We start from the raw sequence: 72,089 nt of genomic DNA on the forward strand, positions 1-72,089 counted from the left end.
CATGAGCTTCCAGGTTGTGGAGAGGCAGGTTATTGGTCGGTAGTTGGGTGGGACTGGACCCTTTGTTGGACCCTTCTGGATTAGGGTTGTCCGCCCTTCAGTTAACCATTCAGGGTGAGTCCCACTTTGTAGCAGCTGGTTCATTTGGGCTGCCAGTCGCTCATGGAGAGCAGTGAGATTCTTTAGCCAGTAGGCATGGATCATGTCAGGCCCTGGTGCTGTCCAGTTTTTCATACCTGAGACTCTTTCTTGAAAATCTGTCACAGTGATGGTTACCGGGGCTTGCTCAGGGAGGTTGCTGTGGTCCTCTCGTAGAGAGATCAGCCACTGTGCATTGCTGTTGTGGGACGCCTCCCTTTCCCATATGCCTTTCCAGTATTGTTCCGTCTCCAGCCTTGGTGGGTCTGCTCTGTTGTTATTGTTACCCTGCCATTGAGAGTACACCTTAGCTGGTTGAGTGGAGAAGAGCCGGGTTAATCCTTCTGGATTCATTCTCCCTTGTGTATCTCTTTAGGCGGCTGGCCAAGGCTTGGAGCCTCTGTTTGGCAGTTTCAAGTGCTTCAGGTATGGGCATCTGCCTGTACTTTCTGGGTACTGGTCTTTTCATTGCACCCTTGTGGAGCTCTGACAGTTGGCTCACTTCCCTATGACTCAATGCCGCATACTTGGATCATTGAATGCCTAGAGATGTATAACATCAACAGGATTCTGAGAGCCTTCATTGCAAACTCGATGAGGCTGTGGAAAACCACCCTTGAAGCCAACTGCAAACCACTTGCACAAGTGTCCATCAAATGTGGCATATACCAAGGAGATGCTCTGTCCCCGCTACTGTTCTGCATAGGCCTGAACCCCCTCAGCCAAATTATCAACAAGACTGGCTACGGATACCGACTCAAAAATGGGGCCAACATCAGTCACCTCCTCTACATGGATGACATCAAGCTGTATGCCAAGAGTGAGCGAGACATCGACTCACTGATCCACACCACCAGGATCTACAGCACTGACATTGGGATGTCATTCGGACTAGAGAAGTGTGGTCGGCTGATCACAAAGAGGGGAAGGTGATCCGCACAGAAGGAGTCTCACTCCCACAAGGAACAATAGCAGACATAGAGGACAGCTACAAGTACCTAGGTATACCACAAGCAAATGGCAACCTCGATGAGGCCACAAGGAAAGGAGCCACAGCTAAATACCTCCAACGAATAAGGCAAGTCCTGAGAAGCCAGCTCAATGGCAAGAACAAAATCCGTGCGATAAACAGCTATGCCCTGCCAGTAATCAGATACCCTGCTGGAATAATTAGCTGGCCAAAGGAGAAGATAAAAGCCACAGATATATATATATATATATATATATATATATATATATATATATATATATATATATATATATATATAAAATATATAATTTCACTTTAAAATAAAACATTACTTCAAAATGAATTAAAATATGAACTGAATCTTTGAGTGAATCACTTATAAAGGTGGAACTGGCAGAAAGTGCAATGAATGTTCAATATTTAAACAATTTCAGGCAATGAATTTGTAAGACAAAATTAAATAAAATAACTACTAATATATTATAGATATAACTTTGATAAACAAAAGCTAAAAATAGTTGTTCAAATAGACATATTGGGCAGTATACAGAAAACAGTTGCTTTGAATTTATTGAGCAACTGACATCTTCACTGTTTTACTCATGTGTCCCTCTAGACTATTGGTCTGGAGAAAAAGTTATGGCACACGGGATTTGGCCCCTGGGCCTTGAATTCGACATGTGGTTAAGATCAAATGATGGATGTGCTAGAATGACCAAATCCAGACCAAAATCCATTCCAGATCTTTTTTACAAAAAAATAAAAACGTAAATTAGTCCTTTTCAAATTTGGATTTGTAAAGCCTTTTTAAAAACATTTATACATTTTCTTATGACTATACTTTAATGGATGTCTATCACATAAAATCCTGACAAGATATGTCGTTTAAAGAGACAAACGTTTAAAAAAAAGTTCATGATGTATAAATGCTTTTATTATGGCACAGTACTTGGTGCTCAACTCGCTTCAGTCAACTTCCTGTAGTTATGGTTATGAAATGGTTTTGAAAGTGCAGCTACGTTTTACTGATGTGAAACCCATTAAAACGATCATATCATTCCTCCTCACACTATCCAAAAGACAGTAAAAACGGTTGTTTTTTATACTAAGAACTTCATGCCTAAAGCAGTTTAGCATCATTAGTTTTCATGCAGTGGGGCCTCGGGCTCATAACGCAGCATGTGAGCTTATATATTTCAGCTCCTCATTAAAATAATATTTCTTGTCCGTAAGATACTTCCAAACCACCTAAAGAGTTGCTTTCTGTCTTTTCTTTTTCAGCATACCGGTGGGAGACTTCCTTCCAGAGTTTGAGCTGGCTGTCACCGTCACGGTTGCATCCGCCAGAGGTGGGATACCATTACAACCTCAGTGACGCCCAGCAGAACATCAGACGTGGAGGCAGCACACGCTCCCTCCAGCTCGACTCCAGAATGATGAGCTGCAGCGGTGACAGAGGCCATGAGTCGGGCCAGGCGAACAGGAGGAGGACCTTCCAGTGGGAGAGGAATCAGTCTGGCGAGTGGGAAAGAAGACAAACTGTGCACAGAGATGAAAAGAGGAGACACGAAGGGGAAGGGAAAAAGACAGAGATGAGAAGCAGGGATGTGGCGGCGCACCACAGAGAACATCTGCAGCTGCATGGCCATGACAGTATTGAAGACAGCTCTTCGCCTATTTACGAGGAGTACAGAGAGGCCTGCCATGATCCAGAGCCAAATGACGACTCCGAGAGTCTCTATGACACTCTACCGCCAACACGGCGAGCGTACGAGGGATACCCGTCAAGCCCACCAGGCCTCAACCTGCACCCGGCTCAACTCATGCCCCCTTTGAGAGCCTGGGATCTACAGGAGGAGGAATGGAGGCGATCACAGGAGGAACAGGACGGACTCGGCTCTGCCGGTCTGAGCGGATCTGGAGATGAGCTCGAAAGACTTCTGAACCTGGTGTCGCTCAGAGCCAGGAGAGCCACTCGGACGAACAGAAATTCAACTGGATCTGAACCAACAGGAAGCTGGGAGGGGTGTAAATGAACCATTAACCAGACTGCTTACAGAATGTTTAGAACATTTATTAATCCTTTATGAACAGCAAAGAGGCAGCAATTCTCTCTGACTTTATTTTGTGTTTATAATACAACACCTCTGCTGCAGCATGTAAATATAATTGTACAGGGATATTAAAAAAAAAAGACACACATGCGTCTGTTATGCTTATCCTGGTGTAAACAAGCACTAATCCACCACCAATCCCTTGGATCTTCGATAAGCTGCAGGAATCAGAGGAAATTCATGTGTTCTCTCAACGCCTTCACCTGTGCCACGTGAGAATCGTCCGTGATTGGCTGTGAATCAAAGCCGATACATATATTATTTAGAGCCACTGAAGCACTGCATTCATCTGTTTCTCTGTTGTTGTTTGGGGTTGAGGGGGGCAGGTGGGGATAATATCAACGTGCGTCTATGTGTTGTGCGCGTCATACATTGTATTTTTCCAAACATAAAAGCTCACACACACGCACACAATCGCTGTGTGAACTCAGCCTCACATTTCTTAGAGCTTTTATTATTTTCACTGGCACATGCTTGGGGTTGTTTGGGTGAGATCTTTTCACCCACGTCCTACTACACACAGCCTGAGCTGAGCTATTAAGATTACCAATGCTGATACCTGGGGGATTTTTCCTTAATCATTTAATTATTCTATGAATATTTATTTGATAACTACTCATTTGTGAGAACTTCTTTCGTGAACACATCATGGATGTTATTGTGTATTTAAAATTTTTGCCAACAGTTACGTTTTTCTTTTTTTCCCCTTGCTTTAAATTTATGCGTGAAAAGCTCTTTTAACATGCCTGATTTTGTAATTAGTATAAAGTGAATTGAAAAAGCTTTCAGGCTCTTTGAAATTTTTAACCTTTTGTCTTGTTCTGTGTATTTTCATGGGATTTGTGCAATTGACAAGCCAGGTAGTGTATAATTTTGAAGTTTAAAAAAATGTTTTTTTTTTTCTTTTTACATAGACATATCTAGCAACTAAATAAAATTCAGGGTAATAAATTTCCTTTAAAAGTCACCTAATTCATTAATTGGAGTCCACATATGTTCTAATACTAGTTCTAATTCTAATTTTAAAATAAATATGTCATGATATGCAGTGAAGAGATGGTGAGGAAGACTCCAGGACCAGGTTGAAAGAAGAAATGATGATGATTTTAATGATGAAGTCAGCAATACCATGTCCAAAAATCCAGGCAGCACAGAAATGAGCAGAAGGCTAAAGCTTAGCTATTGGTAGCATCTGGTTGAGACTACTAATAACTGACAGCATACAGTCAGTTATTAGATGACTGAGACTGCTTGACACACTAGACAGATTAGACAAGGACCCGACAAGGAACACAGGTGTGATTAAATACACAGAGTGTAATCAGGAAACGAGACATGGCTGGGAACAATCAAGGGGTAGACAGGACAACACGGAAACTAACTGAAAACGACACAGAAACCTAAATCAACACAGAGAAAAACCGAAATCCTCACAAAATAAAGTTGTTCAGTTAAGGCCTTGGTTGTTTATGAAATTACTTTAATGATGAAGTCATGGACAAACAAGATTATGAAGATTATGAAGAGCCACTGAAGCACTGCATTCATCTGTTTCTCTGTTGTTGTTTGGGGTTGAGGGGGGCAAAATATACCATTTTTTCAAATGGTATATTTGAAAAAAGTGAAAAAGTTTAGCAGAACTGTAAACATTTCAGCTCATGACTGTTTTACCTAAACAGACTATCCACGAGAGGAGAGTTTTATTTGAGATGCCTGTGGTATTTGTGGAGGACCTGCTGAGATGCAAACCTCAGGTGCAAGAATCTCTCAATAACTATTTATTTCACCGAAGAATTCTGGTCTTTATGAGAGAGTGGCAAGAAGGAATTTATTGTTAAAACATTATTACATATAAAGTATATTCATTTCTTACAGTGGTCCTGTCAAAGTACAGAGCTGAATAAAATGTATAAAGTCTGAGCTATTTTATAAAGAATGACGACACAAAAAACTATTCTCTAGATGTGCAAAACATACCTGGTAACATACCTCAAATAACATGCAGGCCTCATTTCATTGATGAAGCCAAATACATGTCATTCTTTGATTTCTATAATTATTTTCTTTCATTTCACAAATGCACTACTTTGGGGCAGTTTATTACATTAAATCCAAATTTAAAAAACACATTGAAATTTGTGATTGTAAAGTGATAAAATATGAAAAGTTTACATGTATACAAATATTTTAGCTATGTACAGTATAATTTGTGTGCATTCCTCAGACAGACTGAAGGACAGAAGCCCATCCTTTGTACTCATGTTAACAGGAGAAATAGATTCTAAGGCATTTTGTGTTGAAAGGCTCAGAAAATATTTGGAAATGCAACAGTGACGTGCAGAATCACTCAACCCAGGATACGCACATGGCTGGTGCTCTGATAGTACAGGGGAAATGTTATCGTGTTGTCTGTTCAAGCACAATAAAGGGAAATCAAATGTGAATAAATTAACTCCAAGATGAACACCGCATGAATTAGGAGTTGGAGAATTTTGTGGCAAACTCGATAAAGCATTCCAGAGTCCAGTGCAACTGTGGACAGGAAACAAGCCTATCTAAATATCTTCTTTATAACTATAAAGAACGTCAAATCCTTCTTTTAACTGATGCTCATTATATAAAGTACATATCCAGACACAGGATTAAAAAAAGAAAACATTTACATGTCATAAACACGACATGCAAGGTGAAGGGTGTAAATGCAAATCATCCACATTTGACAGCATGTAATGAAATTCAAGGGCAGACTATTTTGCTGAATTGATTTGCTGAAAGAATGTTGAGAATTTCAAATTGAGAGGTACTCTCCCCAAGGACTCTGTGAAAGTGCTCCAACATCAGCCACTAATGGCCACGTGTCCCGTGGCCCATCTTAACGCGGTCATTATCAGTCTCAGTGTCAGCGAAGGCAGCGGTGTCTCTCAATGTGAGGCCTATCAATCCATCCATGCATTCCAGTTACTCATTCTTATTCCGCTCTGCCCTGTCAGAGGGCTTCTGAAGCGTGTCCCCACTTCGCACGAGGCATCGGGCTGGGAAACATCCCAGACAGGTCAGACTAACACGTGGACAAACACATTCACACCTGTGCGCACTTTACAGTTTCCAGTTCACCTGGTCTGAATGTCTGTAGACTGTGGAAGACAATGCCCCAGCCCACACCCATAACCCCCTCAACTCCCCACCAGGAGCCTGATGTTAAAACCCAGAAATTTCAACAAGGAATAGAGACTTCTGATGGCTGAAATAAGCCTTTTATTCCATAGCTGACTCATCTTGTAAACTTCTTTTAATGGCAAATGGGTTTTAAATTATTTCAGGTCACTGATGAAGCACATTATTATGTAATGCATTGTACACCATCAGAACTTGAACATGCACCAATCAAGCAGATTTGGACTTCAGTCAAAGAAAAAAAAGGTTATTTGTCCTCAGGATGAAAATGTGCTTCATATTCATGAGCAGTTTTGCTTAATTATTTCTCAAAGAGGACTACGACAGACACATAATTCCCATAACCATCAGTGTGTCATACTTCATATATGTTTTTCTTTTCCCACCTCTCCAGAATCTAGCAGATTTGCTTAGCAAAGCTTAAGCTTGTTTAATGTCCTGAGATTGCACAGAAGTGTTGGGACATTTTCTGGAATGTATGCACTGTGGAATCAGTCAAGCAAACAAAAAAATCATTTTAGAGAAAACCTGAGGTTATTTTTAAAGCTGTTATGATTGTATCACACATATAGATTGTTGGTATTGAATGTCAACAGCTGTGCAGATTGCAGAATAATCTTTGCTGCATTATGTTGTTTTTGTTTCCCTCTGAAACGGATTTGTTTGCTGACTTGAATAAATGAATCCAGTTTATTGTGTAGTATTCCTCATGGCAGCAAATTCATTCCCAAAATGACCCAGTTCAATGATTGAATCATGCATCTACAATCAGAATTGTTAAATGGTATACAGATTTTTTTTCTTTTTATCGAATTGACTATGGGTTTCATATTTATATAAAGAAGTATTGTATATTTGTAAAAATCATTATTTTATTTAGCAGTTACATAACAAGAAACTTAATACACATGAGGTCAAAGCCTCCAACTTGCCTGGAACAGAACATATAAATGAGCAAACACATAAAACAGAAAGACGCTACCTGGAATTTGGCTTTTAACATCCTTTAAGCTTTAAAAATTCTCATAATCAGACTAATAATCTGTGAAAAACTGATGTGAAAGATAAATTTCTCACTTCATAATTAAATTAGCAGATGCATAAATTAAGCAATTATTTATAGTCCTAGTAGATTTGAATTTTTAAATATCTCTACTCAAGCAAGATGTTTGTTTCTGATAAACGAGACGAACGAGACAGACATCTTACACAAGATCAGAAAACAATGTTATGAAACAAAGGCATGCTGAAAATATTTATTCCCCATCGATCCACTGTCTATACCCACTTATGCCCATCACCAGGCACAACTAGGCAACCAGATCCAAACCCAGCACCTTTTTTGCTACAAGTAAATCATGTAACTCACTGCACCATTGTCAAGCCCAGTTTACTTCCCAATGCTAGGTAATAACTATTAAAAGTGACCTCAAATCATATTTACTAAATGTGATTAACAAAACCTAAAATTTAAAAGACTGTTGTCTCTCAGAAGAAAAAAAATGGAGGTCAAAGTTCTATTTAAATCGATGAGATGAGAGAAGAAAAGTTTTGTAGAACTTCTTTGACCCGACAGCATTTACTGCTAGAGCAATCCATCTCAGATTGTGCCTTATTCAGTCAGACGTGGCTATTGAACTCCCTGCAAACCCAGAGAAAGCACCCGACTCCCTTGGCTGTAAGGGAACAGTCAGGTTTCTGCTCTAATATTACAGTTATGGACTTCCTTCACAGCACATAGGGAACACAGTATTTGCCCCTGCAATTTATCAGTAACAGCAACATCTGCCATAACTTGGATGATTGATCTATAATCTGAATGGGAAAAACAGTTGAAAGTTCACAAAGGCTACAAGCTTCTTTCATTCTGGCTAAATTATGGAATCCAGCAAGAGTAGCCAAAGTGGGCAGTAGAGGAAAATAGTGTTTGACAAAATCAAGAAGAGTTTAAGAGAATTGTTACTACAATCTACAGAAAGTTAATTTGCATTTATTTCAAGGCAGAAGTTTTTAGATGATCTCTTTTTGCCTTTAATATTGCCATCAGTAACTGATTAAAACTAATAAAAATAGGTGATTTTATTATGTCACAAAAACATTAAACATGTTGGGGGTATTAGAAACTTGGAATTGGGGTTGAGATTCATATGCCAGGAAAAACAACACCCTAAAGCATACTGTCAGAACTATGGAATGTCATAAATTAAAGCATATTTACGAATCAGATCCAATCAGAGTCCCAGATCTAAATCCTGAGTGAGAATTTATGAAAAATCTTTTAAATTATATTCACAGACTCTCAATTTTGTCTGAATGAGCTCAGCACTACTTTCTGTACGTCTCCCTCATACAATCAGGTATGTAGGTATTGTAGTTTAGTTTGTGGTTCTTATGTGAATGTTGGCAGCTTTGTTCTTGCTTTCAGGTCTCTCTCTTAGCAGAATCAGATGAAGCACAAAAGGCTAAAATGGATACAAAGACAAGCTCAAGGGAGTCAGTTCTCTGTTCTCATTAGCCTGGTAAAAATTAATCCATCAAAAGGTAAAATGTTCATAAAACTAGATGAAACTTGTCTCTGTTAAGTCATTAATGAAAGTTTTACACCCTAATTTGTGATAATAAGCTCATCTTGCTATCTATTGCGATTACAAAACCTTAATTTATATTAGGTAATGCATCATTGAGGGTATTATTTCATTAGTTATACTAATCAATTTATGTTTTGGTAATTTGATGTGTGTTTTTGTGGCTAAATTGAAGTGAGAGTCACTTTTTAAGCCCAGTACAGCAAGGTATGCAGGCTGGACAGTCCTCCTTTTTCAGTGAGACAGAAGTCCATTGCACTACCATTTTGAGAAACATTAGAATATGTCAAATCTTCATTGTGGTAAGATTATGTAAGTTTTTCTTAAATCGATGAAAGATTATCATCATGCACGGCTGGTTAACTCAGCTGGTCAGAGCGTAGTTCAATCCCCATACTGGCCAATTGAAACATAAATTCTTTCAGAAAATCAACACTTCAAAATAGCAGAAGGCTTTACATTAAACCATTATGCACAGGAATTGATTAACAACATATAAGGCCTGAAACATGGCTGCTCAGTGGTCCCCATCTCAGCTTATTTTAACATTTGACAGAATGAAGAACTGGGGGTATCCAGCCAATGCAGTCCTTCAGAGACGTTCCAAATGAAAGCTCTAGGACAAATTCTGTTTTATTAAAAGTTAGTTTTACCCTAGAGCGACAGAGAACAACTATTTTTATTAAAAGATATATGAGACATATGGCTGGGAGCAGCCAACACAACATGGTTCCACATTTTTCTGTGCCCTGTGGCGTACAAGCTAGTAGAACAGAGACTGAATAATGGTCAAGAGCAAATGTTAAAGGTGTCATATAGGACTATAGACTCCCACATGCTAGAACATACGGACGGTTGATATTTGTAATTGAGCGTACTGTACATTCATTTCGTCTAATTCCTTTATTTCCCACAATATGAATGGAACTTGCAAGTTTTTTGAGCTAGTTGGGTGCCTAGCCCTGTTTTTCTCCACCAGGGCAGCCAATGCACACCTGTTAATCTAGTACCAAGTCACAGTGTGGTCCTTGTGTCCCGTTGCGACTGGTTGGGCTAAATCAACCATGTCAGGTTGATGTTGCATACAAAACAGTTGTAAAAACGTACCTTCTCGTGGTACCGCAGAGAGCTGCTTTCAGTCCACATTGAGCCCATATTGAAATCAAGTGGACCTCCGTGGAGGTACACCTAGATATGTGGAGGCCTTAAACCTGTGTTCACCTAACTGGTGGGATTAGCAACTTGCCTTTCCCTTTATATTTATTTAGAAAATTCACCAAACTCATGAATGTCGTAATCTGTTGATGTTTGCATTTTTTTTTCACTTGTTACTTTTCCTGATTGTTTCTTTGTGTTTTGGTTCAGCTCCCTCTGTGTTTACTCTGAGTCTTATGTTCCCTTCTCATTTCCCTGATCACTGTTCAGCATTCCCCTGAATAGGCTCTGTCATTTGAACCAGCTGCAACACCAAAACCTATGACAAGAAATTTATTTACTCATTTTATGCTTTTATTGTACCTGCCACTGCAGAAGTTTGTTTTTTCTCCAAATGTAAACTAGTTATCTGCTTTCCCCAAAGGGAGCCATTGTTGTTTGAATGAGGAGTGTTGAATTTATCCATTGGTAGAAAATTGTTCTTATTGAATTAAGAAAAGATTTGATGCTTTTTAGATGGTCTCATTTTGGAACATATTTAGCTGTTCCAGTTTACATGCTTGGAGGACTGATGAGACTAATTGCCTGTGTGTGGATGTTCACATTATAATTTAATGCAGAATGAACAGTCAATGGCCTTGAAGTGACCTCAACATGTAGAACTTGTATCACCTCAAATCAAACACACACAGTACACATGTCAGAGTGTGTGTTAACACTCTGACATTGGACAATCTGAACATCAAAAATTCTCACATGCTCAATCAACAGTGTCTGCACTCTTCTTTTGCTTCTCAGTTTTATGCTGCTCTTTACAACCTCCTCTTGTGAAAAATTGTCATGTTTGACATCCTTCATTGATGTAAAAGTCAGATGAAATGTAGCAACAATAAAATCAACCCCTCCTTTTAACATAGTCATAGTCATAATCAATATCATCAGAGATCAAAGCCCAGAGGAAAGGACTCTGGTGCTTGGTGATGGCACTTTTTCCAAAGTCATTAGCAAGCAGCTACACATCTCAGTTGTGAAAATTCAGTGAGTCAGACCTGAAGCACAGGAAGAGAACAATCTACCTCATCACACGAGACCTTGGAATAGTTTTGAAAGATTGAACAATATTTGAACTAGCAGATTCGAAATGTCAGTGGTAGTTTCAAATTTATTATCGTAAAAAGCCTTTCTAGCAGAAGTGACGTTAGATGTGAAAAGACAGGATTGATTTATATCCTGCTGGATCGCTGAAAGTGTGCCAGTTATTCTCAACTGCCTCTGTTTGGCATCATTCAACCTGTCATGTTTAGTTTTTAGTTGGACCCAAATGGAGCCAGAACTGGAGGAAGAAAGGTGAAGTTATAAGTTATTTAAATGATTAAACAAATTAAGGTATTGGAGTCATCACAAAGGGAACAGTCACCAGTAACAAACAGTATAATGGAAGAAATGCAGGACCTTAAATACTGAGAAAGGCAAGGAAAATGGCAAAGAAGCCAGATAAACCAAGAAAATGTGACACAGCTGTGGCATGAAAAAATCAAGAAATCGAGGAAAAGAGACTAATTAGTACAATAGGGAGCAGCAGTAAGACTCTAAGGGACACATAAACCAAGAGGTAAAGCTAATACAGATTTAAAATAAATAAATTCAAATTCACAAAGAACAAAACACAAGTAAAAACTAAGAAACTAAACACAATGGAATGAACTACATCTACACTGTTTGTGTTGGGGTTGTCCACAACATTCAAACTTTGCACAGCAGATGCAAAACAATTAGATGAACAACAACAATGACAAAAAAGAAATGTAAAACTAAACTGAGTCCTAAGGACAGTGACTTCATATTCAGATGACCTCACCCCAACCTAGACTTTTCACCCTAGTATTAGAGCTGCAACAAAAATCAACTGCTGTATGCAAACTTCCTGGCTCTTAAAGTTTGAAGATCTGACACAAAAAAAGGTTTAATTTGGGGTCACCTGACACCAGCAACAAACAATAAGCCACAAATTATTCAAGTAGTTTGCATCACACATGACTATGAAGAAATATTGTAGAGAAATTAACACTGATATTGCAGCTTTTAAAGCCTAGCAAACAATTTGTAGTGTTTTTCAGTAACTTCTTTCTAAAAGGTGGTGTTTGCATAACATCTCTTTCTTTGTCTTTCTCTCTTTTTTTCCTGTTTATTTTACTTGTACTGATGTTTTTATCTTAAGTCTTTATAGGATGCATCCCTTCCAGCAAAAACTTGCATAACATCTTCGCCTCAAGCATTTTGTGTGACGCAGTCAGAACTAACAATAACAATATAAATTGTACTCAGGAGGTAGAAACAGTCCTGCTATCTTGTCATTTAGTTCTTTTTAAAATAATTCTGACAGAGATTATGCAACATGCATCAATAACTTGCGCTGTCTCTTGTGTTTGATGATTGTCCTGCCTGTTTATTGTCTTCCAAGTATGCTGACTACTTTGGTGACAGATGCAGGGTCAAACCAAAGGCAGATACAAGTGTGGGAAAAGAGAGGTGGCGCAATAAGCAAAGTCACTGTTGTGTTTATTCATCATGCTACTGATGAAATTGATCAGGAGCTGCCAGTCAATGCAATGCTAAGTTTTTATTTGTCCATCTGGCATTTACGCCACACAATCAACTAAGCCAAATAAAAGCTTTGTTTAAACCCCTTCTACTTTTTTTCCCCCAGCTTCATTTTTCCTGCTTGGATTCTGTCATTGTCTCTTCTCCAGATCTGGTTGGACACAGCAGGGTAGGAGAGGCATGAACGGAGGGATGAAAGAATGTTACATAAAGTAGGAGGGGATTGAAGGATATATCACGTAAGAAAGGCAACAGTAGAGTGGAGAACAGGGAAAAGTGTGAGAGATTACCATTCCCCTAGTTCTTGCTCATTGAGGGGTAGCTGTGTGGGTGATTTTAAATCCATGCTGTTCTCAGTAACACCAGGATTACAAACTCAGCCAGACCTAATCTATGTGCCTAACATCTGCCTCTGATGACTGAAACACATGCAACCAGAATCATATATATATATCTCACACATGCTCAAAAAGAAGCACACAAATTACCTTTAGGTGCAACCAGGCTCCTTCAATAGAGACTTTGATCAAAGATGCAACATACCTGAACTGCAAAACTAAAGGTAAAGCATAACAATAGGCAAAACAGATATCTAACGTATCGATGTTTGTATTGGTAAAAATATGTTTAACATGCTAAATTACAGGAATTCACAGCAGATAACACTAATCCTAACATACAAGGAAATCAAGACAAATATGTTCACAAGGTTATTGGTATTAATTTAGAATGACACAAGATCAACTTATTGCTTATTGAAAAATATTACAAAGGCAGCAGAAAAGTCTTTTTTAATGAGGACAACTTCAAGATACTTATGAGGAGAAATCATTGGTAGGTATTGCTCAAGTGTATTTTTGGCTCAGTTTCAACAAGGCCAAGGAGCGAACAGAATGAGAAGTTGTGTAAAATGATATTGATTTTCTGCACTGTTTTAGAAATGTAACCTGCCATGGTTTTAGTTTAGAAATGGCATGTTGGGCATGCGTCTAAATATTACGCAATTAAAGTAAGAGTAAAATAATGTATAAGATAGTTTTATGACTAGTAAAAATGTCTTGGCAATCCTCCCCACAGGGTTCTTTACAGAGAACACAAATTCCGGTAAACATCATCAAGCTGACGAATTATATGTGTCACGGGCAAACCTTTGTGATTGGATGAAATCAGATCCGGTCATTTAAACTCCATCAAAGTCCATGCCTTTTGTGAATAATCATTTGCTCCTAAGGAAAGTGTGAATATGTAAAAAAAATTGTCAAACTTTGCCACTTGTTGGATGACTATATGTTGCAACAGTATGGTTATAAACATTTTGCTTTTTCCCATCTTAAGACGCTTCTTGTAAAATAGGTTGGAGGCTTGCACAGTGAATGTGGATGGAGGCCATGACATCAGATTCATGACTTATGTTAATATTAACTAACACTGATAGGAGCAGGACTTCTTACTAAATTCTGTCAGATTTAACATATATTCTTCATTTTCTATGAAAAACTACTCCTTTTTTCCAATACCTGTTCCCTGTGGATAAATTTGATTTGGTTACTTTGTAAGCGTGGGTTGCTTGGGTTGCGAAAAACATCAGGTGTGGATTTAATGTCAATAAGCTAATTGAAAATGTATTTACTGAGAAAAAATTGAGATGTTCAATACTTGTTTTTTTTTTCCTACTGTACATGTTAGAGTATGTAAGGTCACATCCAAACTCTGCCTTCATCCACAAAGCTGTGTCCTGGCCCAATCCCTTCACAACCCTCCCCTTGCTGTTTGGAGAGATTATCACTAAGGCAATGCACTGGCATATGCCTGCAAAATTGCAATGTGAGAAACAGCAAAGTTAACCGCACACTTAATGTCCCCTGTTGTATTTTCTTACAAAATGAAAGCTGATAAATATTGTTGGATTATGCCAAATGTACAAAACATTAGAAATCAGTCTTTGCTTCAAACATGGACACATTTATTTGATTCATTGTTTATTTATATGTATTTTATACCAATGCATAATTTCTGCAAGTCAAACAAAACCAGGGAAATAAACGCTGAATTCCATTTTTCTGCACTTCTTTATTCTACCCTCATTAGGTCTTGGCTTGAGCTGTTATGTGCTGATTTGACAACGTCCTTGTACTAACAGTACTTCATTTCAATGCTTTGCCAATTTAGTCCAAAGCTGTAAACAAAGGTAAACAGAGGTGAGACAGAATGATAGATCAACATGCTCCAGAGAAAACTGGCAGCATCATGGGCCCCAGTGCTCAGCTCGTTATCTCCTTTGGCTGCAAGAAATGGGTACACTGTCACCCTTGAGATTGCTGAGATCTGATTTTATTAAGAAGAAGGCCTGCTTTATGTTGTGCTTTGATCATCAGGGCTTTTTATACTCGCCAGCAGAATGCGCATCAAGATATGCTGAAGTTGCTGTGATTTTTATTAGGCTCTTGTTGGACTGAGGAAACCTAAAAGGCCTTTTGTAGAAACCCTTTCACTCCAAGTGATGAGTCAAATGTTAAAATAACCTTAGCACACTTGAAGTGTGTGAAAATAAAACCTCTTAGTGTTCCACAGCCTTAGAGAAAAAAAATATATAAATTATGCAATCACACTTACATTCTTTATATTTGTTGAGCGTCATACAAACCTAAAACATCCCTCCCTAGGTTTTATCTGTTTGCCATGTTATGACTTCAAAATGGTAATCTAATGACATAAATTCAAAATCCAGATTACATCAAAATCTCTTTATGTGTTCTTTGGCTCAAGACCCAATTCCACCAAATTCCCTGCAATATTTGTATTCTGTGCAAATGTGGTCAACTGACTTACAACCAATCTAAATGAAAGTCTTGATATTTGATTTGACATATATTCTTAAATATATGTCAAATCAAATAGCATGGCACAATGGTAACACTGTGCCATTGTGTGACCATTTGAAGATGGTCACACAATGCAAAATCAACTATACAGTTTGGTTTATGTATGATTACCATAGCGATCACTGTGCTATTAATTTTGGGCCTTTGTGGAGTCATTCTTTTTCATTGTGAAATTATCATACAACAGAAAATATATTAACAAGTATGAATTTATTGTTTTTTCTACAGAGGTTCAAAATCAAACATACAAACTCAAACATAAACATAGGACCTCACTGACATTTGTTGAAATTAGCAAGTTGAACTTTGATCAGATTATTTTGTTTTAGTTATCTCCAACCTTCAGGTGTAGTGCCAGCTTCATATGTAATGATTCCTGTTGGCAAAATTTGTCAAACTAATTTGGAATGGTTGGTTTAGGAACCTGACATTTGTTGCTTCCCGGAAGAACAAGGTCCAAAGTCCTTCTGGAGAATAATTTTAGGGTCAGAGAAGGCAAAGGCTTAACTGTTTGGTTGCAGTGCCAAGAAGTACATAACTAAAACCTAAGAACACCGCACTATCTATCAAGCACGGTGGCATGCTATGTGTCTGTTTAATAACCATTAAAACTGACATTGTGTCATCTCAAATCAAAATCTAGATATATGAACAAAGTTAGGTGCAACAACAGAAAAATGATTCCAAAAATAGATTAAAATGTATTTTGGAGTGGATAACAAACTAATATTAAGCTTCTGGAACAGTCTAAACTTCAACCCTGCTATAAACTTGTGGACTGTTCTCAAAACATAGATCTGTGACAGTTAACATACTCGTTTTAATCAATTCTGTCAATTGTACACAAATTGAAACAAATGTCAGAATTTTATCATTGCTCTACAACTTACTGGGGACATTTAACCATAGAATAGTGGTAATGGTATGTATGGACAATATTCTTGTACATCAGAATTACAGACATGGTTCAACATACAACAATATTCAGAAAAAATAATAAAAGTGTCTCATCTCTATTTTGGCCTAGCTGGTTTCCCTTCCTTGTCTTGAAATTCCCCTCCCCAGACGTTATTTTGGCTGCAACATCTGGCAGATCCAACAAATCTCTATGTGGAACAATGACTCGAAACAAAGAAACACTGTGCCATCAATATTAATAAGCCATATTTTTCTGTAGGTCACCACACACAGAATGTAACCATATGGAGCAGCTGTGTTCCCATTTTTTTTCTTCTTTGGAGAGGATGGTGTTGATACACAGTTTTTGTCCTAATGTTACTATATTCCTGATTTTTTATAATGTGTGATTTCACTGTTATATAATAAGTCAGTGCCATTATTGTAAGAGTTCATTCCATCGGAAAAACACACATGCACACACATAAAAAAAAAAAAACTACTATGGATTGCGAAACTGCTCACACTCTGGGATTTCCTACACTACAACCACAATAACGAATGTATGTTGTCAAGATTTTTGTGACAGATGAACATTGTACATGTAATGTGATGAGGAAAGGATATATGGTTTCAGTATCAGAACATATTGCCTAAAGTCAAAACTACCTTACACTGCCATTACAGTTGCTAGACTTTTGGGGGAATTGCACCAAGCTTCATGGGTGTAGAGACTGAAATGTTTGCCCATTTCTCTTTCTGGAGTAGATGGAGCTCAGTCAGACTTTGAGTAGATGTCTCTGTTAAAATTCACAATTAGCTTTAAGCTTTGGTCTTCATAATGCCATTTGTTGATTGAGGTTATAAATCAATGCTCTGACGCCTTTACAGAGTAACTGCATTTATACAGATTGAACTACATGCAGCTGTCCAGGGTGTATCTTGCCTCTCGTGATGGATGGATTAAACTATCCTAAATTGGAATGTGCTTCCTCTGACTTCCACAGACAAAGATTGCCCTAAATTTTATTTAGGGGTATCAAACGAAATGAAAACTTTTAAATGCTCCCTTCTTTAGATTTTATAAGAAGAATAAAGATATATGTATCAAGTTCTTTCCACTTCAAAATTATGCACTAAACTAATAAAATCCAACTTTGCACAATATCTTTAACTTTATTGTAAATTAATATTTTTGAAAAGTAATGTAGTTATATAGATCCAGACATCTATGAGGCCAGCAGAGTATTGCCAGGGAAGTGGAGTTTCAATTAGCAAACTTTTGCTTCTTTTACTTCCTCCCATGGCATTGATTTCTTTTTCCTCAGATGTGCAGTATTTCTATGAGCCCGAATGTGTTTCCATATAAAATGCATCTACATGTAAGAACAGGCTGCTCCGACTGACCTCGCAACAGGGAGATGTCTGTCTCCTGGCCATCACATCAGACCCTGCTGACCCCATCAGCTTTTCTTTATAGGCTATCTCTAATCTCCGCTTGCTGACTTTTAAGGGCATCCAGCTGCAGACCAGCAGCAAGGGGTTAAACATGGGAGTGATGGCTCTGGCCCCAATGTGTCGCAACTGACACAGATAATTGATAACTTATGAATCCAGAGAGCCTGACTGCACTGTTGCCCCCAGTCTCACACCCTTTTCAGTCACCCATGTAAAGCATGAATGGGATTAAACTGCCACCTCCACTTGCTATGACTCTCCTGCTCACAAATACTCCAGAGTCCAGAAACGTGTGCGCACTGTTCCAGCATTCATCCAATCGATAAATTACACAGCTGTGTTTACAACTCATACAATCCATATACCTCCATGTGATTTAGCGTTTCTGTAATTTATTTCACGTCTAAAATTAGAATTTGAGAAACATACACAGCGGCAACATGTCTGATTTAATCTTTTTCACTTTCAAAATGTCCTCCCCGTTCACCCCCGTGGAAAAAAAAAGAAAAAAGAAAAAAGCAAAGATTACGCGAAGTCACAGCGTGATCATTGGATTTCCCGAACCGACCCGACTCTGTCTGCTTACAGTCGGAGAACCTCCGAGCAATTGTGCCGAGATGAAAGGCAGATTCTGGGAGGTCACGCCGGGATTGAGTTGGAATAAAATACAGCGGGGCAAAAATGGAAAATATTTTGTTTGCACGCAGAGTAGGGGATGAAGGAGAAAGAGAGAGAGGGACACAAACACACACACACACACACACACACACACACACACACACACACCCAGTCACACCGAAAGAGGCAAGTCTTCGCTCCATCCTCACTCTGTGGATGTCTCCACATCATCATCATCACCATCATCATCATTATCATCATCAGTGTCTCACCGGCGGCTGCTACTGTGTGATATTTGGCTACAGTCAGCTCCAGTTGCGTCGTTTAAGCTGTATGGTCCTGTACATGGGCAGGACGTCACACATCGCTAAAGAAGATAAACTAAGCTGCACGTTGAACACAGAAATATACCCAGCCATTCAGCCATTTGACCGCTCACAAGGAAATCGCTCGCTTTTCCATTTTTATTTCCCCTTTTTTTATTTGTTTGTCAGCACACGCAGACGGAGATTTACAAATGCCAACCAGCAAGTCAGGTAAGGCGTCACATTAAGAGTTCAGAAACAAGAGCCGTGTTCTTAGAAAATTATTTTCTGAAAAAGAAATATGTCACATTTCTTTCTCGTGGCAGGAGGTGTGGCACCGTGGCCGTGTGTCGTTTGTTGTGGGACGTGGACCGGTCACTTTGTTTCTGAAGATGTGAGGGAAAAAAGGAAACCAAGAGTCCGTACAACTTCATACGTCACACGTGATCACCACAGCAACTAATTGTCGCCTTTAAGTAGCGGACTTTACCTGCGCTCTCGTGGAACTTGGGGAAGGGTGCGCTCCATGTTTCATCTAGGACACACCGGTACCGACGGTGCCGGTGGGACGTTGAAATAATAACAAAAATACACTTATAATAACAAAAAGAGAGGGGAAAAAAACATCAACACTTTAGCGGGGGACTTGAGGCGGGCAGCTTCGCGCTGTGGACCGAGTGATGCCGGACACGTTGATGCTTCTGAAGAACCGGACAGAGCCACGGCTGGGGCAGCTGGAGCGCAGCCTGTCCGCAGAGGGCACCGCTCGCCCTGCCTGGGTCATTGCTATCCTGGCCAGTGTCTTGATCTTCACCACAGTGGTTGATGTGCTAGGAAACCTGCTGGTCATCATCTCGGTGTTCAGGAACCGCAAGCTGAGGAACGCAGGTGAGGTGTTTTTTTTTTTCTCTTCTTCTTCTTCTTCTTCTTCTTTTTCTTTTTCTTCCAGACCATTTAACAGAGGTCACTGAAAGATGATGGATGATGAGTCAACACAGCTACACTAATTTTAGAGAAACTGTCTTTCAGCATCTAAAACTTTTACATAAAGTGCCAACAAAAGTTGTCCAGAACCTTTCACTTCCAAAATAGATTTAGGTTTTCTTTTAAAAGTCTACACAAAATAGCTAAAATTGCAAAGGGAAAACATCTTAGATTTTTATTTTTAAATGTATAACAATATAAATATTGAAACAATACAGATACTCACTCATACATTCACCTGTTTTTGCTCAAAATTGAGCTCTGGTTTCTCCGACTTCCACCAATTATCCTTGAGATGCTTCTGCAACTTGAACACAATCCACCTGTGGCAAATTCAGTTGACTGAACATGATTTGGATTGGAAAACAAGGTTTCACGGTTGACGGAGCACATCAAAGAAGCAACCAAGCAATGAAGTTAAATGTATGTCTCTGGACCTGGGATCTGTTTGTTTCAGGGCACAAATCTGGATGAGTATGTAAAAATACTTGTCACAACTAAACATAGCTAAAATCACCCTGGTAGCCACTGCTTAGAAATGAAAAAAGTTTGGAATCACAAGGACTCTATTTGGAGTTTTGCTATATATCTGAACTAGGATTCATTGGTTAGCTAAGTGAGCCTGGGGGCAGAGCCATAGTATTGGTGGAGACAGAAGCATCTTTTTACATTTGCAGTTAAAATTTGATTGTTCAACATTAGTATCCATTGTTTCAGTTTTAATTAAATTTGTGCACTATGATAAACATTGTATTAATGCATACAGCATTACTATTCTATTGCTACATAGTTGACAGATTATCTTTAGATTTATTTCCTAATTATAAATATGACAGACAACTGTCACTATGTAATCATTAAATTCATGTTATGTGACTATTTAGTAATTAAATGTTCTAATATTTAAATAACATTACTCAGTTGTAAAATTTGTATTATCATTAGTTGCTCAATCTTCGCATCTAATTACAAGCAAATTTTTATTGATCATTAAATTTAAACACTATTTATAATGACATAGGGACTAATGGGATTACTACCCTATTGCTGCTATCTACTTAACCAAGGTATAATAGATATAATAGAAAGTGCTGATATTTTTCAGACTGAAAAGGAGATTTGAATAAAATAAAATCCTGTGCAGCATGATTGGACTGTGTGTCAGTCTGTAAGTCTGTAAATGCCAGCATGCACAGATGCTTTTAACCTCCAGGAGTTGATAACATTATCCAAACCTCCAAAGGATTCCTATTTTCCTGACAGGCACATGAACTGGGCACATGGTGCTGATGTAGTAGAATTCACACTATGTTACGAGTTGCTGTATTGAGCCTACTACAAACTTTAGCTTCCCCTGCATTCCTTTTTCTTCATATGCAGTATTTTATGATTAACCTCTGTGCACCTGGGAAACAATAAAACAAAATTAATTCTTGGAAAAGCTAAATACAATAGTGGAGATGCACATATTTTGCAAACGTGTTGACAGCAATTTTAGATTATTTTGATTGCTCATTAATAATCAAATTTCCTCACACACTGTGTGATTTTGTCTCTCCTCCTAATCTAAATGATAATAAAATTATTGGATAACCTTGTATGTTTATAATAAAATAGTAGGAGTAAAAAGATTTTCTTGCTGAACAGCTCTAAGCCACATAACTGTTTCCTGTAACACTGAAAATCCACAAAGTCCAGTTAAATCCTCCTGATCAAAATACATTAAAATGTCTAACTCAATATTTGACAGCAAATAAGGCACATATTGCTATTACTGTATGTGTGAAATTATTAAATTGTTCATTTGTTTCTTATTCAAATGCACTTTATGTTGGTATTATCATTTATATTAGAGACAACATCTCACAATGTATGAAGGAGATTCGAGACTGCTGCATACTTCTGGAGTTAATCAAAATTCAGCTTTTTTTTGTTTTCTCTTGATTAGTAGAAAAGCTCCTGTTGGGTTCTGTAGGAAATAAGTTCCACACTGAAGAGTGTTGTCAGTTTGACTTGCGGGTATGTTGACTGACTGGAAAAAGGCAGAATTGTTTCAGTTTTCATAAATTCTGGTCACAAAAAATATCTGAGACTCTCCCTATATAATGGCCTTGATAAACTGACAGTTATACTTGACTTCATGCAGCTTTACAACATCACAAAGCTTGGGAAGTCCAACTTTGAGCCAATGTCTGCTTACAGAAAAAAAAATAAGCTTCAGTAAATGTATACATTTCCCTTATTAGTGGAATATTTACATTTCAGATTGTTTTATTAAGACTTCCATAATTACAATGGGTTACAGCCTAATAATGTTCTGTCGCAAGTATTTCAGCCAAAGCAGCAGATGTTAAATAAAGATGCCTGGTGCAAAGGTGAGACCTAAAACTTGTCAACACCAATATTTTCTGAAACACAGTGTGCTGACTGACCAGATTTTGGTATATCGAGCAACAATTAAGGGTTCCTGTGATATACATGTATTTGCATATTCCACAAATCAGCAACTATTTTATACCAAGCAGGATGCAAGAGGGACTCTTGCTTTGCCTCATGCATGTCAAAGCAGGTACAATCTTTTATTTGAAGATGTAATAAATTCTGTCTTTGTATTTGCTCACAAGAGAAAACATTACGTTTGAGCTTATTTTCCTTCAGTCAGATGAGCACAACCATCACTGGAGTATTTTGAATGTAACCCTCACTCCCACATCGAGCATTAAAGCATGCATAAAAAAAATCTCCAGTATGGGTATGCTGGATGGAATTTATAGCGCCGAATTACCTTGACAAAAGAGGTTTCAGTATTTGAAGCTTTGCAAAAAATTTAAAAAAATTATGTGTCAAAAGCTCACGTAGCTGTTAGATGTCATTTGATCTGAGAAGCTTGACCAACAGAGCATCTGTTTTTTCCTCCTGTGTATTCAAACTTATGTTGTTCTCTTCAATCGAGTGCTGTAGCCAATTAAACATCAACGGCAGTGTGCAAATCTCACACAGACCTTTAAGAGGAAGCGCTCCTGGCTGTGCATGTTTGAAGAAGAACGTAGGATCCTGTTGTGGCTTCTGCTGAATTAGAACAACTACAATGCCAATGGGCTAAACAACACATTTTGCTGCCTTGGACATATCATACTTGGTTTAATCTCTCCTTCCTGGAAGACTTGCTTCTGTTTAATTGTACGACTTCACTTCAATTTCCCTTTATTTTCCTGCCTTAAAAAAAGTTCCTGTTTTGCTTTTTTTTATATAGCTCCTAAATGAGAGCATAACTGAAATAAGTGTGCTTGAGTTTTAAGCTCTGACAGTACATTTCTGCCTTAAAGCTGGTCTCTCTCAACCTAAACAGTCCACTCAGCAGTTCTATAACTGAACCCACTGAAGTCATAGGATGAGATGACTGCTGTGGATGTGAAACAACCCACTTAAACAAATATAATTGGGAAGCACCTTACGAGAGTGCGTTAAGAGTCACAGTTAGATCTGAGGCTGTTGTGTGATTACGCACCACTGAGCTCAAGGAGCAAGTCCACTGGATAGTGCAGCATTATAACAGACACCAGGTTGACGATTGATGGTTGGCCTTGCTGCTCTCTCACCTACCCAATCTGATTGTACGTATTGCCCCTATTGTAAATAGTCTAATACTGACTCATTGTCAAGACGTCTCTGTATACTATAAACATTGGAACAAATATTGCCTTTGAAATGTGTTATTTGAAACAAAAACCACTCAAAAACACTTTAAACATAAACATTTCTGTGTTTGTGCAAAAAGGTACAGCGTAAGGAGGGTTATCTGCAAATGTTGATTTATTTTTTTTTTTTTTATTGCACTCTGTTGTACAAATTTGTGAATGAACACGTGAAAAGCTGAGTGTACGCTTGTGTTGGACACGGTCTTTTGTCCCCAGAGATTTGTCTTTGAAGATGCTTGGGTGTTGCAAACCTCAAAGAGAGTTAGACTTTGCTGAACCATTCTTCAAAGAGACTTTATTTACATCATGCACACACCTACCTCTCTTTTCTTCTTTCTCCCCCGTCATTCTTCATTGCTACTTTCATCATCCTGTGCTAACATAATACTTGAAGTATTTCTTATTTAACACAGTGGTGTAAAGAAGTCCCTCCACTCATATGTTCCCTTGCTTACTTTCCATTTTCCGTGCCTCTGTCCCTGGTGCTGAAACCTTGAGCGCCAGTCTTTCCATCAGTCTCTGTGGTGCTGAAACTTTCAAAATCTGTCTTCTTTCATGTAATTGTCTGTTTTTATACTTGTGTAAACCTGTTCAGCAAATGACTACTATTCTTAATATTTCAGGATAATTTGAAAGTCACACACTTGTGCTAAAATAAAAGCTTTAAAAATAGTAAAGCAGCAGAAATTTCCAAAAATTCTTAGGCAGAGTCAAAACTACTTTTTGTTTTCCATTCACAAACCATATTGTGGCATTAAATTGAGTCAGGATTCAAGTACGTTTCAACCATCTGAGCCCAATTGGCTCATGGAAAGCTCCTTAAATGAGTGTCTGAATTGACTACAGGCACACAAAATAAGACATGCTGTGTCTGAGGAGGCCATTTGGTAAATCATGTCATGTACTGTTAACTTTTCTTTAGGTAGTCCTGCACAAGAAAGTAGATGCATAATTATTTGGCACAAGGATCTTCTGTGGTGCTGTGACTCTAAAGAATTGCAAAGGAGATGGCATAGAGTCAACAACCAGAGGCAGAGTCCAAGAAAATAAAAACACTGGTGAGAAAACTGGGCACAGAAAGTCCTTGTATCTTTCATGGCAGCTCTACGTTAAGTGAAATACCGAGGAATATTTGGATAAGATTATATGGCATATTCAGCATAATCCTGGCCCACATAACTGAATTGCAATGAATGTTCAGTGATGACATGAATGTAATGACTCTTAAGTGTTAGGGATTTACATTTATGGAGCTCTGTGTGTAACTAAAAAGTGAGTGAAATAGCAACTTCCCAGACATATGAGCAGTGGCTGTTTTTGATATAGACACTGTGGCTCCCTGCTCAGGGCGACATTGCATTAGGATGTGGTACACGGACTCTAAAAAGAAAAAAAAAAGATAAAAAAGTTGTTGTAGTTTCCATTATTACCTGATTACTCAATGGGAATGTTACACTGTGATGTTATGTTGTAAGCATTGCAAGAAAATATGGCCATACACTGTTGCTTTTGATGATAAATTAAATGGATATTCCTCTCTCTCTTTCCTTATAAGCTATCTGGAGTGATAATTAAAACTCTTTTTGTTTAAAATATCAAACATAAACCATTTACAATGGTTAGACCGGATCTGTATGATTCTTTAAATAACACTGAACATATCTTGAAAAGCCCAACTCTTTATGTAAAACATAAAGTGGGCCTGTTTTTTTTTTCCAATGGAACCAACTGAGATTGAGAAAAAAGTGAACAACAAAAGAATATAAATTAGTCAAATGTGATATAAATTTCTTTACTCTTTAAAGCGTGTGATCATGCTTCTTAAGGGTTTTAATCTACATGGAATAATGAAGGTGCAGAGGTCTGGGCTTGCCTAGAGTACCAGTCATGTAACAAATGAAATCCCCTCGAGGTTTGTTAGGATGATCCCGACAACCATGTGAGAATTTTGAAAGGGAGATAATAATAAAAAATGCTATTTCAAATGTCCTTTGAGTGTTGTCTTTGATTTTTTTATTAGAAGAGAACAAACCCTTACCTTGAAAAAAATGATTAGAATAAAAAATTTCTTAAGGAATGACAGAACCATTGGGAGGACTAAATGTGTCTTCAGGAATAAAACTGGACATAGAAAAAAATAAAATAAGTAAATTATAATGAAATAAATTCTGAAAACGGATATAGCATGGAGCACAGGGGAGTAATTACTTGAGCTGTATCAATCTGCTCCAGTAACTTTCCTCCTTTGAGTCAATCCAACAGTTAACAACTCCTATCAAATGTTTTATATGTACCTGCTGAATCCTGTTTGTGAGCTTTGACATAAAGTAAAGTAGCTGCACAGTTGAGTTTGAAGTGTAGTCTGCAACCTCAAGCAGGAATGTTAGTGAAAAACACCTCTGCTGCTTCAACAGCATATGGAGTACCCCATCCTTATGTTTTGGGGATTTTGGATGCCCAGACAAGTTTGAACTGCCAAAAGTGCCATTGTGAATTTGGCATACAGCATATTTAGAGAGAGAAAGGGAGCGCCAGTTTCTCTGTAGCCAGTTTCTTCGTACCATTTCAGTCTCCATCTGAAGCGCTCTGTTTCAGCCAGCAAGCCTCTGGGTTATCTCTTGCTACTCTTAATTTCACCATTGTTCTGTCCCAGCTGTGCATCAGTTGACTGTTTCTACACTGATAAAACATGACAAAGTGTTTAAATTATAAACACAGCAGAGAAAAAAATGAGAGAGAGAAAGAAAGAGTAGGCACAAGTGCATAGCAGGATACTGCTTTAGAGAAGTAACTCATTCAAAAGTGAAATGTGATGGTTTGAAGAGAGTTCACATTTGGCTAAAGTTACATTTTTCTCTACAAGTATGTTTGATGTCTCTGAAATGTTTTGTGGTTTAACAGTTGGAAAATGCGTGTGTGCATTCCCTTGATTGACAGAGGAATTATTAAAAAGCTTTGACAGCGAGACGATTTGTGTAGGGTTTGTAATGGACAGCCTGGTCTTTTCAGTTTATTGCACAGTTCCTAAGTCTGTACTCCACGTCTTTAAATTTTAGGCATTCAGCCGACAGCATTAATCCAGAGCGTCTCTGTAGGAATAAGCATGGGGGATTTCTGTGTCTTGCTCAAAGACATTTTGACAGGACATACAGCTGTTGGCAGACTATATCGAGCTACCCCTCTGAATACTAACACCAACCCACTGCCCCTGTCTTTACAGATAATTGTTACTAGATGTACGTTAACTGTCAGTCACATCAATGGGCTATTAGCGGCTATTCCACACAGTAATTTAAAGTAAATTAGAGCTGACACATCTACACTACACACAAAGAAGAAAGAAAAAAAAAAACTTGCTGTTGAACATTCATAAGCAATTTGTGTAATAAACGGCGGAGAGAATTAGGCCCGGCTGACCTCCATCCACTTACTGTGTAATTTTCGCAGTAGAACTTTTGACTTGACAAACTGTTCTTCTATTTGACTTTTACCTTAACAATAAATTGCTTAGTCTGAGTTTGATGTTTAATTTAATGATCCAGAAATGTTTCTTTGTATCAAATACATATTTCAAAGTAACAGGCAGGTTTCAGCAACTTATAAAAGTGTTAATACGTTTCGAATTATTTCACATTTTGTTTGTTGCGTTATAACTGCAAACTTTAATGTGTTCAACTGGGATTTGTTATGATAGACCAGAGCAAATTAATACATAAAAACGCTGAAGAAAAGGGATGCATGGTTTTAATTAGCTTTTTCGCAGACAAAGATATGTGACATGCATTTGTATTCAATCCATGAGTCCAGATTTACTTGCTGTTACATCAAAGCATTGACACCTGCATGTCTCCACCACCCTTGTACAAGCAGCAGTTTTTCCCATTCTTCTTTGCAAAATAGCTTAAGCTCAGTCAGATTGGATGGAGACTGTCTCTGAAAATTGATTTTCAAGTCTTGCCATATACTTGTAATAGGATTGATGCCTGAACTTTGAATGGAACATTTTAGCACACACATGTACTATTTAGTTGTAGCTCTAATTTTATGTCTATTTTTGTTGTCCTGCTGGAAGATGAACTTCTGCCTTAGATGTCAAGTTTTTTATGACTTCTGACAGGTTTTTATGTTACAAAGTATTTGATGCCTCAAAAATTTGACCCAGATCCTTGTCATTCATGAGGAAAACCATTTGCACTGCATGATTCTGCCACAAGGGTTCTCTGACTGAATGGGGTGTGTTAAAGATTCACATATTACCTTTACAGAACAGCTGTATTTATACAGAATTAACTTACATATAGATGCACTTCTCAAAGCAAGCAATTGCACTGGACTCAGAATACCAAGGTAACTTTAACATTAACTCTACTTTCTGCTTCTTATGACTTCCTCTCTAAGTGACTCTCTTCCTACTACTCCATAAAGGCCAGATTTGTGGTTGTCCTGTTATGGTTGGACTCTGGTTTCTAATTAGGTGACATGTAAAGGTAACTGTAACAAATGGCTGTTCAAACTACAGCATAAAAATACAGTAAGGTGGCTGGGTTTTGAAAATGCAGCTCTTTACTGTGATCTGAAATGGGTATGGAAAGTACATGGGACTTGATTGGACCACTGGATCAAGTGCGGAAATTTACAGCTGAGCTGTAAATTTTTTATGTACAGTTGCATTGTGGGATATTTACCAGCTGGAGGAGAACTTTCACAGGCTAGAGGGTGGGCCAACAATGACTTTCACTGGGTAAGTACTTTTCAAAAAACATTGAGAGTTGTGTGTTTGTGTACGAAAATATATTTCATGTGGTTATGTTTAGCTCTGGCTTGTTTGCTAAAGCTAACTTTGGTTATTTCTCAGCTAGAATTATGTGCAACACAAGTGCTTTTTAGTTCAGTTCACCTAGATTATGCAGATGGCTATATTCTGGTCTTTTTGTGACAGGAGGACAGCTACAATGAAGGAAGGTCAGCGAGAGTGTCTGTCCACTAAATCTTTCATTTCCAGCCTGTCTATCTTTAACTGACATAAATGCAGTTAAATGTGCTGTTTATGTCATGTATTAAAATGTGTTTTTCTTTCTTTATCTAGAGCAACCCTTTGATGATTTCTGGAAAAGTTCAATACTGAGACCAACTCAAAACTCATCCATGATGGTTTTGTTTGGCTGTTCACTAAGTCTTATCTTACCCAAGCGTTTTAAGATCTAATGTTGGGGTTCCAATGAAGTTTTGAAAAATATGTAACTTCAATATTTGACATTGCTGGACCCCTTCCTTCCTTCAAAGGAAGAAAACAGAAGACATTTAAAATTTTGACTGCAAGTTTTATATGAAAAGCTGGTATTGTTTTTATGACTTTTATATGCAGTTTGCTTGAAAACATTTGGGCACTTTTGTTTTTGTGAAGATTATTTATTTCATTGTATTAAATGTAATATTACCATGACGGTAAATGTATCAGTTATATTTTTATATCAGAGTATTTTTCACTTTGGTTGCAATACTTTGACTTCTATGTAACAACTTCTATTTAAGTTTTGCTTCATTTTGTCCAATGTAAATTGATTTTAAGCTACACGTGTGTATTTTTTGTGATTAAAAGAATACAATTTTGTTTTGAAAGTTTGGTCAATTAAGTTGCAAGTTCACGTTTAAACTATTAAAAGTTTAAGTGTGAACTGCATAGTTTCATAAAAGTATTTTATGAAACTGCATGAAAGTTTTATGAACTACTACAAAATGACAAGTTTTTGTTATTCTTCTACAGGACTACTGTAGTTTTATTATTATGTGATGAAATCACAGTAACAATGTTATTTAATTAGTGTGTTACTTTAAAGAAATTACAGTAATCCTAATTAAATTACAGTAATATAGTAAAAACAATTTAGAGTAAAGCTGCAATAAAATAAAGGTGGTGCAAGGATGCAGTAAAACTGTGATAAAATTGCAGGGAATCTGCAATAAAATTACAGTAAAAGTGTAATAAACTTACAGTGAGGCTGTAATGTTACTGGAATTTCTTTTCTGTAAAAATTACAGTAACTGGTTGTCAACGCTGCTGCAAGTAAGTTACTATAAATTCTACAATTACTTTTTTTTTTACAGTGTCGATAGAGATGCTAAACCTCTCTAGTTTTTATCTGTAATTATTTTAATGAAGCATACATTACACTTTGCAATTATGCACTATTTTGTGTTGATCTATCAGATGACCCCTCCCTCCCAAATAAATTAGAAGTTGTAACATGACAAAGTTAAGCCCTTATGAATATTTTTTGCAAGGCTAACTAAGGATTTCATCTTCCAACCTTGAAATTTGATCATTTCCACTTCAGACAGGAATGATTGTTAATATTCTGTTATTCATGTTAAAAAATTTATAATTACCTCAGTTTCCACCATGACCCAGTAGTCGTTTCGACTAATATTTATGCTCCACACCAAGGCTTTTTTTTTTTTTTTTTTGCCATCGGGGTGCTCTTATGTTTGATTTTAATTTATTAAAATCAAAACGGGGGTAGGCTCACTTACTGTCATATCAATCAGACTCCCTTTAATCCTGATGAGATTTTTTCAGCTTCCTGTTGAATCGTTAACTTCTCCAAATCAGAGAGCTGAAGGTAGTTTCATAACATCTAACCCAATGCCCCTGCTGGAACCTTTATTTTATGTTCATATCAGGAGAGGCAAAGAAAACCATGCACAGTCAGAGAATTTGCACAGCAGATGAAGTGAGAACAGAGGAATACTAAACTGTTGCCCAGAAAGAAGAAGGGGGAAGGGATTAGATGCAAAGGCTCTGTTGCTGGTTTGATTTGAATTAATCCATTTACTTGATATTGAGTAATCTGGACTCACACATGAAAATTGCATTTGACAACCCATTATACATCCCAATGTGACAAATATTAGCCACTCAGTCTGGTTTCATCATGTCACTCCATGTCAGATCCATAGGGGAGCTGAGTTACCACTGATCTATAATGCATGGGAGAAGAGTATCTCTGGGTTTTGGGGGGGATTTTCCGAGCATGTTAGGCTTCACTATATAATTCTTTTATTATCTGGCATTACTTTATTTTTTCTCTTCCTTTTGTTTTTTGTCTCAAGGAGTATTTAGGCTGAAGTGAAGGTTGAACATGACTGCTGGTGATGTTTTCAGCAGCATTAAGTGCTCTGGGAGCTGACTTCTGCCTGAGCTGTGTGCCCAGGCACTGTCCTGTATCTTCTGGGTGAAGCATGACTTCTGTAATTCCCTCGAACACAGACAGCTGGGAAAAGGGAATCAGGGATGAGACCGGCTAGAATGCAGGAAGAACAACAATGGAATGATGAAAGAAGTAAAAAGAAGAAGGGATTATTTGGAAACAGCTAAACAAGGGATGAAATACAGAATGACAGTGCAAGATTCAGAAAAGAGGGGGGGACATGACTACTCTAAAAAAGTGGGAGAGTGTAGGAACTACTGTCATGTGTCATCAGAATCACCCAGTTGTTATCAGTGCTTTGGTGCTGAGATGGGTGGTGATTCAGTAGCACAAGTTCACAGACTTGCCGCCCCCCCCCCCCACACACACACACACCCCACACACACACACACACAGCAGCTGACAGAACCATTTCTGTTAATCTCAATAACCATGGAAATGATAGATTGACCCATTTAATCAGCAAAGCAAGTGATCAGAAATTTTATTCCCCGTCTTTCTTATCACATCCTACGACGTCTGCCATATCTGCCCGTATCCATAATGCATACACTGTGATAATTTGAAGTGTGTTATGTAACAGCTTCTGAAAACCTTCCGGCATCAGTGGGTGAAGAGGTGGAAGGAAGCGAGGGATTTGCTGCAGGAGAAGGAGGAGAAAGAGAATGAAAGAAGAAAGAGGGAGGTGAAATGAAGAAGATGTTAGAAATCAAGGGCAAAGTAGGATGAAAAAATGAGACTGGAATAAGGAACAGAGGAAGTTAGGTGTTGCAAGGATGCACACAACTGTATCCTTGCAAATTAATCCATAGACAAAACTGTCACCCAGGATGTTTCTTTTAGGGCACAAAGGCAAACTGTGTGTGCGGGGGTGCGTGTGTACGTGCGTGAGAAAGAGTGAGAGGACGGAATAATGTTTTCATTGTCTTGGTCTATTTCAATTTAGATTTTCTGGACCAATTTATTTCAAATTGAAACAGAACATTGGTCTTGACCACAGACTCATCTCTCTGAGTGGTTGTCTTATTTTTTCCATTTATTAATACAAATTTATGACTTCAGATTGAAGTTTGAAAGTTTTACGGCAAAACAGGGTGCTTGGACTCAAATACCTCACTATATGACAACTTGCAATAAAAATCTGTCTGCCTGTCTCTGCGCCTTTTCCTGTCAGTATATTAAATTGCACAGAGGTAATGCTCACACAGCTGTTCCATAAAGGCCTATCATAAAGACCAACATAGGAGGCTGTTTAAGCAGGGTTACTTTAAAAAGAATATGGCAATGTGTGAACATCTCATCGCATGGGTTGCTGTTTAATCTGTCATCTGAAGATGGAACGGGTATGGCAACACCTGCAAACTTGCCAAGGCATGATGGTTCATCTAAAATAACAGGCCATGCAAGTCAAGGAAAGTATAAATGAGTTTTACGCTACAAAAATTGGTCATTAATAAAGATTGTATGGAAAAAAATGAACTTTCTGGTGCACATACAAAATGAAAATTTCATGTCCATTGCAATCCATGGTGGTGGAAGCATCATGCTGTGGGGATGCTTTTATTAAGTAGATAGGCTAAGCAGAGGCAGGTAAATGTTGATGGCAAAATGAAGCTAAATGCTGTGAACAAGTTGATTTATAGTTTTCTGAGGCTACAAACAAGTTACAGTAAGACTGCAAATGAAGTTCACCTTTTGGCAAAATAATTGCATACTGTCAGAACTATAATGTAAGGAATATACATGCTTTGAAATGGTCTAATCCAGACATGTCCAAAGTCCGGCCCGGGGGCCAAATGCGGCCCGTGGTCAATTTTCATCCGGCCCGCAGCCTCCGTCATAGAATCAATAACGCCTGGCCCGCGTATAATACATTGGGCAGCAGCGCTGTTACTTGCGTGTTCTAAGTGCTGACATCTAGAGGCTCAAATAGGAACAGCAAATTAATATGTGAGGCCCCCAATTTTCTAAAATGGCGGCAATTAGCAAAAGGAGGAAAGTTGACTGCGAGGGCCGACGGTTCAAGGATGGGTGGAAATTGGACTATTTCTTCATTGAAATACATAACAACTGTGTTTGCCTCATTTGTAAAGAGACAGTGGCTGTTTTGAAGCGACATTATCAAACTAAACATGCTGAGGCACATGACAAGATCACAGGTAATGAACGCAGCGAGAAACTGAAACACTTTGAAGCTAGCTTAATCTCACAGCAGCAATATTTTACAAAAGCTCGAGAGTCAAACGAGAATGCTACAAAGGCTAGTTACGAGGTAGCAGCGCTGATCGCAAAGCACTGCAAACCTTTCACCGTTTCTCTAGTGCGCAGCGTCTTGTCCCCGGGTCGCCAAGTGAGAGAGAGGTGTGCTAATCAACATTTATAGTTACTGTCATATTTTAAATGAGCCCTGCACTTGTTGATATGACAATTTCTCTGTTATTGTGTTTAAAAATTCTGTAAATATTAAACTCCCATTTTGAGATTTTTTTTAATGTTTCAAATGTAATTTGTACCCAAGAGTACAATTACTTCTCTTCAACTATTACAAAAAAAGTTAGTGTTAAAAAAGTGAAGTTAAATGAATATTTAATTTCAATTTTCAATGTCAATTGAATTTTGATATGTATGTTTCAAATGAACCAAAACATATGCTTAAGATGGCTGAAATTAAAATAAAAAAGCAAATGTGAAACACACAACAGCTCGCTGAAATGTATTTAAATTAATTGCTGTTATATGTAAAGAATGTCCGCCAAGGTTGGCCCCCTTATATTTTTAACACACCAAATCTGGCCCCCTTTGCAAAAAGTTTGGATACCCTGCTCTAATCAAAGTTCAAATCTAAATCTATTTGAGGATCTGTGTCAAGGACTGAAAGATAATGTTAACATGTTTGTGACAAGATATTTGTATTTTTGCAAGGCATTGCAACTCTTGTCATATTATTAAAACAATATAGCTCTATTTTCTAGGAACAAAAAGCTTCACAATGCTCAATCTGCAAACCAACTGAGGTTATGCCAGGCTAAACTACATCCTAGTGCAATGCAAGTCATTGAAACCTGTTAGTATTAATGGGAGCATCCTTAGCCTCAAAGAAAATTAAAAATGGAACAGGTTTTATTCAACTAGCTTTCCATTTGTGGACCCTGAAGTCATGTTAAATACATTGCAGTAGCACATCTCATTAAAGTTGGCATAATCAGTCTCTTCCAAGAAAAAATGAATAAAAAATATGTTTGAAAAGAAATCTAAATAGTTCTTAGATTTATCTCGAACACCTTGAACTTAAAACTTGCTTCAAAGTTACTGTTTGCAATTCTGCAGTATTAAAACTGTCCTGTTTTAATACTGCAGTCGAAGTTGTTCAAGGTTTCACATGCAAAATCTGAATTACGTTATTTCATGCATGGATTTATTCCCCCAATTTCCACATTTTGAAAAAGTTATTTAGCCTCTTTTTTTTACTTCTATAATTTTGCAGGTGAATGGGTTCAGAATATGAATGAACCGATTCAAATTTGTCCTGAAAGCATTAGTTGGTTTCGAAAATGTGCTCGCTGAGGCTCATCAAACTGCTCTCGGGGCATATTCATTGCACTAGGACACACTAGGATTACAATTAATTAGGCAGAAGGGATATTTTTGAAATGACAAAAAATAAAAAATAAAGTCGGTCCTCTTCCTCTGAGGGGTACACATCCTTCAGTTCTTGTTAATCCATTTCATAACTCATGATTGGAGCATGTTTTTGGATCCCTAGCAGAACAGGCAGCTGTAACTCTTAGTGCCTAAATTAGGGTCAACTAATATTCCTACGCTTGTTTTATTTTGATCAAGCCCAGATCAATTAAATGCATTCAAATGCTATGGTCAGTCAGATTGAGGTAATTCTGCAAGTGTGTGAGGAGATGTAGGCAATATTAATCAGAATTTTTATTTTCTCTGTATTCAGTTAAAATGATGAGTTAAGACAGCTTTCTGATTTAATCATCTGCTTTGCTTTTCAGTTCAGCATGCACTTCAAAGGTCAATCTCCTAGCACTGACCAGGCTTAATGTTTTATTGCAGTCCACAGTGGAGATGCCAGTAAGCTCAAGTATCCAAACATTTTGAGCCTAACCTACGTGACTATTTAAAAAAGTCATAGTTTACGATACAAAAGAGTGTGTGCATAGCACTGCTGTTAATTTGCAGCATACTTCCTAGCAAGATGTTAAACTACAACAGATATCTGGGACAACAGAATGAGGTGAATCAATGGCAGTTTTGATGCAAAAGGAATAGAGGATAAAATCAGCTCTCTTGCGGTGCATTTGAATGTTGGGGTTTGCATGCTAGGGGCGGGGGTGGAATCTGGTGTGAGGTAAGGTTTTTTGCTTGCCTGGGGCAAAATATTCATGGAGTGCATTTTGAATTTGAACTGTCCTGACTTGGGTTCATCTCCATGCTCTAACAAAAGCTTTGCAAAAGGTGACGGCATGCTCAAAAACGTGCGTCTTCTCTCATCCTGTGACAAGCACAAACAGTTCTTTGTATGTTATTTGTTGTGGAAGATGGTCAATAGATTTCATCTGGCTTTGAGAGGGAGCTTGAGCTGGATTAAAAGCTTTGAAAAAGAAGAACAGTTGGCAGCAATATCTCTGTTATCCTAGCATCTGAAAATCTGACCAATAATGGATTTTTTACTGGCCTCATCAAATACTTGATAAGTAGAAAGAAACCTTTTCACTTGAGGTCAATCATGTAAACATATAAGAAGAAAACATTGCTAATGTAATTTGTCATCATACAGAAAATCTGTACAACCCTGTCTTTCAAAATAAACATTTACATGTTTATTAATTTTTTTTATAAATCTGGGAACAGGTGAAAAATTTACTTAGATTTACTTTGTAAACACCGAACCCAAATTATCCAGTTTTACTCATTTTGGTGAAAATATCTTCTGAGTCAAATAAATTCACTTTCCTTGAATGCTGTGTTTTCCTTACAAACATGTCTTCAGTTCTAGCCTCCAAACATTTTATATTTTAGACAAATCTCTCCAAAGAACCTTGTTCCAGAAGTCCTGATCTATGTCTGTGTCCACTTTGGCAAACCTCAATGTGTTCTTACATTGCATGGAGTGCTGAGGTTTCTTTCTTTCACCCCTATCATGAAAACTAAATATACTTGAACTTAGTCAGATGGTCAGGCCTGGACATGTGGCCAGTTTGCTTTAAATATCCTCCACTAGAAGATTATTTACGGAGGAATGATCGGATGTCTTTTTTATACAACTTTAAATCCCTCACTAGACTCATGAGCCGCTACAATCATCTTCCTGAAGGTGTCAGGCAGCTCTTTCAAACTCCCAATTCATAAATCAGGAGGACAGCAAGCTAAATGTTGATGAAAAACTCCCTCAAAATGTTGAATAATTATGATCTCATTGTTGCTGGCTGAGATCAGCAACAGTGATTTCAGCCATTGAGATTTTTAGTCAGAATAAATGAGGATATGTCCTGAATTCCATGAAGTAATACTAGTGCTAACATTCACAGCAAATATCCATTAGAAAATAATTTGAGATTTCATGCAGTGTCCTTTTTTCATACAACTTTTTGTCATTGGGATTTTAATGCTTTGTGGAGTGTGATTTTTATCATTTTTTTAAAGTCTAATCACAATTTTCACACAGAGGAATTGTTTGGGACAGTGTTATATGGGTAACATTGTTAGAGCCCATTATTGAATCAATATTTATCTTTTTCCAACAACTAATAGAAAAATCTACCAAAATGCTTGTAAAAAATGTTAAACGGAGAAGGCTTTTGTTGTCTTCTGAAGGTTTTCATGGATATTGGGTTAATTAGGTGTAGCAGAAGCACCCACTCCATTCGCCTGTCTTTGTGTCCTTGGGCAAGATACTTCACCCACCTTGCCTGCTGGTGGTTGTCAGAAGGGCCAGTGGTGCGATATAGCAGCCTTGCTTCTGTCAGACTGCTCCAGGGCAGCTGTGGCTACACAGCGTACCATCATCATGGTGTGTGTGAACGTGTTCATGAATGGAAATTGTCTTTGCTGGTCCTGAAAAGGGTTATACAAGTATGATGTTCACTTCATTATTGCAACAAATGGATGTGGTTTGATCAAAACCATTCCATTGTATCTCTGGGTGTATATTTAGAGAAGCAGTACTTCTGCAAGGTGACTCTCTACTCCTGTCTCAAATCTTGTGTGACCTCTAAGAGGTTTTCTTCCAGGATTGGCTGGTATTTCTTATTTTTACTTAATCTTTTGTTCTAAAATGAATTTACCATATGTTATGCTAAATTTAGTTGTTTTTGGTTAGGATATACAAGCAAATTTGACACTTACATAAAGATCTGTTCTTCTGCAATAAAAAAGGCTTCTTGGTAAAAGCCAAAACTTGCACTGAAAGAAAAAGAAACTAGAAGAATATGTGTCAGTGCTCACACACCTCTGCCTTCCCTATCCTTTCACATGTCAGATCCTCTTATCTGAAAACCTGACCTGCCCTCAAGCATTTTAGGTTTTCATCATAAGTTGCCACTGTGATGGATCCCGCCAAAGCGGGAAGCTACTAAAAGATCCAGAACTGAACGTTACAACATACAAACCACAGAAAAACAATGGATTGATCTGAGAGCAAAACAAGAACACAAACATAAAACTGAGTAACAAAGCTATTAGTCATGACAAAAGTAAATATACAACTAATTGATACTGGAACATGTCCCATGGAAGTCCAAACTGGCCTAATGCAAAGCGATAATTTATAAGTTAATCGTTTGTGGTTTAGATAATATGAACCTCCATGCAAAGGTGAGAGAATCTTAACTTTTTTTCTTGAAGCGTCCCACTCCAACTCTGCAGACTGCTGTTCTGTTTGCAAACACATCAATTACAACAACAAAGAAACTGCTCCCACCAGTCACACACTTTTCTATTTGGAGCTCTGCTACATGTTTCCAAGACAGAAAGTTTAATTAAAGAACACAGAAAAACAAATTTGTACTTGGAAATTGAAATACAATAGTCCTAAGTATTTTGTTGTGTGTTAATTCATGTTGACGCAGTCTTAGGGTGAAACTGAAGAAAAGACAATCAGTAGAATCATACACCTGTAAATGTGTCTTTTGTTCATTGAATTTTTAAGTTATCAATCTGACTTTTGATTTCCTGTACTAATATTCGTTGATTATGAGAGCTATAATTTTACAGAATTTTACAAAGTACTTTTTTTTACCTAATATGTTTAAGTTAAATAAAAAAAACAAATAATTTAAATCATTTTGTTTTTCAATGCTCTTTCCAAAAGCAAAATGAGATGAAAATTGAAGAACATCCATTGCTGTTACATATCCCACGTGTCTTTTTGGACGAGTACCTTGTGTAGGCTGCCAATCCAGAGCTGTGTTCCACTCCTTTGATCATAACGATGAATGCACACACAGTGCCATTTTACCGATTAGTTGTAGAATGCGTTGATAAAATGTTTTACAAATTATGTTCCTTCACCTAACAATTCTAATAAATAATGTGCACTATTACTTGTGCTGAATTTGAAAAGCCCAAACATTTTTCTTGCATCTGTTATTAAGTGTATGAACATGCCCAGGCCTTTATAATGCATTATAATACAAAGAATGTCAGGAATAAGACTTGAATTCTCACAGTCAGTTCCCTTCTATTGTTTTTTTTCTTTTTTACTTACACAAAACTGTTACACACATGCAACAGTGCACAGCAAAGGCATGATAGATTCCATAGGTGTAATATATCATTATTTGATCGGAGGGCAGCATGTTTAACTCAAAGGGGAACTGACTTAAACTGCCATAGATCGGGATTTATGACTAACAGTTTTCACATTATATTTCCTAGCTTTGCAGTACAGACACAAAATCTCTTTCGTACGGTTGTATTCATCATTTTTGACAAAGTGCGCAGCTGCTACACTTTTTACATTTCAGTGATGCATGTAGATATAGTATGAAAATATTACCCTATCTTTGTATGCATCATGACAAACAAAAGAGTTGAATGGAACTTTGCAGATAGGTTCGGACTCACCCCCTAAAGCAGAGGAGCTACTCATCCATTTTCTAAGCTCACTTTGTCCTGTTTGGAGTCAGAGTGGGCTGCTTCCTATCTGAGCTTCCATTTGGGAGTGAGCCAGGGTCCGTTCTTGCAATGTCAACAGTCCATCACAGGGCCAGTACAGAGACACACCAACCAAACAACCGTGCACATTTACCCCTAAAATCAAACAGAATAGTCAGTTAACCCAACACACATTCCTTCCTTGTTGCTACATAATTAGAAAAAGCATCACAACTAAATGTTAACTCAGCAATCTTCTCACTGTGGGTTAAACATTTTAATCAGTACACTTGTATCTTTGACAGCAGCTTTAAGGACAAAACAGAAAGTTTTGCGCCCATTACCCTTCATTTCAATTTCTGTTTTTTTGTAATGCCCTTTCATTTCTACTTTTAAGATCAAGCTCAAAATAAAAAAAAGCCATGCATTGCCCTAAAGTGTAATATCTTTGCTTGATGATATTTGAACAAAGAAGGAAATATAATACATAATTAGCAGACTACTAAGCACTGATTTAGTAAGAGGAGAAAATGCTTCTCAAGAACATTACACTGATTAAACATCGATATGAACTGCTACACAATGATTGAGGAGAATACTTGAAGAAAATGTAAACCTTTCATATTTCCCAGCTTGTTTCCATGCATTAGTCAAACCAGTGACATGTTTGTAATGTCCACAGTCACAGTTAGCCCAGGGCATAACTGCACAAATGATTGCTTGTGGTTTTACAGCAGCAACATGGCAACACAGAGCATAAAAATGACAAAGAGAATTTGTTCTTCACCTATTTTGCCAGAAACATTCTTGAAATGCAAATTTATTTTTATTTTAACATGTTTTTTTCCACTATCTTTTGTTCTTTTCTCTCTGTCATGGAAGACAGTGTAATCTCACATAATTAAATTTTCAAATACAATTTCCAGATTCATGTTTCACAAAGAAGTACAAAACCTCAACATATAACACAGAGACATTTACCCTCAGATACTATACCACTATCGACATCTTGTTAAGGCCATTTCAGGTCTCCTAGTCATTGTCTCTACTTTGATCAAATTTATCAAATACAAAGCTGTCCAAAGTAAAGTTTGTTTAGCTCATTTAATCAAGCAACTTTTCAATCATCAACCCAATAATTTTGTGAGATTTTTTTTTTCCTTTTCCCTTTTCAGTTACAAGTAAGATAAAGGACAACACTTTCTTTTCTCCTTTTTGACTAATTGTGTTTAGTAAAAAAAAAAAAAAAAAAAAAAGACATTTACCCTAAGATATCACTGAGGGTAAACGTTCACTATGTAGGACAACTTTTAGTAGAGAAGGTACGAATTGACATTACATGACTGGTTTTTAAAGTCATTTTGTTTTAATGCACATTTTTTAAACTAAAATTCAATGAAGGATCCAATGCATCCTACGTTGGAAAAGGCATGTCTGGATTTCCTTCCTGGACTGCTCTCTCTGAGTCCCAAATGACTGAATGAACAAATGAATGAAGTATAATTTGTCCTTTGTCCATCTGACAGGCCTGAAATAGAGTAACTTTTAAGAGGCTGTGCACAAGCTTTTAGCTCATGTTAAATTAGTGACAAGCAAGTCTGATAAATCCACTCTGTCTGAATCTTTAGCAGAGTTTTTACAGGACAGTCAAATGCAGATGGAGGATTCTTTTTGAGTTCCCACATTAACATTACATAGGATGTACCATTAAATACCCATTAATCATTAACCACACTGTAAAGCCAGCTGCTTATCTCATCTACGTGCTGAACTCCAAAGACCCGCTTAAATTTTTTATAATATCTTCACGCAGAGATCGGTCATTGAGGTAAGAGTAGTTTGGAGATGTTACTGGAGGCTTCAACCTCCCATCTAACCTCTGCAAATCAGTGTGCATGGCTAGTGAGCTGGATGAACTTGAACAAATCAGTCACCAAGTCTTTCAAACTTCTGATCTTTCCCAGGTCAATGAGACATTTTAACTTCAATAAAGTCTCTTAAAGTGCTGGGTTTTCTCAGACGTGTTCTGATCTTGAGAACAGATCTCTCACCTGTTTTAGTTTCATTATCACTTTCCGTCTCTCTAATCATGTTCAATTCAGGTCAACGATTATGTCCTTGGCAGCACATCCTACCAACAATCTCTTTTCCAACTATAATAATTGATTTTTCCTTTGCAGACCTTTCCGACTCTTTGGATAAAACAAAGAGTTCACAGCAGCAACATGGCAACACAGAGCATAAAAAGGTCAAAGAGAATTTGTTCTTCACCTATTTTGCCAGAAATGTTCTTGAAATGTTCAGCCACAGTCTTAATGAACACAATCTTGATGAAAAATTAAACCTAAATAACAGACTTAATAGAATAACTGCATATGATATATTTTAAATTTTTTAGCACTAGAGAAAAACCTGTTGAAAAAACAAATCATTTGATTGTTTATCATTCTTGAATAGTCATTCATTTCTGCTCTGATTTCTTATCTGATACATGTTTTTCTCCTCGGTTGGATTGATGATTCTTCCTGGCATGTATTGCCTTTGTACTTCCAGTTCTATTATGTAAGATTCTGTTTGTAAGCTGGCCACTGTCTTATTGAGCCAATTTTATATAATTTATGCCACCTTTGACAAATTATGAGGACTTCATTAGCTTTGAATGATTTTGGAAGATTTTTATATGGATCCTGTCTGGATAGCTGCCTTGACATATCGTTTTTTCTAAACACTTTCAAAAGTCATTCAATCCAAAGTGTAACACACCGTAGTCCTGAAGAGGTCATTCTGTTTTCTTGCCTATGAATAGTTCACATTATGGAGCAAGCTACTGTGACTTGCAATACATATTGTTAAGATTTTAATGTAATTGACGAACACAGATTAATAAAAAATTGTGAAATGGACTAAAACATAATAAATGTGTTTCCATTTCTATTCAGGCCCATTGTCTCTACTAGCTTTGCACATCGAGAACATGTTCTGCCCTGTCTTCTTTAAATAGGTCAAGCTCAGTCAGACTGGACTGAACATCCAGTCTGGAGATTTTCTCTGCCATGCTAACACATTGATTAACTTTGATCTAAACAATGCCATTGTAAAGCTGTTATTTTAGGTTCCTATCAACTGTCATCACCTTTTCTGTCCACACACCATGAAGTAGCCATTGTTCATAATTTAGACCATGTTAGCTTTCGCCATACAATGTTTGGTTTAATGGCCAAATGTTTCATTTTGGCTGCCATGATCCATGTGTGTCAGTCTTTGGTTTATCACCTTGTATATGTGTTTTTATTATTTGGAGCTGTTGACTTTTATCAATGATATTTCTTAGTGTTTTTTTTTTGTGTGTGTTTTAATTTCTTATGTTCTACTATTTTTGATTTTTTTTTTTGTTTTTATTTTTTACAGCACTTTTTAAGGTGACTTATTTATATAATTGATTAATTGAATGATTGATTGATTTTTATTATGTATCATGTTTTACTTCTGCTTCGTGTCACGCTAACCCCCTCCGTGTTTATTTCACTGTTTATATAATTTTTATTTGTCTCCTCTTTGCACATTTTCTCCAAACTGCTCTACATTCCACTGATTACTCTCACTTTGTTCTCATGTCATCTATTCACCGTTCCAGCAGTTACCTGTACCTCTCTGTTTTAGTACCTCTTTGCCAGATTCTCCATTTCCAGTGGCTTTGATTCTCAATGTTTTCCTGCGTTCCTGTTGCTTCTGTTTCTAATCTGTTTATTCCTCAGTTCTTCTGAAAAATTTAATAAGCAGGCAGCTGCTTATTTACTAATTAGGTGACTTTTAGGGGCAATTGATTGCACTGGGATTTAGTTAAGGGTTCTGAATAAAGGGGTTTGAATACAAATGTATGCTATATTTTTGATAACATATATATATATATATATATATATATATATATATATATATATATATATATATATATATATGTATATATATATATATATATATGTATATATATATATATATATATACTATATATATATATATATATATATATATATATATATATATATATATATATATATGTATATATATCCTGGTTATAAAAATGCACTTCTTATACAGAACATTGACGTCTATGGTTGTAATGTGACACACTGTAAAAATGTAAGCAATATTACACACTGTTAAAAACATAAAAAAATAAAAGCACTTTTTTGTCTATGTCATGATGACACAGTTCAAATGACTTGATAAGAGGTACTGATCAAATCATGGGAGCTTGATGATTTGCTTTTATTTCCCATATGATTGTATACAATTTTATTTAAGAAGTAATAGTAAAACATGGGAAAACTGATGCCGCATACGTTTGTGAAATTTGGGTTCTCTGTTTCCAATAACACGCAAAATAATATTTAAAAGCAATCTTAATTAAATGGAACTCCATGTTGGATGCACAGTCTGCATGGCAGAGCACAGCCATGATGCAGAAAAACACTTCACAAGACAGATCCTGAGGGTTTTGGCTCTCTGTGCACAGAATAAAACCACCGGCTGTAAATCCTTGACTCACCTCTTCACCTGACAAGCTTTTTATCATTCCACCACAGTGGATCATAACTCCACTGAGGTTTTCCATATGCCGACTTTCTCAGGCAGAGCAAGGCTCGTCTTAGCCAAACTCCAACAAATCCCAAAGCACGTGTTTATGCGAGAAACAGCCACATGCACTGACAAACCTCTAATTATGCAATAGGCAGACAGTATGCGGATGGCCAATCCCTCATCACTGTGACATCAGATGGTGGAGCAATTCAGCCAAACTGCTGTGACAAAAAGACATTTTGGTTTATTAAAGGTACAGATGAACCGGACTGTTAAACTGAGGGTTTTTACTTCACATTCAGAATTTTTGTCTGATGTTAGTCCAACTCTACTTGCCCTCATGTATATGGTAATTGAGCCACATTTTTCAGTCATCACGTGATACACAACCATCTGTCACCTCAATGCTTTACAAATATGTTTTACACAACACCTACCAGCAATATTGTTTTTTAATTTAGTTTTGCCCTTATGTTCCTTGTATATGTTGTAAAATAAAATTTGTGTGCCTATCACTAATTATGTAAATTGCAAGATTTTATACATTGTTAAACATTTGGTTCACTTCACATTAAATGTTTAAATCTGCACTCCTATAAATCACAGCTGTTTTCTCAGTGACATCTTGATGAAGATTGGCTGCATGTTCAGAATAAGTGAGCCAAGCTTTCAAGCTCAGAAATAAGCTCATTTTTAATGGAACTGCTGCTTGGTGTAGAATGTAGAGAATTATCCCAGAACACTGCAGTCCATCACACACATAATATGTTGAATAATTTATTGTATGTGCAGTTATGTAGTAGATGCACTATATGCACACATCTGAGTAAATTGACCCATCTGCTCATATGCCCACACAGATGCACAGCATTCCTTGATCTGGCACAGCTCATAAACTGGCACTTAGCTAAAAGTAGGACCAGAAAGACAAAACATAAATTGGAAGCAGCGCGTGGGGATGCTCACACAAAAGAGATAAAGGTTAATGACCGCTTAGCTGAAGCATGTCACAAGAACTCATAGATGTGCAAATAAAATTATACAAAGTAAGTAGAATATCACTGAAAATTTATCGTATCCAGCAATTCAGTTAAAAATGTAAAACTCATATGCAATAATAAACTATTTCACACATACTGGTGAAATCCAGGCATTTTATTTTATCCCTACTTTTGATGAAAATGCTCTCAATACTTGGTTTGTCTTTAGTTTGGATGAATGACGTCATCAATGCCACATGGCATGTGCTTAAAGACGCACAGATTATTTTAACAAGAGCCTTCAGCTTCTCTGCATTGTTGATTCTGGTGTCTTCAATCGTCCCGTTGGCAATGATTTTTGGATTCTGTATGGGGTTTATTTCAGGAGAGTTTGCTGTAAAGCAAAATGATAGTGTGGTCTTTAAAATAGACATCGCCAAATCCTGTTGAAGAATTAAATCAGAATATGCTTGAAGAATGTAGAGAAAAGCAAAACAAAGCGCTTAACAAAGGAAAACTGTGGACCAGCAGAATCAGATGACATGGCTCCAAAAGTCATTACTGACTGTAAAACATCCCGCTGGACATCAGGTAATGTTCTCGCCACTATTCTTCCAGGTTCTAGAAGTTAAATTTTAAAATAAAATTTTCCTTTCACACTCATATTTCATGAAAATATGAGTGTGGACAATGAAGTGCCTCTCCAGTAATTTTTCTCCTAAGCCATTGTAAGACACCTTTGGTGTTGTTGAGGAGAAGATTAACCCAAGAAATGCAGCAGTTGTAACATATTTCCTGAATATGCCTGTGTGGTGGCTTATGGTGTCTAAATCCGCATTATAGTGATAAACACATAAAAAAAATAAATAAACACGTAAAATTAAATTTCTTCTATGTGTAATTAACTTTTTCTTAAACTTTTTTAATAACTTCATCTGAAATAAAACACACACTTTTCTTATTATTTCAATTTACTGAGTTGTAGCTAAATTAAAGAAAACAGGTTAAATACAGAAAACTATGTTTAGATTTTTAGCTGGTTCTCGTTCTATAAGTGTTTGAAATACTGCATCTTATCACAAACCTATAAAGTAATATGACACCAATGCTGTTATTTCTCGTTTTCTGTTTTTCCTTCAAGAATATCAGAGCTACATACATTGTGTGGTTTCAGTGCACTTCTTTCCCCCACATCGTCTTTCTGACTATATGCCTGACTGACCATGATTTAAGTTGCTCCCTCATTATAGAGGTGATTTTCTCAGCAGAGAAAACTGGTTCAAATTTTTGTCTGAAACATAGGTTGCGTTGCGAGAGAGTAAATTGCCTTTCAGTTAATCAGCATGCAGCGAGCGTTGAGTGTTCACAGCAGTGTTTTGTAACCTTTTAAGGTGTGCAAGAGCAGCAGTACAATGATAGAAAATAACACCTTGATGTGTATTTGTGAGGGTAAAAGTTGCATTAAAAACAATTCCCACAATAGAAGCGGCAATGATAGGAAGATTTTATCTACTTTAGTCCTGTGCAGAGGGATTTCTGGGGTCTGTGTGTGTGTCTGTGTTTACATAAGTTAGAGGAAAATATTTATTCTCCCACAGTAAAAACTTGTACTTATTTCATCATCATGCATTACTGATATTGCATTTTAAAACCTTTGCTGTCCGTAGTAATAATATGTAACTTGTATTTGAGACATCACACTGACAATTACGCATTTACACACCAAATTCGTAATCATATGAAGAGAAGTGTCTGAGGCAATAAAAAAGACCTGAAGGAGGCAGCTAAAAGCAGAGCTTCTGTAGAAGGCTGAGTTCAAGGCAGCAGTCGACCAGAAGCTCCTACACATTCTCCTCCAGTGAGTCTTTCTCTGACTCAGTACAACTTCCAGTAACATAACAGCGGTTGAAGAACACTTGGTGAGCTCCCAGCGGCACCCAGAGTTCTGCAGAAATGTGATGCAGGTGACAGACTCCACCGAAAGTTAGCAGAGGTTCCTGTTCTTAACATTGTTTTCTGACTTTTAAGTTAAAGATAAGAAGACAGAGGTGCCCATATTTTTGTCTCTCTTTGTAAAATATTGCAGTCATAAGATCAAATTTGATGGTTTATTAAGTTGCAGACATGATGTTATTAAAGTTCAACCAAGTAAATTTAACCACTTTAGTTAAACATTTGCCTGATTAGATTAATATAGTGTTGCAAAGATAAGATAACAAAAACTGTGTATGTAGGTTCTATTTAAAAAAGGAAACCAGCTCTGCTAGAACTTTATTAGAAAATTTGTAAAATATTGGAATTTTAACCAAATAATATATATTTTTTTACAATATTAGTGTATTCACCTTTGAAATTTTCCTCCTTAAGGCAAAAACAAAAATCTACCTTTTTGTAGGAGATTGACATCTCATTTGAATGCATGTTTCTATGATGTGTTTCAGGTGGTAGTATCAATTACTAATTTCCAGTTAAATTAACTTGGTCAAATTCAAAGAATGTGATTTCCTTCACATTTTTTAATTAAAATGTAACCTCAGGGATGTTTGTACCAATTAACTCAAGCCAGGTTGACGTTAGAAAGGAAGTACTGGAGGGTCAGACAAATGTGTGTGTCAGAACTAATGCTTGGGAATAGGAGTAATAGATAAAATACACACCGGGACTCATGCACTATAGGGTATATTTGCCCTTGCTGCTTCAGAGGCCCTAACTATATATTTGCCTGGGGTGACAAATGCTGTTCACTTACAGAAGACATACTGAACTCTCCAGACATGCTCTCCTATAAACCCTTTTTCATATGTCAAGATGGCAATAAAGAGCAATTTTATGGTAATTACTGTCACATAGTTGAAAGAAGAAACTCAACTCAGGTCCATTTCAGTAGAAAAACTTGCCCTAACCACAATCTTGTGGTCTAAGGATGTGTGAGTTTGGTCTTTTCAAAGAAATACACTCCCTGGCCACTTTTTTAGGTACACTTGCTTTCAAAAATATGAGCCAAGAAATCACATTGATGCCACTTGGCATCAAGTTGTTCTGAAGACAACTTGCTGAAGTTCAAACCAAGCATTAGATTGACCATTTTTTTAATTTTTGAAAAATGGTCAAAAGATAATTTGGATGTGGCAAGGTTGTTGGTGCTACACAGGGTTGGATTGAATATTTCAGAAACTGAAGATGTACTGGAATTTTTATACAAACCTTTTACTGGATATATAGAGAACAGTCTTAAAAAGAAAAAATATTCAGTGACTGGCACTTATGTGCACAAAAACTCTTTATTCATTTCAGAGGTCAGGGAAGAACAAGCAGACTCACTTAGGATAACAGAAAGAGAACAGTACCTCAACTAACACTTCTTTAGAGAAAAGGTGGATGTAATAACAAATGTGATCACACAACATAGCAAACCTTGAAGTAGATTTGCTTCAGCAACAGGTGACCCCACCATGTGCCACTGCTAATAAGATAGCAAATTGTAACATTAGGTTAAGTCAGAGTTTGTCATAAAAAAACTGAAAGCATAGATCCAGCATGTCTTGTATTAATAGTCTGGCAGGCTTTAGGCCTCTTAGTGTCAACAAAGACTCTTAAATGCCACAGCATAACTGGATATCTTACTTCAAGCAGGAGGAGTTTCTTGAATTTGACACTAAGTTCTCTGGACCCCAGCAACCTTCACAGTCACCACATCTCAGTCCACTAGGACATGTAGAAGGTGATGACATTCTACATGTCTATCATTAATGTAGAGTCAACAAATCTGCATGACATCGTGACACTATAGACTAAAACCTTTGATTAATTGAATCTATGCCTAATGGACACTACTCTGAAGGCAAAAGGGAAGGGTGCATTTAACCTCTGTGGGGCAAAAAATGTGTTAAAGGTGTGGAGAAAAAAAAATATTTAGAGAAAAACAGAGAGCTGTGATGTTTAAAACTTAGCATCCTCAGTTGAGAATATAAAGTGCAGTTAGAGTGAACTGCCAGAAAGAAAAAAAGGTGAAGGAGACTGAAAGTCGTCTGATTGAGACTGATATGTATGCTCAGGCAGTGGGCTAGCTGTGGAAGGAGAAAGCTGCTCACATGGACAGAACTGCACTGCACAAAGGATGATGTATAACACTGATGACAAGATTCTTGATTGCCTTGTCTACAACACTGTAAAAAAAGAGAATATTGCCTTTTCATCTTGTATTTGTTCTCATCAGCCTCGTCTTGGTCTCTTCCTTAACTTTTAACAACTCAATTCTCTGGGGACCTTTAATCTCTTTTTATGTTTTGCCATCTTCCTAAGTTTACTTTTCTTTGTGACAAGTATGTTCATTAAAATCTAGAGGTAGTTAGATGCTGTCTCCTTTGCTCTTTTTGTCTTATTTTTCAAAGTCATGTATAGGTCATGTGTTGTGGGAGTTATGTTGTTTATCCTTCTTAATTGAGATTGGCTTAACACTTTTAACCTTTACAATTTTCACATAAAAATCCATATTTTAGCATTGCCTGACCACTTTCTGCCCCTCCACTTCACTCCCTCTGAAACCTGCTGCCTATTTTTGACTCCACTCCTTCCCCTAAAAACAAATATAAATGCAAACAAGGCTAATCTGACTAGCATGTCCTCCCACAGGAAAGACATGAGAAAAAGCTAATGAGAGGAAAATCATTGCAATCAGTTCTCATGGGGAATGGCTTGCAGGAATGTAGGGAAAATTCACAAAACTATATTTTTGTTCAAATATTGTTCATTGCAGCACTTATTCATGCATTACTTATGTCAAAAAGGATTACATTTCAGCCAACGGTTCCATATTTAATCAAGTACACATGAATAATCATGTGAAGAGCTGTTTGAATTCTGCATCAGGAACATCCAATCTATCCATTTGGCATAAAAAAAAAATAAGTAGTAGTGCAAAAAATATAGGTTCTACAATATTTTATAAACCTTTACAACAAATTAAATGCATTATGCATTTTCTTTCATCTTTTAAAAAATACCACCAGTTTCTTTTCTTAATTTAAACCTTTGTATTTTTTTTTTTTTTTTTTTTGCATTATCCAAACCTAGAATCAATTGCTCTAAACCTGAAACAACATTTGCAGTTTTATTTTGGATGATCACTGAATATTTATCAGTGATAACATTTGAATGCTTATTCAATTATCACTGAATATAAGTGAATATTAATTTTTTAAGTGAATATTTGCTAGCTAACAAACATTTTGCTTGCAAGCAAAATGTTTTTTAGGTGGGTCACTAGGTAAGATGTGACATCTACATGCATGTGTGTAAAGAAGTGATTTTTTTCAGCAATGATAGAGAGTTTTAGGCAATTTCAGATTGTCCATATAAAAAGAATTGTTTCAATGACGTCTATAATCCTTTTTTACGCAATTCTTTTTAGTTGTGTTCATGCTTATTTTACTTATGATATCACAAATTGAACACTGAGCATCAATGTTTCTTACAGTAGACAAAATGACAGAAATCAAAGTATTCAGACTGAATGCAACTTCAACATCTACAGTAACTCTTTGAGGAAAATTGTACTATATGTGTTTTAATTTCCCTTTGGAACTGATAGTATTTTTGAACTCAAGTGAACTTAATTGAATATGGTAATGTTCCATTTTTGAGAGGCATGGCTCCAAAGACTTTTTCCTCTGTCAAAGATATGCATTTTACAACCATTTATTTCCTTGAAAAACGATAGGAAATAAGGTCAGTTTCAACTTGAAATATTCTTGAAATTCTTTTTTAGCTTTTCTGGTTCTACAATTAACACTTATGGGTTCATATACAGTTTAATTCAACACAAATCGTCTTACGCAACAGTAATTCAACATGAAGATTATATGCACTATTTTCATAATATTGCTCACAAAATTTATGTGACGATATTAACTAACCATACTAGTTTCTACATATTTTCTCTTTCTAAAGATTATCCTTATAAATTTCCACAATGCTTTTTAAATCTTTTTTAAACAATTCAAGCAGTAACCACAATTATTTACCTCTACTATAAAATGAGAAAAGTAAATTAAATTAAAAGGTCAAATTTTAAAACCTTGGAACAAAGTATTTCTGCTTCAAGGTACAATGAACTTAAAGCAGTATTTTCTCACCAGTATCACTTCACATATCTGTGTGTGTAATTTCAACTTCATTTTGAAATGTGGCTTTTCTCTTAATTAATTCGCAGATGTTAGCCACACATGCCCACAAGCACAAAACTTGTGTAATGAACTTTAATCTTTCCAATCCAAAAGGTAATTCATACTTTATCACATTGAAAGACTATTACATTCAGTTTCTATTTAAATGCACTGTAAAGGGCAAGGAGAGTCCTATCAGACTATAATTAAAGCAGCCTTGGCAAATCTACCACAAATCCATACATATGCTGTTATCAACAGACAGTTTTTCTTATCAGCATAGATTTGTGAGCAGAAGCAGGTACATTTATGCAATCAGACAACCCTATACTTAGAACTAGTAATTGTGCTAAAGGATTTCTTCACCGATAGTGAGATTCTACAGTGAATAGACTCATTTCAATATAAAATCAGCATTTCATTCTATGCAAGTGTTTTCCCCTTATCTTACACATAAAAAGCAGGGTTTGGGCACCAAATTATTGCATTCAGCAGAATGCCTGATTAGCACAATAGGATGCAAAAAGTGCTGAAAATGTAAATATCTGAATTCAAGACCAATTGCTTCTTTCTTCTTGCGGTCTTGTCTCTTTGATATCGATGACAAAGTTTAAACATAACAAACTTTAGCATTTAGACTATGATTTGTAGGATTCCCCTAAGATATCTAGGAAAATGTTTGCTTCGAAACTTTGTGTCTCAGAGGTGAAAAGCTGTTCCCATAAAAATATCTCCCGATGTCTAAATTGCACTGAAAATTTATTAAAGTTCATCAGATTGGCTATCCATCTGGCAGGGGCAGTCAAACTTTTTTTTCAAAATTTCCTGATATTTTAAAGGGTTCTTGATGCTGTGGACTCCAAATGGGTCCCCAAGGCCCTTTTAGAAAAGAAACATACCTGCAGGATCACAGATCCTCCTTCCTGCAGAGGGCACAAGATGCATGCATCAAAGTTACCTCTGGTGTTTGTTGTCAGGGTTTAGTGGTTCCTGTTAAGGTCTCAGTAGCATTTCAAATATTCTACACCATTTTGTTTTTACCTCTCAAGTGTCAGGTCTTATGTTAGATAAAGAACACTAGACCAAACTGGAATTTAGGATGAATTGCCAGATCTATCATGCAACAGCACTGATTAAAACCTTTGTAACCTAGAAAAAATGTTTTAAGTTCATAGAAGTCAAGTCAAATGGGTTCAATGTGTGTATAACACACTGGTTAAAAGCCAATTTTTATACTAAAATATTAAACTAACAATATATGAATCTGTATCTTATGAAATTGTTAATTGACTTTTAAGGCATAAATATTTAACCACTTTTAAACAATGCTACAAGATGCTGTACAATTTTACATAAAAGAAAGGAAGGTGCATTTCTTTCCTATTGAAAGCATTGTGTTGCTGGTGCTGAAGTGGTGCCTCCTTTTAAAGATTTACAGAGCATTGTGACATTTCTAGGTTGACAGTCACACACCGAAGGCACGTGTGCACATTCTGTAATTATAAAAACTAACATGTAACAGCATGGTGGTACTACAGCAAGGCTAAAAATACATTTTCTGTGTACTTCATGCACTTTTGACATGGTTGGGTGATTATACCAGACACTAACAGCTCTTGTAGTCCCTCAGAGGGTTTTTCTGAGAACGTGACACACCAGAGAACCCTGTTCTCCAGCATCATTAATATGGTCTGAGGCTTGGGAATATCAGTTGCACTTCTGTGGAACTACGGCTGCCCAGCAAATGAGCTTTTCATGAACTGGCAGGTGAAACACAAGGTGAGCTCTGTTACATCTGGTAGTTATTTGTTGCTGCTGCCAAAATAATAAGCCTGAAATACTGCATCAAATAATGGATTGCACCTTCTGGGAGAGCCAACAGCTCTCAGCTGTAGAGGCTCTGATACTTTGCAACTAAGCAAAAAAGTGTATGAGTGAAATGGTTAATGCTTTTAGGTATACATTCAAAAAGTGGTGAAGGTGATTTAATATTTAATATTTAATATAGAAGAGGCAAGACAAAACACAGCACAAAATTAAGTTTGAATTGGAATTGGATAAATAGCTGGACCTGAAATACCTAATATAGCTAATATTGGCTTAAAAATATCTGTTTTAAAACAGTATATACCATACTGTGAGTGTTGATTGTTTTACCAAAGTATGCATGGGTTTTCTGCAAGAACTCCAACTCTCTTCTTCAGTCTTAATAGGCATGATAGTCCAATTAATGGCTTAAAATGGCTTAAGTATCTCTAAATATGTCCTGGAACCATAGTGTCTCAACAAAACAAACACATCACAAAATTACATATCACTCTACCCTTTACCATGGTACAGCTGAAAGATGACATATTGTAGCTAAACAAAAACAAGAAAAATACAAATATTTTAGCATAACCACACATTAAAGCATGTTATTACATAATTATCACATTGCTTCTATCTTTAAAGTAATGTCACAGTTTGTGTTAATTGCATAATTATATTGTCTATGGAAATCCTGTGGTATAAAATAGTCACATTCATTGCAAAATAATAGACTAAACAAGTTGATTTAAAATGTAATGGATGGGATGTCTCTTTTTTGAACAACAGTCCAAAAACAATGCCATCAGAATGGCATTCTGATAACATAACAGAAAGCCATTTACCAAAGATTAATAATTACAGCATTAATATTTCTTCAAAAACATTTTTTAGATATAGTTGCATGAGTAGCTATGGAAGTGTGAGGAACAGTGAAGAGGCAGTTTCCTTATATTTCAGATTTATTTCTAACACTTTTATTAAAACACTTTGACTTTTTTGTGATGCACAAACCAGATTCTGTGAACAAGTTCTTTTTGAATTAGGCTGGTTAGCAGCAAGATGAAAAAAGAACTGCATGCCCCAGCTGTTTTGCCCACATGCTTTTCCCTCCACTCTGTCAAAACACTGACTCTGCCTGTCCTGATAAAACTTTGTCTTGGGCGAGGCAATCTGTTGTGGGGTGCAAGCTACAAACCTTTTGTAATCTCAGCCTCCTTTGCCAACAATCACGGCAGGCTGAATGTCCTGAGATAGGCCTGTTGAAAGTCACTTCCGATGCAACCATCTAGTATTTGCTCTGTTTTGACAGTGCAGGGTATAAGACAAAGCAGTGCAAATCGGTTTGAACCATGGCTGTATGTGCTTATCTTTAACAGCCAGAAACAATGATGAAAGTCAGCAGGTCTGCCACCTGATAAAATCTGACCAGCTGTGCGATTTTTTTAGATGCATTGAGGCAAAGTAAAGAAAGATTTGAACATTTGCAGAGAAAATTGCGTATTTTCATAATCTGGGAGCATAAAACAAGACTTTTCTCTATATTTTGGGAGCTAACCTCATCACTTTATATTTTCCTCCCCAGGTAATGTGTTCGTGGTTAGTCTGGCATTTGCTGACCTTGTGGTAGCCTTCTACCCCTATCCCCTGGTCCTTTATGCTCTCTTCCATGACGGCTGGGCGCTTGGAAACACTCAGTGCATGGTAGGACCACATCAGTCATCTCTTCGCTTTATTAAAAGACAATGACTTTAAAGAATATTGTCGAAACTTCACATTTTTTCTATTATTTCAGGTCAGCGGTTTCCTTATGGGGCTTAGTGTCATTGGCTCCATCTTCAACATCACTGGGATTGCAGTGAACAGATACTGCTATATTTGTCACTCCTTCTCCTACAGCCGACTGTACAGCTACCGCAACACGTTGCTGTTTGTTGCCTTAATTTGGGTGCTCACTATTGTGGCCATTGTCCCAAATTTCTTTGTTGGTTCTCTGCGCTATGACCCACGGGTCTACTCCTGCACCTTTGCCCAGAATGTCAGCAGCTCCTACACGGTGGCGGTGGTAGTGATTCACTTTCTGGTTCCCATTGCCGTAGTTACCTTTTGTTATCTTCGCATTTGGATTCTTGTGATTCAGGTAAGTCCTAAAGTTCAAATTCAAAATGTGAGCGAATATGTATGTTTCACACTTTGTAGCATTTATTTAAGAGACCCATTCATTGATATGTCATATTTTAGCTGCCAAAATACACAAAATATGACAATATCAATAAGATTCCACTACGACTGTGGTAGGAGTCCAAACGTCCAAACTGACTCATATGGCTACATCCTCTTTCAAAATTTACAATACATACATTACAACTGAAAGGAAACTAACATTTCCAATGCCTGTAAATCTGTGCACAATATGTTATATCATCTTATGTATTTATGAGTAAATGTGTCATATAAGCATGTATTTTTATGTATGATCTATACCTTGCAGTCTAATTTATTCTTTTCTAATATCCAGGTGCGACGCAAAGTAAAGACTGACGACAGTCCTCGCCTCAGACCAAGTGACTTGCGGAATTTTATCACCATGTTTGTTGTATTTGTCCTGTTTGCAATCTGCTGGGCCCCACTCAACTTGATAGGATTGGCAGTGGCTATAGATCCAACTCGCGTGGGTCCCCACATCCCAGAGTGGCTTTTTGTTGTAAGCTACTTCATGGCCTACTTCAACAGCTGCCTGAATGCCATCATCTATGGTTTACTCAACAGGAATTTCAGGAACGAGTACAAACGCATCGTCACCTCTGTCTGGGTGACGCGGTTGTTTGTGACGGAGACGTCGAGAGCTGCCACGGACGGCAGGAGCATGAGGAGCAAGCAATCACCACCCCCGCCACTCAACAATAATGAGTCAGTCAGAGACCGTGCAAACCAAGAATGAACCTTAGATACTTGAGGGTTTCATATGATAATTCCAGTTTTTATGTAATATCAAGGCAGTTGTGCAGCTAAGGAGTAACAAGAAACTAATGAAACTGGAAGCTGTGGCTTTGTTTCCTAATTCACAGCAGAGATTTGTACACTTACAAAACACACAAAGTTTATGAGTCTCTGAAGTGCTTTTAGAATCAACTCATCTTTTAAAGAGATGACAACGTGTGTTCTGTCAGAGTCACTTACATCCACAAAGAAAAAAGCCCAGCATTGCAGTTTCATTATATAATTATTACTCTTGACAGACTGATTGGTACTATATGATTACAATGAAAATGTGATATCCTTTAATTTCTGCTGCTGTAGATGTGTTTCACAAAACTGGGAAAGCACCACTAGTAAACACATTTTTTAGTAACTTCTAACGCCTCAAATAATTAAACTCGCCTCACCTGGAAGTTTAGAAGAAGCTTTTCATAACAGAGATAGAAGAATGACAGATAGTTAAGTCTGTCATTTCATTATGAGAGTTTTTCATGTTATGTGGTTAGATTTACTCTCGCAACCTAAATGCTGCAGTAGCTTACCTTATACTGCCTAGTTTGATCGTTTTTGCACTAAAATAACAGGAAAAAGAACTTAGTAAAAGACAACTTAGTAAATGAATTGAAGAGATTAATTAAGGTTTGTTTGACAAGTTAAATCTATCAAGTCACTTCATAAGAGTTTTTAATTAATTTCATTTTTTATATCTTTTGCATGTGATGTAGCATGTGGAGGAAACCTTACTTTTGTTGCTGTTCCAGCCTTAGAACCCATAGATATCAGCTACTGTAATCTGATCTGCAGCCTTAGTAGAAAACTATATACAGTAAGAGGCACAATTTTGTAAAATCATAATTTGGTTAACATTCGCAAGTAACTTGTATTTTTTATTAACTTATAAATTTATAAAATTAACACACTGCCTGGCCACCAAAAAAAAAAAAGGTCACACACTATAATATTTTGTTGGACTAACTGTAACTTTGATTACAGCAATGAGCTTCTGCACTATCACAAGTTGTATTTCCATTCAGTGTTGTATTAGCTTTTCACCAAGAGCTTGCACTGATGATGGTTCAGTCTGACGACTGTGCAAAGCCTTCTCCAGCACATCCCAAAGATTCTTAAAGGCGTTAGGGTCTGAAGTCTGGTGGCAAATCCATGTGTGAAAATTTCTCATGCTCCCTGAATTCTACTCTTGTTTTTCTGCAATTTGATTTCACCAAACGCCGATTATGATCATTTACAATTTTTTACCTGCCACATTTCTTCCTCACAGAAAATGGGTTCCTACTATCATTCCAATATACTCTTAACCGAATGTTAGTAGTTTCTGAAATCTTATTGGCTGTTTTCTCTGCTTGATGCATGCCAATGATTTGACCCTTCTCAAACAGACCACGGGATGTGTTTGTCCAAATGGGTGGTTAAGAAATGAGAAGCAAATGATTGCACCGGTTCGAGTTAAATAACTTGTTGTCAGCTGAACCATAATCGCCCATGCTGTAATTATTCAATAGGAGGCTTGTACCTATTTGCTCAGTTAAATCCAAGTGGCAACTTTTTTTTGGGCCAGACAGAGTAGTATACCTGTTCAAAAAGGTTAAATAGCTAACTGAGGTTAAAGTAACATTTAAATACCTACTAATAAAGCAGAATTCTATTGCTAAAAAGACTGCTTAAAAATGATTTTATCTGAGGTTATCATGCATGGGAAGGTTAGTGAACTTTGTGACACTATTGGTTCTCATGAAAACAGTTATGCTAAATTAGGACTAAAAGTCCCAAGAAAATACCCTTGCACCATTGTCAGATACCTGACCATCGATAGAGATCAGGATGGATCAATGCTTTCCTGGTGTTTATGACAGATTGTGACATAAACAACACAGCATCTGAATGTTGAGACTAAAATAGAGACTCAACAAAATATTAAATTGTCTTACAAAATGTTAATTGTCTAGTGCATCTGCTTCGACTGTTGTCTCAGTTTCCAATTCTTAACTGACAGTGGCATCTGGTAGCGCCTTCTGCTGTGGTGGCCCATCAATTTCAAGCTTCAGCATATTCAGAGCCAGTATGCCACCTATCCTATTCCTTCTATCATCCACACAACCCTTACTGAATGCTTTGTCTTTTTTTAAAATCATTTTGTTTGAGCTTTAGAGATGGTTGTGAAAATCTCAATACATCAAAAGTCTTTTAAATAGTAAAAACAGTCCATCAAGCATAGGACATGGCACATTTCAGGTCACTTACAACCCATTCGTCCTCAATCTAATGCTCAGTTTAAAATTCAGCAAGCAGCCCAAACCATGTTTAGATTCCTAAACACATTGGGTTAATGTCATGTGATTGGCTCGTTCTCTATTTCTCTTAACAAGCAATTTATTAAACAAGTGTATCTGATAAATTGACTGTCTCAGCTTTAACTTTTAGTCCCAAACAAGGGGATATGGCTATGGCTCTGGTAGACCCCTGCTTCTCTTAGTAACACTTGTAGAAGATTCCATGTTGGATGGATGAAAGCCACTGCCAGGGACAAGACCTTATTTTCCTCCAGTTTTCTAATGCGTAACTCCTGCTCAACATATGTTACACAACACCATAGTTATAGTTTTGACAAATCTGAGTTTATTTAAAGTAACAAATACCAATTTTAATACCTCCATATTTATAAATACATTAAAAGACATTCTTTAACACTGCAGTCATTTTTGGCATTTTGTATTTGGAAAGTCAAACAGAAGGACAGAGACTTATCATTAAAGAGCTCTGTGCACTGATGTCAATCACCAACTAAATCTAAATGCAATAACTATCTTTCAATTTCACCAAAAAGCCCAGTGCAGCTGCATGGGCATGATTCTTTATGCACACTAACACATCACTATGCAACTCAAATGCAGTGTTTGTCACAGTTCAAGGGATTCACGGCGGTCAGTGTGAACTGATAACAGAATCCATCAGCTTAGGACAGCTGTATTCCCAGATGTCACAGCAAATCACAGATTTATCATGAAAAAAGATATGAATGATGTTGCTGGTTTCCAGTCTGTGTCATATGAAAAAGAGGTCAAGATTTGTCCTGGTCTACTAAATTAGCATATATTCTGTACAAAAACAATCAACCATCCTTAGCAACATGTATGTTGGTTTCATACAGTATATTGGTTTCCTCTGTATTCTACATCATATGCTGCACAATATGTAGAAATCTCTTGCAGTTTGAGCTCTTACTTTTAATTCTAATACTTATATGCAAAACATTAGGTTTTCATTTTTAAGATGTTTTTTCTTCTTTTTTTTCTTTTTTTTTTTTACAAACAAAACCAAACTATATTACCAGGGATGTAGTATTTCAATCCTTTCACTGTGGATTTAACACAAAGACATATGATCAACTGTTTAAGGAAAAGTGTAAGGAGTTGGTCTCTTTGTACTATTAAATTTACTATTATCACCTCTGTATCAAAGAGTGATTCAAACAACTTGGATTGTGGAGAACATACAGCTCATATCTGTATTCCCATCTCAGGGTGCCTATTGAATATTTTGTTGTTATACACACTTGTCCAAACATTCGCAGTTGATCAGCTGCAATATAAGGGAGTTTAAAGACATTTAAGAGGAATATTTTGTAAATTAGTGTCAGTGTGGTTTTTAACTGTTGTATATTGTTATCGAAGATGTATTTAAAATGTGCTTTATAAAAAAATTAAAAATTATATATATATATATATATATATATATATATATATATATATATATATATATATATATAAGCTCAATAATCCTTACGCAGTTAAATGTATGTCCTTGAATATTACTTAACCTCTCCTTCCCATTATACTGCATTTCTAAGTGCATCTAAAACATGTCTTGTAAATTGGGCCCATTCATTGCATTTTTACAATGTAAATTGATTTATATAAAAAATATATATATCTCTTAAAAGTTTGAAAAGTAAGGAATGGAAAAGTAAGTGTGTAAAACATGTTCTTGTGTTATTTTACTCTAATATGTAAATTGCTTTTGGGAACATCTTACATGCTCTTAAACAGGGTTTTAAAAAAGTGCAAGCCATAGGTCAGAATGTTACTTTGATATATGCGGAGCTCACAGCCAGTGTTGTAGTACTCAAGACCGGTCTTGGTCTTGAGACCATTTTATGATGGTCTCGGGCGCTGAGGACTCGGGATTTTATTTCAAGACCAGTCAAGACCGCAACTGTGAAAATATCACTAAACTTACTGCATACTGTCCAGTTTATTTATTAACATGATCGTTTTCACTGGATGCAAAACACAACGACTGAAATCCGAGCAATAACGTGATTTACAATTACGTGTTTCTGTTACCCAACCTCCACCCTTTCACACGCACTTGCAGGGGGCGCTCATGATTCCAGACATTGCGACTCCACAACTCCACGACAGTAACACCAAACCAGCTATTCAGTAAAGTTAAGTGCAGCGAGGGCCAAGGTTAGGGTTAGATATAGGGTTAGTTGAGATATATTCTATGGCGGCAGGGCGGCTATGCATGACATGTATGAATAGTATTTTTGCCCTCCAGCGTTGTCTGCATGCGTGAAATTTCCTTATGTAAACAATAACATGCAGGCAGTCTATATTTGTAAATCTGATTTTGATTAAGTCAGTGCCTCATCAGCTTTACACCTCACCACATCACTGTGTGACATTCACGAATGATCCGAGTCTTCTGAACTTCTCTTTACTAAGAAGATAGGACAGGAGCCTCACTGAGAGCCGTTCTTTGTTCTTGTAATGCTCTTCATACACTGCAATAGCTATCATTATTTCATTTAATTATATAGATTAATATTTATTTAATGAGCAGATAAATAAAACACAAGAATAAAAGACCATGCACATCGACTGTTTGAGTGTTTTTGTTCAAAGTGGTCACTGTAATATCTGCCATAATGGCAGACATTGCCATAATGGCAGACATTACAGCATTGTGCTGCCTGGCTTCATGCAGGGAGAGAGGGTGAGAAGAATCATGGTGAGCACCTTGTGCTTCGTTACTTCTTGCTAGTTGCTCTTTGGTCAGTGTTCATAGTTGAGCATTGTTTGCCATCAGGACATTGCCTCAGTGGTGATTTCTGACATGAATGATAATGACATGAACAAAGAGTTTGTTCTGCTTTCAGTATTGGTTAAATTTATTTCAGCTCCAAGTATTTAATATCTATCAGTCTTTATGGGAATGTGAATCTTTCAGATCAATTTGATTAGCAATTTTGATCATATTTCACATTTTATAGTGTCATGTAGCATGGGGTTCTGGTCTTGGTCTTGACTTGGTCTCAACTTACCTCTGTCTTGGTCTTGACTTTGTCTCGGACCCTAAAAGTCTTGGTCTTGTCTTGGTCTCGGGTTAGGTGGTCTTGACTACAACACTGCTCACAGCATTAGTGAAGCAGAAAAGATGCAAAGCAATTGTAGTTTGGATGAAAACAATGTCTTTTGTGATACACAAATGGCTAAAAAAAACACAAATGGCTAAAATCTGTTGGAAGATATTGTTCTGTTGGGTAGTCAGGAGTAGATCGACATCAGTAGTTACGTCAGAGGTAAGAAAAAATAATTGAAAAAGTGATTTTGCTACTTTACAATGACACACTAAAGCAGCTACAGAATGTTTTAGATGCACTTTGAGGGAGCTAAGCGATCAATCTAAACCAAAGAAATGTGTATAGATAACAGAAATAAGATGTACATACTCTATGTCCTGACATAATGGGGAGAAATCTGAAAAAAAAAAACACATTTCCCCCCTAATTTCTGTTTCATTTGTTTGTTTGTTTTTTTTGTTTTTTTAAGAATACTGCCTTACAATTGATGAAATTGTGTCAAAGTTAAAAATATGGTGGCAAGTGCCATAGTTCCTTGTATGTACCAATTTAGCAAACCTGGTTTTCCTCCATCCTGCTTTTTTGTGCCACCCTCAAGACAATTGTCTTTTAAATGTTTTTTGTCTCTGCAGTTTTGTGCAGACACTTATATGCTGATCTTACAGGCATGAGATGCAATTAATGAACCAGAGGAACAACTATTACCTTTTTCTCTTCCGTATTTTCTATCTGTGCCCTTTGATAGAATGAAGTATTAATATTTATGTTCCTTTAAAGTGCATTTTATGTCAGGACGCTTACCTTACTGGATTAATGTATGTCATCTCAACAAATGGTTTGCCAGCTCCAATGTTCTGTTTGGCTAGTTGTCACTGAGATGCTCTCTCAAGCTACCATTTTACTTTTTCCACATTGTGTCACATTACAATCTTAAACTTCAACGTATTTTTGTGGGAAAATTTGCATTGTTCAAATTGAAACAATAGAAGTCCCTTTTGCAGTTTGGCATAAGCCACAAAGGGACACTGGTCAGAAGAAACCAAAGCTGAGCCTCTAGACCAGTATTCTTAAACAGCATTCCACAAGGACTGGAATCCTGCAACTTTTAGATGTATCCGTTGGCCTCCACACTTAAATTAAATGGTGAAACTGCCTTGTTAGCATGCAGTCAAGCTCTACTGAGCTCTGCTAATGGAATTATTTTGGGTGAAGCAGAGAGCCATCTAAAAGTTGCAGGATAACAACCCTTGAGAAATGCAATGAGTCCACTGTTCTAAACCTACATGCAAAATCAGATTTGTGATCAAAAATTAACACTGCACTTCTCCCTGAACAACACTATGCCCATTAGAAAGCATGGTTGGCAACATTATGGTATTATTCTTTCCTTTACCAGGTACAGAGAAGCTGATCAGAGTTTATTGGAGGATGGATGAAGCTAAGTATATGGTAGTGCTGAAATACAACTTGTCAGAGACTGAGAAGGACTTGAGATTGGTGCAGAGTTTCACCTTTCAATAGGACAATAACTCTAAAAACAGTTTCAATTACTGTAAATGTTTTAAATCAAATACTCAAATGCAAGAATGGCCCAGTCAAAGTCCACCATCAATGTACAGCATTGCAAAAGCTGTCCAAACACTTGAAAATCGATGCACATATGCACTTTCTGTCAAATCTAAGTGAGCTTTAGAGATTTTGCAAATATCTATGGACAAACCCCTTAAAACCTCTGGATAAACAAAGACAGTGAACACTTACCCCAAAACTCTTGCATGTGTAATTACAGTAATTTTCCCATAGTATTGAGAGGAATAAAATATGCAAACTACAATTTTCAGGTTTTTGTTTCGAAGTATTTTTCTTCCACATCACAATTAGGTGACACTTTGAATTTATCTGCCACTTATAATCTCAATGAAATATGTGGAAATTTGTGGTTTTAATGTGACAAAATGTATAATAGCATAAGGCTATGTATACTTTCGCAAGGTACTGCATGACAAGTCTTGGAATTGAGCTCATTGCACTACAAGTACTATTCTTGGTCCCAATTTCATAAAAAAAGAATTACTCCCTTGTATTTAATTAGAGACCCACATTTTGTTTAAAGCCAGAGAAATGCTGCAGCAAAATGTTGTGTTTGGTAACAACTGATGTGTTTGCACTGTAACTGTCACAACATTTAAGCATTTGACTTGCTGATTAAAGTGTCAAACTTAGTTTAATTTTTGTATTAAGTGAACTGAAAAAGCTGTTTTTTTATTTTTATTATTTACTGCAAAAGCTTCTCTGCCTCCAAAAAGATTAACAGTGATTCTTCAGTTTGCAACTGTGTTTGAATGATGTACTTTGTGAGGTTATACACACCTTGAATACTTATTAAAATCTGTATTTAATTAGAGTTGAGGCAAGCTTTTACTAGATGCTGCATGCAATACAAATACATTGTTCTGATCTCCTAAAAAGGTTTTTACCTGTACCGCTTACCAGAATCAACAGACATTCTAATAGAAGTAATCAGAATTTCAGACAACCAGGACATTGCACGATCCCATACAGTCAGAGTGCTTTGCAAGGTATTAAAACTGTCAATCTTTCTCACATTTTTCAAGTTAAAAAAATTCTATCTGGCTTTTATCATTCTTAAAGTGTAAGGAAAATTATATATATCATTTTCATTTTCACAAATAAAACAAGGCTAAGCGACAGGTTTGCATTTGTATACATGTTCTATTTAGTAGTGCCACCATTTCACTGCAGTTAGATCTGCAAGTCTTTTAGGATGTGTCTCTACCAGTTTGATAGATTTGGGGCAAAAGTTTTTCCCCATTCATCTTTTTCAAAATGGCTCAAAGTAATCCAGTTTGAAGGAGAGAGTCTGAGCAGCCATTTTCCAGATTGGCCAAAGATTATCATAAATATAATCTATTCCCAATACTCATATTAAATTACGTACATTCACATAGTTTACTGTGCTGGGTTTTATTTAGGGGTTAAGATTAAACATGAGGTTAACTCAAATCTTTTCTAATTAATTGAGAATATAACATATCCTTTTACCTTCACCTCAGAATTATGTACTAGTTTGTGTTGGTCTATCATAAAATGATCAAAAAATAAACTGGAGAGCAAATCATTGTATGTACAAGGCACCAAGCCAGCTACTCTGTTTCAAAGAGGAGACATTTCAGCACTGGAACCTCTGCGCTTTATTGACTGCATGGCTTGACAAAACTGAATATGTCACATACCTGGCAAATGATTAACATGTCAGTTGTGAATCATTGCTTTTTGTGTCCTTTATCTTAATAATGAAAGGACATTGTTGTGTGTGTGTGTGTGTGTGTGTGTGGGGGGGGTGGGGGGAGAGTGTTGCGTGTGCGTGTGTGTGTGTGTGTGTGTGTGTGTGTGTGTGCTTGAGAGAGACAGAGTGTGTTTGTGTGGGGGTGTCATTAAAGGATTATTTAACAGCATGACAACACCAGCTGACGAGGGAAAACAGCGGAGGGTGCAATACTGATCAAATTATTTGCAACATACCTTTGCAAAGATGAAAATAAAATGATAAGCCTTGGAAGCATAATTGAATTCTCTGCTGTCAGAGGAGTGACATGAATAGTGAAGTGTTGAAATGCTCCTGTAGTGTTTCCAAACAAGACACTAATACATGTTACACTCTTAAGCCCTGCAACCCTGTTAATGAAAGCCAGACTCAAACATCAGCAAAGCACAAGCTCTTCTCTGCTGATGAATATTAACACTCACTGGCTCCCTAATTGTCTGCAGCATATAGCATACAGGTAGCATTTTTTCCTGAAAACTTCTAGGCATGCACTGCTTGAAATGTTTGCCAAGATGTCTTGTTCATTCCGACCTGATGCTGTTATGGAACATCCATCCAAAAGATGTGGTATCTTTAAGCCCAGTATGTAACTAATAAAAGGTGGCAGCCTGACCTTTATGTCACAAATTGCTTTTATGAGTAATGATTTTACAAAAGGTCTTTTTGCAACCAAATTAAGAAAAAAGTTTAAAATGTTGGAATCTATAGACTTAATTTGTATTCCAGCATTTAGTCACGTAACTTTCTGTGTCATGATGTATTTTTTTTGTTTCAGAGGTTGTGTGAACATGTATGCTTGTTTGGTGTTATATGCGGCCGTTGGCCGCCGACAAGAATTCTCTAACAAGGCCAGGATGATGCCGGGAGGACCGTCTGAGTAACCAAAGGGAAAACACTGGAATGTAATGGAATTTAACATTTTAACACTTGAGGGTCAGTGGTCAGAACGACTCTCATTAAATGAACTATGTGTGTGTGAGACAAAGCGTAAAGATATTCATTGTATGTACAGTTTTCCTGAAAAACAGTGTTATAAAAAAATAAAATTGGTACATCATACTTTGTTGGGTTTTATTGGTCAAGCGTTTAGCACATCTTCATAGTAATATACTTTAGTTTTCACAATGTATAATAAGCATTCATACAATTTATGTCATATAATATAGTTGGTGAGGACGTAATGGTATCACATTAGTGGAAAAAGGATTTTATAAAGACCTTCAAAACGAAACATTAGAGAGAACAAGATGTGGAATGCATGTGAGGTTAACTGTACAGAAAAATCCATTGAGAAACAATGAAAGACAAAGAGATGAAATACTGAGGTAATGTAGAATAGCTTTGGCATAATGATAGCAGAAAGTCAGAGGGAGGGATAGACCAACATCGATTACTATTTACAGCTGCAAGTCTTTTGAACTGAAGAGCTGCAAATATTTCATTCTTGAGAAGGAAGTTTTTGCCTGTTCTGATTTGCAAAGTAGCTGAAACTAAGTATCTATAGAGATTCACTGTCAAGTCTTGGTCTGAACTTTGACAGGTCCATTCATACACATGAATATGTTTTTTTCTAAACCATTTCATTTTATCATTGACTGACTGTCAAAGTCAGTCCCCAAGGCCCGGCATCCTACATGTTTTAGTTCTCTCCCTAGTGACAGTAACAACCTCCTCAGCAAGTCAATGTTCTCCTTAGGCCATCTAATGAGCCACCATTTAATGCAGGTGTGCTAAACCAGGGAGAGAACTAAAACATGCAGGCCCTCAAGGACCAACTTTGGGCACCTCTGGTTTAAGGCCTGCTGGACAGCGAGCCTCTACATCAGTTTTAAATCTTTTGCAGCATTTAAGACTGCTGCCAAAGATTTGATATAATTTCCTTGCAATGAAAAATGTTAAGTGCAGCATAAAACATTAATGTTTTTGTATCAAAGCTGTGACAATAAGCAGAAGTAAGAGTTTCACTTTTCTGAAGTTTTTATTTTACTTATAAACTTGGCTAAATGTAGCAAACATATTGAAACCAATTCTGTTCCTGACATTGTTACAGGCTTTCTCTAGTAACAAAATCCCCTGTTTGCTGCCAGTCTTTTAACATGTAACAATGGTGGTTCAAACACTGTTCTATGAGATATTTAAGGCTTAAGATCTTGTTTATTATATAATTGTTCAACTTTTTATGTCAGGTAATTTGTTCTGATATAATTATCAGAATAATTAATTAATACTAATTAATAGTAGTAGTTAATATTAACAGTAATATTACTGGTATTAGCGGCAAACCAGTAATACTTCACAGGTGTGAAACAATTCACACAGATGGACTCTATTTACTAATAGTGTGCTGTAATTAGCTTAATGAAAAGAGATCACAAAGTGACATTAATCAAAAATTAAAATGTGCACAAAATTTTGAGAAAAGTTGGTTACACTAGATTTAATTTTACATTTTTAGTGTAAAAGTCCCAAACACAAATGTGCACAACACTTTTTAGACTTCAACTTGTAGACAAAAAGTAAAAAGTCTGTAACATGCTTCTTTTACCTTACAGTTATGAGCTAATTAGTGCTTTGTTATCAAACAAAATTGTTTTTAAAAACATAAATAAATTGTAGTTTTGCTGTGGTAATGTGATTTCTTTTTAAAGCAAAGGTTTGGCAGGTTTGAATACTTTTGCTAAGTACTGTACATATATTACTGCTTTTATGGATAAAGTACAACATTTCACTGTGACCTACAACCCCACAGTCCAAACACTGACTGATGATAGTTAAATCTCTGAATGAGCTGAAAAGCTTTAGCCAGCAGGTGCATACATTAAGCCCCACAGTGCCTTCAGGCGCAGCTGCTTTGCTTTAGGAAGCACACATCTGGCTTTTCATACATATGGGACAAAATATGCGAACAGTTTGATTAGGGATGCATGTTTGTCTGGAAAATGTAATTGGGTAGTGAGATGTAAAATCATGTGCAATGCACTTCAGTCAGGATAAAATATTCACATCTGAATTAGATTGCTTTTTTAATAAACGTCTATGTTTCATAATAAGCACTAAGTTGTAAAAATAATTTAGCGCTAGACATAAACCATCAGACTGTTCTTTTTTAGCGTTGGGAGTGAGAAGCAACAGAGCTGTAAGAACATGTGGAAGTAACGTCAGATTAGATTTTATGCAGAGGGAAGGACAGTGACAAGTGGCTGGAGGTGATCCAGCACCAGGGAGCCAATGATTATGATTAAGAATAGTGGGAGTAGTTAAGAGAAGTTGCCCCTTGATCATAATGAATAATTGCAGGGTCTCATCCACATAATCAAATTCACTGCACAGATCACCATTCCAATCAGCCTCCTTGAAGGTATGAGATAGTCACACAGTGCTTAACGTTCACCCCTCTGTCTTTATGAGTTTCTGCACATGACGTAGTAATTTTTGGGAAGTTTGCATATAGGCTGCATGCTTCCAGGATGTGCCCTTTTCATTAAAAGGCAGCCCCTGAAACCATTGGCTTACCACGGATTAAAGAGTCATCTGATGTTCAAGTGATTAATGGGAAAGTTTCGTAATTGGGTTCCACTTATTCGCTCTTCCACAAAAAACTTAGCCCTTTTGACACTGTGGAATAGAAAGTTTAATAGATCAGAAAAGAGTTTGCTTCCCAGATCTGCTTTGAAGATTTGTGATGAGCCAACAATGTGCCAATACAGACTTTTAATGGAGGCTAATGTATGGATTAACAAAATACTGGTTTATAGTACTTTGTTAATCCGACTGAATAATAAATTGCAAATTTTTGGTTAGTGAAATACTGACACCTGATTAAAGTCACTGTTACTGTATCAAAAAAGCTATAAGTTGAAAATATTGAGTTAAGATTTCACATGACAATATAGAATTTTGGGCTCAGACAGCCATGATTCATACTGTAGTTTTAGGGGGAAATACCCTCAAGTTCAGTGAGTAAACACGTGCTCTCAACTCGTGTGCCCTTTTGTACTCATGGACCCCTTCACATTTAAGACAGGAGCAGTGTGCCTGTTATGCAGGTCTCAGTGGGCCTCTGGAAAGGAAAGGGATCAAAGGACTTCTGAATTTATTTTCAGTAATATTACAATTTATATGTAAGCTGCATCAGAAAGGAGCTCTGCATGGGTCTTTTATAAAATTCAACCCTAACAATAGCGGCTTAAATTGTGTTTTTACCTGTCTTTGTGTAGCCTTGACACATTTGGCATCAACTTGCAAAATAACTAATGCAGAAATAGTGATAACTGAAATTGTTATTCTTGGATTGTAAATTCTCATCTATGTTCCCCATATCCCTTCTTTCACAACACCTGATTGTACATACATTCGTGGTTTATGCTTCTGTATTTGATTTTTGTATACGCTATCAAACATTTATTTTGAATTAGGTGATAAAATCCATGAATGTGGCCTAATGTGTGTTTCAGTTTTACTTTAAAGTAGTTTTCAGAGTTTTGGACACCGACTTAAAAATTTAGCAAGGCAAGTAGAAAAATCTGACAATAAAATAAAACAGTTCAAAGTATGATTTAAATCTCTAAAATGCTTTATGTTGCTGGTCTTAAAACTGAGTCCGTGGCAGGGATTTATAGGTTGTTGAGGATTGGTGTAGATATTATATGAAATTGTAATAATTTCTAAAGCTTACATAAGGACTACTGAAAATGTACAATCATCCTTTGCTTTTTTTCAGTTGTATCCTGGGATTACAGAAACACAAAAATTCTAAATGTATTTTTTAAAATAAGTCAAATCAAAAAGGTGTTTGGCACCAACTCTACAAACAGACCAAACCATTGGAACATAAAATTGTGATGTATAAAGTAATACAAAAACAGTGAAAGTACATCCTGATCTCAATTCTAATGGATAAAAGGAGAAACTGTTTTTTTCTCTTTGTCTTACAAAGACTATTTATCAATTCCAGGCCTAAGCTTTGAGTCTGACTAAACAGACACATTCCTGGCTGTTTTGAATTGGAAATGTGAGTCAACCTGGGAAAAAAGGAAAAAGAAATGTGTTGCAAGTGATGTTTGCCTATAGTCAAGGAATTAGGAGAAAATGACACTTTTGAATCGTGAAAAATTATAGTCTTGAACCATGAAGACTTGATTGGTGCACACAGATATTTTTCATACTTCCTTGGCAACAAAAGCATAGACTAGATTGTACACTAAATAATCTAATCAATGTGATGATACAACCAATAACTTGGATTTTGGAGATGATTAATTTAGGATTGGAAGGTCATAGCAATTGTCTATCCTCGCCGATGTTGGCTGTAGAGAAAACCAGTAAACAAATCAGGAAATTGTAGGAAGTGTGCTCTGGGCTCTAAAGCTGTGTTTACTTTGTGAAAATTTAATCCGTTTCACACAAAGAAACTGCTGTAAAGGAAAGTCTCTTGTCACAAATAAATCAATAAAAAGAGGTATGGCCTTTTTTCCACAACAAGAAATTACTAGAATTATGCTGAGCATTTTTTTCTTTCAAATATCTCTATACAATAATCCTTGACAACTGACCAGAGTTAGAATATTTTCGATGAGTAAATTTTGTTCAACATAAAATCCTTCTAAATCTGCACACTCTGAGCTCCTCTGTCCAGATTACAGCCTGTGTCCATCTGCCAGTCAGCCTCTATGTGATTTCTGTCAAAAGCAACATCAAAAACAGTTACTACTGCACTTTACAGTCTTTCCATTACTATTCTTTGTAACTGCAAAAAATAAGTGTGGCAGCAGTTGCCTGCTCTTCACAGAGGACCATGGGAGCCTGAAGACAGCTGATAGCTGCTGAGCCCTCCACTAAGGCCCTGTGGTTGTCATGAGAACAGACACCGGGCCCTGCTCTGTCAGCATCAGCTGCCCAAAACAAACAGAAACTTGGCTGTATAGCAGCCAACTTGTCATGCTCCTTTGAGACTGGCTGAGTGTTTAGCAGCAGTGATTAGGTATTTCACCTCGTATCGCATTTTAAGTCAGTCATTTTAAAACTCGAAAGTAGGCAGATTCAGGTGCTGTCCAATACCATCATGTTCTTGCCCTGATATTCTGCTAATAAAAATGTTTGTTAACTTATCCCAAATCCCCTTTATGTCATCGCACTTTAAATTTAATGCTGTGTTCAAATCACGAGCCAAGAAGTAAATTATCATAATCAAACAAAAAATACCTAGTTTATAATATGACTAGTGTGGTTCCCTTGTGCTACTCACAAAAGTCTACATAAATTAATAAAACTGTTTCTCGTTGAGCATTGAGGATAAATTTAAGAGTCTCATTGTCTGGGGGGAACAAAGTGCTCTGAATTCAGGAGGTACGGAAGCAAGATAGATATTATTTCCAACTACTATGAGGACTCTCAGCAAACAATTCATTTATAACAGATATCACCTGTGTTCCCAGGACATGTACCAAATTATGTTCTCGGCCAGTAATATCACCTGCTGCAGAGCCAACCTGTCTTGGCTGACAAGCTAGAGCAGCTTTTTGTCCTAAGGACTGCATTATTTGTTTCTGTTCTTTCCTGTTTTGTTGCATGAACTTCTGGCTATCAATAATTTTATGCCTAAATATGCACCAACATCTGTGTGTACTGTGAATTCCTCTAAAATTTGTTGAAAAATATCAGTGAAAAAAACAGCAAAGACCACTCTGTTCATGGGATAAAGACAAGTGAAGGAATCCTTTTAATTTGTTTTTTTCGTTTACATAGAGAAAATTGAACTTTGTTCTTGGGTTGATATGGACATTCGACATTTATCTTTGGGATACAGAACCTGTTTTCTTCTTGAGTGGCATGAGAGTCGGACATTCCTATTTTGTTTGTAATTGTGCAGAATTTCTTGTTCAAATGGAAATTCCACCCTCGGATGAACCGGACTTGTCTAAGTCCACAATCCTATTCCTGATGTGTTGGTTGATTTCTTTCAATTTGCCCATGATGTTAAATGAGGAAGAAATGTTTCAGGTGTGCTTTGATTACATTACCATTGTGTGGTTTTAAACTTATATTCATATTTAAATATCAATACAAACCCAAATTATATATTTAATCTGTTTTTACAGATTTATTTCTCTAACAATAAATTTCACAGAAGAACATTTAGACCCAGGAAACTGGTGTAATTTAGCTGGAAGTGAAAACAATTATGCTGGTGTTGCTGATACTGTAATGGTCGATAAATTAAATGACACATTATGCACTGTGGTTCACACTGACAAAGTAAGAATACTTAATTTTAAAGAGCAAAACTAATAATGCCAACTGTATCTAGGAAATTAGAAACATCAATAATAACCACAGTGTTGTTAACTCTGCGTTATCAACAAGCTGCAGTTAAATTTGCGTTCAATATATTCCCACAGAGAAGTAAAACTGGGGAAGCTATTCTTCAAACTGGCTTTCACAGCATGTATTGTGTAATGTTTATTTTAGAGTTGTTTCCAGAAAAGTTCAACTTCTTTATTCTGAAAGTTGCAGCAAAGACAATGAAGAAAAAAAACAAAAAACTATAAAGTATGAAATGTGCATATTATTTAATCCGTGGCATAGAAACAATTTTAATAGTACAGCCAAGGTTAACTTCACCAATGAAATGAAGAATGAAAAGATAATGCAACTTCTACTTTTGTGGCGATATTATGGTCTTTATCCCAACTCCTTAGTCACTCTTTTGACAAATAAATGTCAACTTTCTTGTTGATTACACATAGGAAAATATTTAAATATGACTAAATTAAAGCTGAAGCTGTCATTAAAGCTGTTATACATTGGCATATCTAGTTGACCCATTTGCTAAATATGCATGTGTGACACTTATGATGTTTTCCATATTGTATGTTTTGGGATAGGGTTTCTAAAATGCATAGTATACTACTGGAACAATATTAGACGTGTGGAAAAACTTAATCCAGTGTAT

At 36.7% G+C, this 72,089-nt stretch overlaps 2 protein-coding genes across 2 annotated transcripts in view; both read left to right on the forward strand.

Annotated features, from left to right (window-relative positions):
- LOC129368492 (protocadherin Fat 3) overlaps positions 1 to 4,154 on the forward strand; it is an 80,867-nt gene extending 76,713 nt beyond the window's left edge. The window contains 1 exon segment of the mRNA XM_055043489.1: positions 2,390 to 4,154. Within this exon segment, the coding sequence (XP_054899464.1) occupies positions 2,390 to 3,144 (755 nt within the window). The 3' untranslated portion in view covers positions 3,145 to 4,154.
- Positions 4,155 to 18,840: 14,686 nt separating this feature from the next.
- mtnr1bb (melatonin receptor 1Bb) lies at positions 18,841 to 58,647 on the forward strand. Its single transcript, XM_055043999.1, has 5 exons — positions 18,841 to 19,128; positions 19,224 to 19,785; positions 54,016 to 54,134; positions 54,226 to 54,570; positions 54,949 to 58,647. Exons 2-5 carry the CDS (start codon positions 19,578 to 19,580, stop codon positions 55,369 to 55,371), a joined length of 1,095 nt encoding a protein of 364 aa, XP_054899974.1. The 5' UTR covers positions 18,841 to 19,128; positions 19,224 to 19,577; the 3' UTR covers positions 55,372 to 58,647.
- Positions 58,648 to 72,089: the final 13,442 nt, after the last annotated feature.

Source organism: Poeciliopsis prolifica, unplaced genomic scaffold (genome assembly GCF_027474105.1).
Source record: "Poeciliopsis prolifica strain line A6 unplaced genomic scaffold, Auburn_PproV2 SCAFFOLD019, whole genome shotgun sequence".
In the NCBI taxonomy this organism is placed as follows: Eukaryota; Metazoa; Chordata; class Actinopteri; order Cyprinodontiformes; family Poeciliidae; genus Poeciliopsis; species Poeciliopsis prolifica.

Bases quoted from the DNA above. Each gene is read 5' to 3' on its own strand.
- mtnr1bb (XM_055043999.1), top strand. From the start codon at position 19,578: ATGCCGGACACGTTGATGCTTCTGAAGAACCGGACAGAGCCACGGCTG. The intron at 19,786-54,015 runs GTGAGGTGTTTT...TTTCCTCCCCAG, and splicing joins CCGCAAGCTGAGGAACGCAG to GTAATGTGTTCGTGGTTAGT. The intron at 54,135-54,225 runs GTAGGACCACAT...CTATTATTTCAG, and splicing joins TTGGAAACACTCAGTGCATG to GTCAGCGGTTTCCTTATGGG.